This window comes from Gambusia affinis, linkage group LG13 (assembly GCF_019740435.1).
Source record: "Gambusia affinis linkage group LG13, SWU_Gaff_1.0, whole genome shotgun sequence".
In the NCBI taxonomy this organism is placed as follows: domain Eukaryota; kingdom Metazoa; phylum Chordata; class Actinopteri; order Cyprinodontiformes; family Poeciliidae; genus Gambusia; species Gambusia affinis.
The window spans coordinates 26,619,864-26,687,080 of NC_057880.1; the positions used below are offsets into that span (position 1 = coordinate 26,619,864).

General features: G+C 38.9%; 6 protein-coding genes and 1 pseudogene across 6 annotated transcripts; all 7 read right to left on the reverse strand.

Annotated features, from left to right (window-relative positions):
* Positions 1 to 7,320: 7,320 nt before the first annotated feature.
* Positions 7,321 to 8,679, reverse strand: LOC122842760 (annotated as a pseudogene).
* Positions 8,680 to 13,453: 4,774 nt separating this feature from the next.
* LOC122842488 (mas-related G-protein coupled receptor member A7-like) lies at positions 13,454 to 14,660 on the reverse strand. Its single transcript, XM_044136418.1, has 3 exons — positions 14,457 to 14,660; positions 14,084 to 14,268; positions 13,454 to 14,009 (listed from the first exon to the last, which is right to left on the reverse strand). Exons 1-3 carry the CDS (start codon positions 14,658 to 14,660, stop codon positions 13,454 to 13,456), a joined length of 945 nt encoding a protein of 314 aa, XP_043992353.1.
* Positions 14,661 to 19,169: 4,509 nt separating this feature from the next.
* On the reverse strand, positions 19,170 to 21,394 carry LOC122842468 (G-protein coupled receptor 4-like). Its single transcript, XM_044136378.1, has 4 exons — positions 21,305 to 21,394; positions 20,200 to 20,437; positions 19,876 to 20,051; positions 19,170 to 19,784 (listed from the first exon to the last, which is right to left on the reverse strand). Exons 2-4 carry the CDS (start codon positions 20,398 to 20,400, stop codon positions 19,250 to 19,252), a joined length of 912 nt encoding a protein of 303 aa, XP_043992313.1. The 5' UTR covers positions 20,401 to 20,437; positions 21,305 to 21,394; the 3' UTR covers positions 19,170 to 19,249.
* Positions 21,395 to 25,466: 4,072 nt separating this feature from the next.
* LOC122842761 (ovarian cancer G-protein coupled receptor 1-like) lies at positions 25,467 to 26,858 on the reverse strand. The gene is made up of 3 exons (XM_044136903.1): positions 26,697 to 26,858; positions 26,295 to 26,470; positions 25,467 to 26,208 (listed from the first exon to the last, which is right to left on the reverse strand). The coding sequence occupies exons 1-3, from the start codon at positions 26,856 to 26,858 to the stop codon at positions 25,671 to 25,673; spliced, it is 876 nt and encodes a 291-aa protein (XP_043992838.1). The 3' UTR covers positions 25,467 to 25,670.
* Positions 26,859 to 31,719: 4,861 nt separating this feature from the next.
* LOC122842556 (proteinase-activated receptor 2-like) lies at positions 31,720 to 33,074 on the reverse strand. Its single transcript, XM_044136539.1, has 3 exons — positions 32,868 to 33,074; positions 32,468 to 32,643; positions 31,720 to 32,381 (listed from the first exon to the last, which is right to left on the reverse strand). Exons 1-3 carry the CDS (start codon positions 33,072 to 33,074, stop codon positions 31,838 to 31,840), a joined length of 927 nt encoding a protein of 308 aa, XP_043992474.1. The 3' UTR covers positions 31,720 to 31,837.
* Positions 33,075 to 47,173: 14,099 nt separating this feature from the next.
* Positions 47,174 to 49,443, reverse strand: LOC122842356 (proteinase-activated receptor 1-like). The gene is made up of 3 exons (XM_044136145.1): positions 49,222 to 49,443; positions 48,819 to 48,997; positions 47,174 to 48,732 (listed from the first exon to the last, which is right to left on the reverse strand). The coding sequence occupies exons 1-3, from the start codon at positions 49,426 to 49,428 to the stop codon at positions 48,189 to 48,191; spliced, it is 930 nt and encodes a 309-aa protein (XP_043992080.1). The 5' UTR covers positions 49,429 to 49,443; the 3' UTR covers positions 47,174 to 48,188.
* A 7,500-nt stretch (positions 49,444 to 56,943) lies between these two features.
* LOC122842486 (mas-related G-protein coupled receptor member A2-like) lies at positions 56,944 to 57,578 on the reverse strand (the record flags this gene model as incomplete). Its single annotated transcript, XM_044136415.1, has 1 exon — positions 56,944 to 57,578. A coding segment is annotated over one exon (549 nt), but the record flags the coding sequence as incomplete, so codon positions are not given.
* Between the last annotated feature and the right edge of the window lie 9,639 nt (positions 57,579 to 67,217).

Here is a 67,217-nt window from a genome sequence, read left to right on the forward strand (position 1 = left end):
ATCTGAGCATGAGACTCTGGTGACCAGATCTTAAAATCTGAGACGAGAAAAGCAGCAGAACTAGGAGACACAAGGAACTACTCAGAGCTTCACGCTGCAGGTTAACCCTCAGGTGTTGAAGGACTGGCGTCCACGTCCTTAAATCCATCTCCTGATGACCGTGGATGAGCTGCAGGGAGTCAGGAGTCAGACCTGCTGCTACCTGGCGCCCTCATGAGGAGAACCATGCAAACTGCAGCAAAGAGGTTCCCAAAACACACATGCTCACCTCCCTTATTCTAACATTCAAAGGTTAACTTTTGCCAGTTGTCTCAAGTGAAAACATGAACCATTCTTTGAAGAATTTTATTCATCTTTAGCTGCAATATATATGGTAAGAACACAGTTTGCTATTCAAAATAATCAAACATACTCAGCAAAATGTTTGTTGCAAAAATGCTTTTTCATTCACTGCAACATTTTAACTACATAGCTATCTCTGTATACAGAGTTGATATTTTTTCTCTGTCCATTGTACTCGATCCCTGATCGCTGGACATTTCACAGCAACACAATGAAGCCAAAACTGTGTCAATGGCACCTTCCCTAAGAAGCACGTACATCGCTGTGTCTGCAAGAGGACTAGTATAAACACAAATGAAGGCCAGACTGGTGAAAATAGGATGCTGTTGTTCATTTATATCTAAAAGAATATAAATGATGACCGGCAGGAACAGCAGGATATAAATTAGCAGCAACATAATTTGGATTGCAACAATTCGCTGCTTTTTTTGGGGAGAGACTCCTTGTGCTGCAGACAGAGATTTTATGGTGCCAACCGTGAAGAAGATGAAAGAGGGAAAAGGGAGGAGGAGGAAACTGGAAAAGAATATCCTTTTAATTCCAGAATCGACCTGAATATAAAAAGTGGTGAGAAAAGCAAAAGGGATGATCCAGACCACAGCACACGCAGCGAAAGCTCCCCTGATGTCCCGATGGTATCTGTACCACAGAGGCTTGGCAACGACCATGTATCTGCAATGAAAGATTCACAAACTATGAGGCGGTGTGAGACAGAAAAAGAGGGATTCATTTATGGAGACAGGTACCTTTCTACTGACAGACACACCATGAAACCAACACTGGCCATTAGGCCGATCATGTAGGAGAAAAAGGGGACGTTATGTTTATGTGCCATCAGTGCAATGCTGCTGCAGAGCTGAATGAGATCAGAAATGAGAAGGTTGATGACGTAAACTGGAGCAGAGCTTCCCTTTTTCACCTGCAGGACAGACAAACAATTCAAAAAGTTCAAAATTGATGTTCCTTGTTCTACAAATAGAACATAAGATAAGAGATAAGATCAGATTTATTTGTCATTGTCATCAACAGATTACAACGAGATTGAGACCATGCTTGACTAGAGTTAAAGTGCAGCTTATATACACAACACACAATATAAATATACAAACATAAAAAGATAAACAAACAGCACGTTATTCATTTGGCAAACAAACTGACCAGAAACATGAAAACCTAACAAAAATACAATCATTTTAAATTAAATAATCTAAATCAAAAAGTATTTTACTCACCAGTTTGAAAGCTAAAAATATGGAGACTAGGTTCAAAGGAAGTCCAATGCAGATGATGACCAGATGCACTATGTTGGTGAATCCTCCCTTGAAGTAGAAATAGTCCCTTAAGACGTGATAAGTATTGTCAATATTATTGCTATCAATGCTGAAGTTGCTGTTATTGGTGTTTTCCATCACGCTGCAGAAAAACTGAGATTTGAGACACAAAGAAATAATTGGTTTACATAGTTATTAGCAAAATCTTTCTGTAAATAGCTTTTCAACAGCTGCACATATCTTACAGAAAAGAGAACAAAATGAAGATTGATTGAATAAATGCGAGCTAGGATAGTTCTATACAGGAACTTAAATGTATATATTTTACGTTTCATTGAGACTGTGTAGACTTTTGGAATAACTGCATTCTGGAAAGAAGATCATGCATAAATGATTTCTCTTCAAACCTACCACACACTATGAAAGCATCTACTCCTCCTGCTTTTCCTCATTCACAGATAGATTTGGGTCGGTGTGTGGAGGCTTCACCTCTTCACCTCTTCAATCTTTAGGACCAACGCTGGTGAAACAGATCAGCAGATCCATCAGGATCATGGTAACATATACAGAGACAACTGTTCCAGTTTCTGACATTTCCCTCTTGTAATCCTTCCTCTAAACTTCATGCACAAAGCTCAACTTTGATGCAGTTGCTCCTTAAACACTCACTGAACTGAACTATGGACGTTACCAAGCTCCGCCCACAACCGACCCACCGCAAGTCTCACAAACAACATTGTTTCTATGGAAACATGACTCCATTAGTGCATCAGTTCTACTGGATTTTCACAATATATCAGCTACTGCAATGGACAGAGGAACTAACAAGTTCATGTCATCATCTGGGAGGAGGTTACTGGTTTCTCAGTCACAAGCTGGTTGCAAACTTGAGGCCAGCAGGTGTCAGTCAGTTATGGTAGATCTGAAATTTGACCTCAATATGAGAAGCTACAGACTGACAGGAGGAACCAAAGAGCTCTGGAAAGGTAAAGGTAAATCTGCTGATGCTGGGATATAATTCATTTAATTTCACATAATTATCGCGGTAGAAGCCATGTGTTTGTTAAAATTTTATGAAATCTATTTGTTCTACTTGATGTTTGTTGTGAATGACGTAAACTCACAAAGGAACGAGGTATTTAGTCCAACGTTTAGAAACTACAGCGGCTGTAATGAGCCACAGCAAAGGTAAACAAAGGTAAAACAACTCGAACAGGTGATCAACTCAAAACCACTCCTACCTTTTTACTCTCTCTCTGTCTTTGTAGTTTAAGCACACCTGTTACCGTGGCAACCGCCTGCGCCCCGCTAGACGAGCAAAGATTACGTTAAAAAAAACAACATTCAGTCCGTTACGATATCAAGTTTCCAGGCTTGATATTTATTTCTCGATAATTAATCCGCACTTCCCTGAACACAGCGATGGTTGATTGACCAGCTGTACTTGGTGCAAGAGAGGCTAACAGGAGGAACAGTTTAGTCCAAAACCTTTTCTGCTAAAATAAAATCTTTAGTGTGTGTCAGATACAGTACACATTGCATATTGATCTGTTTAGCTAACGTAAGACTGTAGCAGACAGGCTTCAAGGTGTAGAAGTTGTATCAGTGCTGTTATGCTGTACTGTGTTTGTGAGACGGCCACGCACGTGACCACGTAGAACGGGCATCAGCCAATGAAAAGCGGCCCTGTGGAAAGGTCCATGGAATAATGAGACTAAGGCTCTGGGATTAAATTGAGTTTTTCAGTTGTGTGCTTGTGTTTCTCTTCAACATGGCAAATTATACACAGATGTGTCTCAGTTTAAAATTATTCTACATTTATTCCTTACGTGTCGATTCAAGAGGAGCCAATGGGTTTTTCTAAAAAAGCTGTCTCTATTTAACTCTGATTGTTTTTTGTTTCTTTTTATGGCGCATATTGAAGAAGCAACAATTGCATGTTTTGAGAGAGTAAACAAATAAAAAATATCTAACAAAATTTGAAAACACAGAGAGTCAATCTCAATCTAAATGAAGGACCTTTACTGTGAGCATCAAGAAGTATCTTCAGCTGGTTGAAAAATTCAACCTAATATTTGGTTCTTTAGTAAAATTTGTTCTCAAATAGTTTTTATCAAGAATGAAGAAATAAAAATGATTTCTTATTCCAGGAGAATGAAGGTTTGTCTAACTTTATTAACTTTGCAGAATCAGATATCATCTGTGATGTAAAGTTAATAATGTAATACTACATTCATAAAATATACTACGTTATATAAATATCCATCCATACATACAGATGCTGGTGTCTATCTCCAGAGGTCAACAGGTGAGCGGTGGGGTCACCCTGGACTGGTCGCCAGTCATTATCTAAATATCTTCTTTTATATCTTATATATTTCTAATATTTAGGTGCCAACATTACTTGGTGAAAAATTATTACCAAAAACAAACATTGTAGAAACAGATCCCACACCTTGTAAAACATGAATGTCTTTGAAGCATAATTAGCTTTAGCAGCAGTCCTGACAACGACAACAATTTTCTAAGAAAATATTTCTTTGTTTAATGAAACCTATTCTAATATCAGAGGTAAAATAACTTACCTTTGAGTTACATAACATTAGTCTCTGTTCCTCCAGTCACAGAGGAGCTTCTGAATCCACCGACTCACTGGTCGACTGAACTGGTCATTGTTTTCTGTCCCATTCAGGTTTTATTGTGCAGCACTTAGATGGAGCTTATTAAATGAAACTGGTAATTCTGTAACTTTCTGATGCAAGTTAGTCATTAAGGTTCTTTTTTTTTGCATCAATTAAGGAGGAAATCTAATGAATAATAAATGTCACTAAAAGCTTCTTGTTTTTTCAGGCCATCATTATTTCATTTCATTTCTTAACAAACATTAATTCTGTAATGTGAAGACCAGTGTTGTGTTTGTTTGATATTTTTGATGAGCTGCTCTTGTTACAGTGATGAGACCAAAATAATAATTTCCAAATGGACTTTTTTTTTTTTTTTTTTTTTTTAAGGGAAACTCTGTTATGATCAAAGGTTCATTTTTGACCCACATGAAGGAAATCTGATGATTCTCAGTATTTACATGGTTTTGGTTGCTGTCAGAAAGATCTGGCTGTAGTTCATGTTATTGTGTAAATACAGTTTATGGAATCTGCAACACAAACTTAACACTTTAAATTCCCAAGTTTCATGAATACAACATGACAACGCCCTCATCTGGTGGATCAGCATTATTACCAGATTAAAGCCAAGACTTAGATCTGAAAATAATGGAGAGTAAAAAACATCCAAAGGGGACAGACGTGAATTTGATAAAAAAAAAAAAAAATAAAGTAAATCAAAATGAAAGAGATTTAAGCCTTATGAGAGACCAATGAGCTCCAGTATTGATTTGTATCTTCTGAATTTAAAACTGAATGGTTGTGTGTCCTGTGTGTCTCTGTGTTGCCCTGCGACAGACTGGTGACCTGTCCAGGTGACCTGTCCAGGTGACCCCGCCTCTCGCCTGGAACGTAGCTGGAGAGGAACCAGCAACCCTCCCGATCCCATTAGGGACAAGGGTGAACACTATTATTCCCTTTGTCATGAATGCTGTTTTAAGCTAAACAATGTAATATTATCTGGAAGTCATCTATAGCTATAAATGCAAATCAGTCTGATTAAAATAACAATACTAATGCATGTGTGTTGATAACTATAGGGAAAAAAAGATCCGTCGTAGCATCCTCAGTAAAATGCTGAGCTCCCCTTTTGCACCTGCAGACAAAAATGTCTGGAGCCGCCACTGGTTCAAGCCAAGATGGTTTCTCAGAGAGGTCTTGAAGGAGCTGCTGGATGAATTAAACGTTGGAGGGCGGACATGAAGCCGATGTGAAGAGAGAGGAGCAGAGCAGAGCGTTGCCAAAAATGGGATTTAGATCAGAGTTTATTGATGTTGTTGAAGGCATGGAGAGAAGACAGGACGGCTCACGGAGCTTTTCCAGAAAGTCACGAGAACACCTTTAAAAGAAACCACAACAGAGGGGAAACACAAATACTCAGGCACCGAAGGACGGGCAACCAGCAGCTCATAAACTCTGGTAGAGGAGACTGACAGACTGCGATCAGGCAGCAGGGGATCAGCAGCTCCTTGGCTCCCTCTAGTGGAGGACTGAAGACATGACATAGTCCTACTGAAAGCCCAACCTCAACAATAATGTCCTTTATATACCAAATTGAAATCTCAAAGGCAGGAATCGAACTGCCGATCCATGATTGCAAGGGGAACTTCTACAGCCGACACAACTGTCATTCGTAAGTATTTTATTAAAAGTTGCATTTGGTTATTATGTGTAATTTTATGCAAACCATACATTTTTCATACAGTAAAATAGCTGCATGTTAGGCCCTGCTGCTTGCAATGTATTTATTGTAGAAGCCAGAGAGGTAGGAGGCTTTTTCATGATGTCATTGTGTTAAACATCAGGATTTACAGTTAATACTGATGTTGTTATTTGTCGTGTAAACACAGAGCTCTCCAGTTTGTATTCCTGCTCGATGCTGCAGAATCACCAGTTTACTGTGTTTAACTCTGCAATCCTGCAGTTGAGCTCTGGCTCTGGGCCTCCTGAACTCACCACAGTCAAAGTGTACTTGCTATAGGTGCTAACCAACAGTCACTAGCTAATGCTGCTGAGAGCCCTGCAGACCTGACCCTTCGAAGGATTGGCCACTGAATTGAGACAGCAGAAACTTGATGAAGAAAGACAACACATTTCTGCACCGCAGGTTAACACCTTTCACAGTTTTAACTGAAGTTAGTGTGAAGAATTAAACGTTCTCCATGCTAAGTATGAGGTTGAAGAAGAGTCAGTGAGCTGAATTCATGAATTAAATTTATTAAAGTTAAATACAGCTGGTCCATTCTGACATGCTACCTTTAAGAGCTAACAGACAAAATGGCATCCAAAAACAGTTGGTGATCCACTTTGTTAGCTTCTATCTAAGCTACGCCCTGAAGAGGGCGTCACGTAGTGTGTCATATCCTTTACCCTGAGCTTTGAGGGCGTTTCCTAACATCTCATTTCCTTTAGCTGTAGGTTTACAACTAGCTAAAAGAGATAAAAGGAAAACACAACATTAGCTAACTTTAACCAAGTTATAAAGAAATGTTTCCCTGTTGTTTCTGTGAGCAATGCTGTTTTGCAGCTGGTAAAAGAAAGAGTAATTTTTGCTACATGGAGCATTTAATGCCAATTTTCCCAGATGCAACACTTCCATTAACGTTTCTGTAGGAATGTTACCTCCTAACATAGGTATCATAAACTGATATAGAGTTACAGAGAAAATCTAACAATGTACAAAACTTGTATCAAAAGCATAAAAAAAATAAAGATTCAACACACAAACTAAATAATGACCAGAGAAATGTTCTGAAGAGATTAGGTACATAAAGAGAAATCAAATGGAATCAAAGTCTTTAGTGAATGAAGCAGATTGTCTTCAGGAGCTGATTCATTACATTCTGCTTTTAGTAGATATTTAGCCAATAAAAGAGTTAATGAAACATTTTTGAAAAACCAAGTATTTAAACCCGTTCTCTGTTGTTGGTAATCCTCAAAAGCAGCAGATCGTCGTGGACACACTTCTGCATCAAAACAGGCAGCATAACAAAAACAGTCTCAATATCTGCAGCCATTCCGTTTTCCTGCTCTGTGCAGATCGTCTCCTAATTGATGGATATTTTACAACAACCAGGGAAGCCAGAAACTTATCCAGGATGCTTTTCCGAAATAATACATACAAAATTGTGTCAGCAAGAGGACTAAGACCACCAGCAGCATAACCCACAGCATAGGCAATACAGGATTCCCCTTTCAATGCTTCAATGTCATGCAGGAGCAAAAGGATGATGGGCAGATGAAGCAGAGTGTAAATAATCAGCACCACGACCTGAATGGCTGCGATTCGTCGTTTTTCATCAGCTGGGACACTGAGCACTGCAGAAAGAGCTTTGATAGTCCCAACCAGGAAGAAGATGAATAAGGGAATGGGCAGGAGGAGAAAAACTATGAAGAAGTGAGCAGCCATCTCCTTCTCCTGAATCCCATAGTTAAGTACTGTATAAAAAACAGGAAGTATCCAGACCACAGTGCAGACCACCACATATGTCTTGATGTTTCTCCTGAATCTGTACCACAGTGGCTTGGCAATGACCAAATACCTGCAATAACAGATAGAGATGTTTAGTGTCTGATCCTGATCCTGGGTTGGTTTGAAGAGGTTGGAATAATTGTCCTATTAAGAACAGATTAATGTGATTATATGAGACAGAAGAGGAGTAAACATGGAAACCTACCTTTCACAGGAGATACACACCATGAATCCCACACTGACCATTATACAAAAATATACAATTTTCAGGTATGTGAAATCATCTTTACTGAGTCGACATAAATCTATGGGAATTCTGGAGCAGAGCTGAATGAGATCAGAGATGAGGAGGTTGATGACATAGACTGGAGCCTCCTGACGCTTTTTCACCTGAGAGACAGACAAGAGAAAAAATATTAATGACACAAAAATATTCTTGACATGTTGGTTGTTGCCTGTTCCTCAGATTTTAGTAATTTCTAAGGACAAGACAGACTTCAACCTGTACGGAAGAGGATTAGGGCCACCGAAAAAAAAAAAAAGTTCTGAGATTAAAGTTAGAAAGTCAGAATTCTGACATTATTCTCAGAATTTATTTATTTATTTTTTTTGGTGGCCCTAATCCTCTTTCGTAAACCTGAGACAAGAGCTCTTGTCTCAGGTTTACGAATTCGAGCCACTGATGAAGTATCAGGCTGATAGTCAAATAGCTCATTCTTTCTAAATTAGTAGCGTAAAATTATGCTGTGCTCACCTGAAAAAAAACTGCAATCATCACCATAAAAATTAGAGGAAGTCCAATGCTAATGCTGACCCAATTCATCCAGTTTAAGACTTTTGCAGCCAAAGGATCTAAAGTAACTGCACCCATACAGTCGACGCTCATGTTCCTGTGGATTAAACATGATGGGTCGTTGAAGTTCGACTCGTTCATCCTTCAGTGTTGAACCAGGAATTTGATGACAGGAGTAACTGTAAACAGAAATGATGATAAATGTTAAACCATTTATAATTGTTGCTTAAGCATAAGCAGTGAATCCTAACATTTACCATCAGAATCTAAGTGATATCAAAATATACTGGTAAAAACGACCCATCATAATGCAGAGTCCTTAAGGTTTGTTATCTATAAATCTATATTCACCTGTCCAATCTGAGAAATCCTTTCTGTGTTTAACAGTTCTGCTACTCTGTATTAATTAATGGCCATGTTTCAATTCAGGTTCTCTTCTGAAAGTCGGAACCAGATATTTACATAAGCTGAATAAAAAGACATGAATTATTTCTCACCACACCAAACCGTTCTTGTTTTAGGTTAAATTAGAATTACCAAAATTATTTAAATTTGCAGAATGCCAGAAAACTGAGGAAGAAGGTTTTTTAGAGATTTATCTTTTAAATTATTCTTGAATTCAGAAGTTTACATACATTTGGTCAGTATCAGGGATAATTGTCTTTTAAACTACAAATTGGGAGACATGAAAGCAGGACAATATGGACAAAGACTCTACAATACTAAGCTTTGAATATAACTCAAACATTTTACCTTCAATACAAAACAGGAAGTACATTTTAATGGAGCATCATTTTTAAGTTGTATGGAGTTCTTCTATAACTTACATAAAAAGTAACATCTAGCTGACCTTTGTCACAAAACCTTTGAGTGAGACCAAAATAATATCTAATTATGAAAAAAAGAATCCAAGTTTAGAATTAGACAGTAATCAAATTAGATTTTCCTCCAGTACATTATGAAAATGAGCAAAGAAGTTGTTGTCAAAAGAACAGACAATACAAAACTACAGATTGTGGGAGATAAAACTTTTCCAAAAGCTCTGTGTCCTGACAATAATCATTATAGATTAGTTATAATCTCACACAGCAGCTAATCTGAGCAACAGAAAATTCATCATACTTTAGTTTTCTCTGGGAGATGTTGATGTACCAGATATATCCAAATAAACAGTTTTCATTCTTTTTGTTCTTGAATATGTAATGATGATTAGATAAGAACTAATTTCTTATTTTTAGTTATTTAAAAAATACTGCATGCATAGAATTAAATTTCATATTTTTTACCTTAGAGATTAATCATTAATCCTCAGTGAATTCTGCAGAGATGCATCAGAAGTTGTGTTCTCTGCATTCCCAATATCTATTTATAGCAATATTAGATATTCAAATGTTTGATAAACAGAGACATTATCTGGACACGCCTGCTTTGGGTTTGTCCCAAACAGGCATTGATTCTCAGTTGGTCTTCATCCTCCTTCAATAAATGTATTTTTTATTTGATGATAAAATCAATACTAACCATTATGTTGAAGGTTCCCACCTTTCAACTGATGTGTAATGTTCAACGGGTTCTGTAGTTTTGATGTGAACATATTTTGATCTCCAGTTACACATTAAAACAACCTTATTACACTCACCAATGGATTATAATACGAGTTTTAAAAAATCAGCTGTCCTCTGAAGATGATTGGTCAATTTAGAAATATTCTAATACATTTAACTTCCATTGCTTCTAAGATCTAATATGACCAAATGTGAAATGAGAATGATGTTTGTGACTTTTGAAAGGAATTGTGATCCCCATTTAATGTTGTCTGTCATTCTGAAATGTTCTTTCCTAAATGAGAATTATAATCATAGCTAAATTTTGAAGGTCTTCAGTGTTATTCCCACATATTGTATTAGTCAGAAAATACTGAAGTAATTCTATCTATACGGTTCTTTTCATTTTCATTCGCATGATTAATTTCATTACATTAGAACAATACACATATTTTGAGGAACACAGAACAAAGGGTTGCTTCAGGTAGAGTTGATAACATCAGACCTTCGTGTCATGAAGCTCAGTGGAGCCACAGGCTTTATATTACAGTCTATCATGTAAATCTTATCAGTTAAAACAATGAACAGTCTGTGCATAATGAGCAGGAAAAATCCCCCAAAGCTGATTTTATCTACTTCCACATTTCTTTAATGACAGGGCTTGTAAACAAATGCAAAAATAGTACATGCAACTTGACATCTAGAAATGTTCTATAGGCCAAACATATACCTAAACCAGAGAAACATAGATACCATAAAACTGGAAGATTCTCTTAAAAAAAAGACATGAAAACTCAGAGAGCTTCAGTCATGATTGACGGCAACATCACTGACCAGAACCCCGTTTAGAACCCAGGACAGCAGGAACTGAGCACAAAGCAGACACTCTTACCTCTGTGGTTCTTAGTTTTTGGTTTCAGAACAGGTGGTATGTCAAAATCCAACCTTTACTACACAGTTCATTTAATTCTTTATTTTGCCTTATGTAATATTTTTATGTGAGTTTATTGTCTAACTTGCTGCTGTTATACAGAAATTTCCCCATTGTGGGATAACAAATTATATTTCTATTCTATTGTGTCAATTAGTTAACTGTGGGTCCAGAAGACATCTCTGAGTAAAGAAATATAAAAAAACTCTCCACAATGAACAGTAGATAACATGATCTACCATGGCAACTCAAGGAAATCAGAAGACAAAGTGTCATTTCTTGCTAATAGAATTAGAAATCTTTGGCTTTATTCACCTCAGGAGTTCTTTGCTCCATTTGTTTGGTCCAGACCAAAAGTTAACTTTATCTTTTTCTCTTGGTGCCACTTGTTTTCACATTATTCTTTGAGGACTATAATTTCCAAACAGTTTCTTACGGGTGACGGTCATTGCTGCCATGGACAGAAATGACCTGAAAAGACTAACTTTGGAAAACCTGCTCCCAGTATTTCTATTGTGCACATTTGTGCTGTTATTGTAATGAGTGCAATACCATCTTCAATGTCAAAGCAGTTCATTCAATGCAGATTTTGGAATGTGATATTTCTGATTTGTAACTTTAGCAAAAGTTGCTGCAAAGTGAATGAGACAAGATGAGCTGCATGCACAACATCCACACAACATCCTGGAAGAAGCATCGTTAATCTGGAAAAGGCAGGTCAGGTGCAATTACAGCACAATCAGAACATGCAGCAGCAGCGCTAGAAACACTGACTGTATTCAGGCGTCGTGTTTAAATGCCTTCATGAGACCAGAGGAAAATGTTTAGAAGGTTTATTTTAAAATGAAATGAATTTGTGGATGTTCTTGATTTTCTGTTGGAAGGACTGAAGGGACCAGTATTGTCATCTGAAGTCAAACTGTCAAGTTTATTAGATGGAAACATAGAACAATCTGCTTAAGGAAAAGTACATGCAGTGTTGTAGGAATTACATAACATTATAATTTCTTTATCCATGCTGAGAAAAATTCCTCAATTAGGTTAAGGAACGAAGAGCAGAGTGAGAGGAACTCCATCAGCCTCTTGTAGGTCACAAATCATTTCCTGAGGATGTTGTAGTGATGAAAACGGACACAATTATTCTCCTGCCTCTTCCTCTGGTTTGCCTCCTAACTCCACCTCAGACTCACTCCTCTTCCTCTTCCTCTTCCTCTTCCTCTTCCTGTACATGTTGTCAAGTCCTGTGATTAAAATCATCTATACATATTAGATGTGTTGGTCAATGTTCCAGTGTTTATGGGTCCAAAGCAACTCTAAGCAGTTGTGTCTTTAGTCTTAATTTTAAGGAACTCAGTGTTTCAGCTGTTTTACAGTTTTATGAAAGTTTATTCTAGATTTGTGGTACATAGGTACTGCACATTTCCTGACCACTTCTTCTACATATACAAAACATCATGTATCATCCTGTCATTTGCTCAAATGAACCACTTTCAACTGAAAAATGAACAGTGGACATCAATATTGTAGCATCTGAATCTGACAGCAGAATTATTTATCTCACTCTTTTTTGCTACACATCTTAATTTTTACACAGGACAAACATGTCTATGTTAAATATTAGAACATTTTGCAGGCATGTAAATATCTGGATAAAATGTTGACTACAGTGTATTAATGACTTGGTGCATGCTCACATATTTCATTCTCATACTTATTTTAGCAGTGAAATAAAGCTCATCTGTCAGCATGAGGGTCATGGACAGAGCAAGTCCACTTTGTCTCACTGTTGGTCAAGATGCAACCAGCATCAAACATCATGTGTGTATCATTCAAGGCATGGCTCTGTTTGGTGCGGTGCAGGATATTGGGACCCAGCAGTCTGCACATCAGAACCAGAGGAATGTTAACGTTCATGCAGGTAAAGCCAACGGGTCGGACCTGTTCCAAAACACTCTTTACTGTCTGACAAGATAAGTTACAACAAAGCTAATAAAATGTATCCCATCAGCAGCAGCTCTCTTAATAGAGACACTACGTATGTTTATAATCTGAATAAGTAAATTTTATTAATTGTGTGATTTAAACTATTCATACTTTTAATTAAATGTCAAACTAAAGTTGTTTAAGTTGTGAATATTCTAAGTTTAGTGGGTTACTTTATCCTGGCTGAATCTGCAGTCATAGTTCTGTGAAACAGCCATCAGGACGTGAAAATAAATGTTTAAAGGCATTTAATTATACCAGTAAATATTAGTTCAGATCCAATTACAATAATGTAGAAATTATTATTTCTGAAAGTCATTATGAGAGTTAAACTTTCATTGGTAAATTACCTTGAAGTTACAGGGAGATGATAGCAGAAGAAAAGTGATTTGTCAAAATCAGCTGCAGCAAACTGATTATTGTTGATGCTCTTTTGCATCATAACAGATATTAAAACTTAAACAGTCTCAGTAATTGTTGCAGACCTGCTTTCATAATCTGTGCTGCTTGTCTCCTGATTGTTAGATATTTTACAAGAACATATTGAAGCCAGGAACTTATCCAGGATGCTTTTCCGTATGAACAAATACAAAGTTGTGTCTGCAAGAGGACTAAGGAAAATACAAACTATGGACACTAAATGGAAAATAAAGTAGAATTGAGAATCTAATTTCTTAATGAAACCCAGAACCCAAACGATGATGGGCAGATAAAGCAGAGTGTAAATAATCAGCACCACAACCTGAATGGCTGCGATTCGTCGTTTTTCATCAGCTGGGACACTGAGCGCTCCAGAAAGAGCTTTGATAGTCCCAACCAGGAAGAAGATGAACACGGGAAAAGCCAGGAGGAGAAGAACTGTGATCATGATGGAAAACACATTATCATATGGAGTCAGAACATCAAATACCAGAAAGAGAAGTGGAAGTATCCACATCACAATGCAGACCACCACATATGTCTTGATGTTTCTCCTGAATCTGTACCACAGTGGCTTGGCAATGACCAGATACCTGCAATAACAGATAGATATGTTTAGTCTCTGAAGGTTATTAAGAACAGAAGAGAGATAAACATTTAAAAATACCTTTCAAAAGAGACACACATCATGAACTCAACACTAACAAGTAGACTATAAAGTACGATGCCAGCGGTAATTTTTCCATATAGACTTTCCCCAAGTAGATACATCAGAAATCTGCAGAAGAGTTGAATGAGATCAGCGATGAGAAGGTTGATAACATAGACTGGAGCACCTAGGTCCTTTTTCACCTGTGAGAAACACAACAGAGAAAAAATGAATATTATCAACATGTAGAAAGTTTCCTGTTCCACATATTCCAGTCATTTCCAGAGACAAGACACAACTTGATGAGAGAGAATCACAGTTTAAATAACAGGCTGATAGTCAAATATCTCATCCATTATGAATAAATAGGCCACAAATGTTTTGTACTCACCTGGGAAAAAACTGCAATCATCACTATAATAACTAAAGGAAGTCCAATGGCAAGAGTGATCCAATTCACCCACATTAGAATTTGATCAACCAAATCCACATCACTGACATCACTATGGTTATAATGAGTGTCACTGAAGTTGAGGTTCTTGTTGCTGTAATTAAAACTGTTTTCCCAAGACATGTTGAAGTTCAACTTTTCCATCCTTCAGTGTTGAACCAGGAGTTTGATGACAGGAGTAACTGTAAACAGAAATGATGATAAATGTTTAGATTATTGTTGTTTAAGTATAACTTGTAAATCCTAACATTTACCGTCCAACCTGAAAAAGACAAACATGGGCATCCAGTTTTTACAGATCGACTTCAGATCTTCTTCTGAACAAACATTTTATTAAGATATTTTCAACTGTGATACTGTGGTTTCTATACATTTATTGCAACTCATTAGAAAGATTTATTTGTGGAATGAACAGTGATGCATGAGGTTTGGAGGTAAAGGTTTTATGTTTAACTGGAAACCTCTGCAGGAAACTCACACAATGAAAAGGATTTTTGTTTTGGACATTTTCATGTCTAATTTATTATAGAAATAAATTCCACTCTGCCATTAGTAAGATACATTTTTGAAATTGTTCAATGTTCTTTTAGGCCACATCACACTTTTAAAAGATGCCAATGACTTACTCCACACCTGGACAATCATCTGACATGCAGAGAACCATCTTGTGTCAGAATCTCAGTTCTTTCCCAGATACTAAATATCACATTTGGTATCAGTGAGGTCTTTGAAAAGACAAGACTACACAGATGAAACTATAATTTTTATTGAGCACAATACTGAATGCAAATAATTCAAAAACTTGATAATACAGGAAGGATATTTTATATCAATGTCCTTGTTAAATAAAGGAATGAAAACAAAATAGTAAAAAGACAAAAAACCAAATAATCCACTATCATGAAAGGAACAAGGTGAATATTTCATCTCTTTAGAGATTTCCACACTGTATTGCCAAAGGTATTCTCTCACCTGCCTTGACTCAGTAAGTCACATCCCATTCCTAATCCATAGGGTTCGGGGGTTAGGGTGAGGGGAAAAGCCAACCTTCCAAATGGAAGGCTGGAAGGGTTAGGGTTGGGTCCACCCTTTGTAGGTAGAACAGCTTCAACTCTTCCTGGAGGCTCTCCACAAGGTTTGGGAGTGTTTATGGGGATTTTTGACCATTCTTCTATTTGTGAGGTCACACACTAATGTTGAACAAGAAGGCCTGGCTTTCAGTCTAATTCATCCCAAAGCTCTTCTGTTGGGTTGAGGTCATTATTCTGTGCAGGCCAGTCAAGTTCATCCACACCAGACTCTCCATTCATGTCTTTATGGACCTTGCTTTGTGCTTACAGTTATGTTGGAAGAGGCTTTGCACTTGGTGATGCATGGTTTGGATGCAGTTGGTCACCATGGAAACCCTTTCCATGAAGCTCTCTGCTTGCTGTTCTTGAGCTAATCTGAAGGCTACATGAACTTTGGATGTCTGTAGTGATTGTCTCTGCAGGAAGTTGGCGTCCTCTTTGCACTGTGTGCTTCAGCATCTGCTGACCCGGCTCCATCAGGTGACGTGGCCTTCCACTTCCTGTAATTCCCAAACACTTCCATTTTCTTAGACTACAGTTGACAGTTGACTGTGGAATATTCAGCAGTGAGGAAATTTCACAGCTGGATTTTTTGCACAGGTGGAATCTAATCACGGTCAGAAATTCACGGAGGTCCTGAGAGTGACCCATTCCTTCACAAACGTTTGTATAAACAGTCTGCGTTCCGATATTATACACTTGAGGCCATGGAAGTGATTGGGACACCTGATTCCAATAATTTGGATGGATGAGCAAATGCTTTTGCATTGTAGTGTATACAGATTTTCCTCCAGTGTCTTATAAGCCTGGTGGGCCGCCATGCTTTACTTGCTCCCTGCTAGACTAAGAGTTGTTTTTGTTTTTGTAAAAGATTTAATGAAATTTTCTCTGCTGCAGTGCATATTTTACTGGCAGGGGAGAATTAATCCTGAAAGCAGATGGGTTTATTGTATTTTATAGTTTTTAATAGTTGATGCATTGGACAGGGAGCGTGCACCAATCACACCACTGTTGCCTCGCAGTCAATGCTGGACCTCTGAAGTTCACCCTGATGCAGATCTCACATACTTGCTTTCACTCAAACTAGACAGACTCACCTACATGGACATTTATATCAACTCCCTGTGAAGATTTTTTTGAGAATTCATCAAGGTAGGAGTCAAGCTTAAACTTCACCGTGGCTGCTCTGCTTCTGCAGCTCAATGTGAACCATAAAAGTTCACATTGAGCTGCTCAATGTTCATATGTTCAGTGTTATAGGTCAGCTTTGAGCGTACAATCATCCAACTTAATTTATTAAGTTTTTATAACTTAATTCATTAAGCATGTTAACATAACTATTTTAAGTCAGTCTTTCTCAAATTATTTATTTTTCTCTAATAAATAATTCAAATCTCTTTGACTAAATTCTACAGAAAGTCAACTCAAACTAAAATATCCAAAATTACATTTTCACTCACATTGTACTTAAAATAAAACTTGAATTTAAATCACCTTAAATTCAAGTTAACATGTTATTTTAGTTTTTAAAAGATCCTGTACACTTAAAATGGAAAATCGTTTGTCCAACTTAATTTATTAAATTGGTTTGCATTAATAAATAAGAATGAGAAGACATGCAGCAACTGACATCGAACCTGTGACCTCCACATAGAGGACTAAGGTCTCCTGATGAGTCGCTGCTCCACCACAGCACACAGGATCTGTCCCTGATAAAACACTCTAAAAAGTTAATCAGAAACAAGTTGAATCCTGTGTTTCTATTCTACATCTGATGTCTTGAAACATCAGGAACAGATCCTGGAGCGACTGCAGGGCAGCATGTCTTCAATTGAAGAGCTAAATGATTTGAGGAAGTCTGCCGTATATTTGTCATTTTAAACACACTTAATGAATTCAGTTGAACTTTATGAATTGAGTTGGATAAATTTAATTGAATTACTTGTTACCAATTGAAGCACTTCAATTAAGTTGGTTCAACAAATTTTCTTTTACAGTGAATAAATCAATCAATCAAATGTTATTAGTATAGCACATTTCAGCATCAAGGCATTTCAAAGTGCTTTACATCAAATCAAACACAAAAACACAATGCAACATAGAATCAACAATCATATAAGAGCAAGTCATTTTAATCTAAATGTTTTGGTTCTGGATGATAAAATATACTTTGTCTTGCATTGAAAAGGTTTGTTTAATGTCAAACTCTTCGACTAATAATGATTTACCAAATCATTTGCTGTCTGAATCCTAAACGTTCTGATCACCACATCAGCATCAGAAAAACAAACTTTAAATAATTCATAATATTACTTGAAAGAATAAACTGATAAAAGTATAATTTACCTTTAGTTTTTCCAGATTTCTTGAGCCAGCTGCTTTCCAGACGGCTGATAATGTTGTCATTTCACTGAAGTGGAAACTGATGTTCTTAGATCAAATCAAGCTTTTAAAGCTCTAAGTGATTTTTTTCTGTAGCACTTAGAGCTGTTGGTTAGAGGAAAGTTATTAATTTAAAGCTTTGAAATGGATGTTAGCAGTTAATGCACTGGCTTTAATGGTTTTGTAAAGAAACAAAGTTCACTGATAAGGAAATCTGATGGATAAACTGTCTGTAAACATAAATTTATCACCCTTTCATTTCAATTTCCTTTCTAATGATAGAATTTTCTATTTGGTATCAATTCATTTTATATATTCATATATCATCTCTGAATTTTATTTAGAGACCCTGATTGATATAACAAAGGTTTCTTCAAGCAATACAATTTCTATAAAATATGTTTTTTTTCTTTAGTTTTAGTATTTTTTCCCCAGAAATTGGTGAAGAAATTATGTCTCTGCTGGTAAACGAAGAGAAACTTCCACTTGAAAAATGTCATTCAATAGATAAAATAAAGAAATATCATAATGATGATGGATTGGTTTATCTTCAAATCTGTATTTTACTTCCCTGGAACATTATTTAATATTTCACCTGCTCACAATTATAACTCATCTTAAAAGTTACATAATTGCAAAGTAGGGATTCATTTCAATTATTTATCTTCATCATTGTTTTAAATTGTTTCCATGTCTGGATTACATTTTATTTTACTGTAATGAACGTCAGTACCGTTAATCTCTCAGAGCTTTTGGATGAGTAAATATTTCAAAATTAAAATTTTATTGTAATAACAAAAAGACTTTATAAGTAAACGTGAAATGTATAAATAAAGTGCAGAAATAAAAATACAAATAAATTTCATTTGAATTTAAGTAAGTTAGCAACTTTTTATCAACACATTTGAATCATAGTTTACTGGTAACTAATTCATCCTGGTTATGGTTGTACTGGGAACAAATCTCTAAAACGTTGGAGTGAAACAGAGACTGTAGCAAAATCAGTCTTATTAACTTTCAGCAATTAAAGTTAAAACAGATAATGTGAAAATGGACATTTAAAAAATACTAATGAGAATAAATAAAATCCCACAAATGTTAGGTTTGTTCAGAGATTAAAGCAGATTATGTGGAGTTAGCCACAGTTTATTTCTGTAGCTTTAAGTTACATGAATGCAGGGATTAATTCCTATTAATCCCTGCTGTTTGTTTAAGATTAATCAATCCTGAGACACAACAAACCCAGATTAATCTGAAATCACTTCTGAATCCCCTTACAGATCAAACAGGGTCAGTACTTGGAACAATCATGCTGTCGTTTTCCATGCTGCTCGTCTCCTGACCATCAGACATTTTACAGAAACACAACGAAGCTAAAACTTTGTCCAGAAGGCTTTTTCGAATCAGCAAATACAAAATGGTGTCTGCAAGAGGACTCATGTAAATACAAATGGAACCCACAGTCTGAAGAGTCAAACTGTCGTCTACCAGGAACAAAATGATGATGGGCAAGAAAAGTATTGTGTAAATAAGCAGCACTGCAACCAGAATCGCTACGATTCTTCTTTTCTCATCAGCAGGAACTCTGTGAGCTCCAGACAGAGCTTTGATGGTTCCAAACAAGAAGAAAATGAACAAGGGGAAGGGGAGGAGGAAAATAAATGTCAAGATGTATCCATATATCTGCATGTATGGATTGAATTGCATAGCTAGCAATAAAGGAAGAGGAAGGATCCAGACCACAATGCAGACCACAGCAGATGTTTTGCTGTTTCTTCTGAATTTGTACCAAACTGCTTTGGCAATGACCAGATACCTGTAATAAAAGATCAACTTATTTAGTGTTTGAAGAACAGACATGCTAACGGTGTGAGGTAGAAATGTAAAATACAGAGAAACATAATCACCTTTCCACTGAGATGCACATCATGAATCCCACACTGACTAATATTCCCCATATACAGAAGAAACCAGGGAGGACATCATCTATAGATAAACTCATAGGAATTCTGCTGCAGAGCTGAACGAGATCAGAAATGAAAAGGTTGATGATGTAGACTGGAGATCCCTGATCCTTTTTCAGCTGCAGGACAGAAAACAGGAAAAAGTCCAACAGGAATGTTTGTAACATGTGGGATGATTCCTCCTCCACAAATGCTGAGGGTGAAACAATATATAAAGGAAAAAGCAATATGTCAAGTAACAATTTCGTTAAGTTCCACTGGACTCACCTGTAAAAAAACTGCAGTTATGAGCACCAGAGTCAAAGGAAGTCCAATCCCAATGGTGATCAAATTGATCCAGTCTAAGAATCCACTGTAATCACCAGGGTTCTGATCACTGTTGTTTCTTCTGTCGCTGGCGTTGAAGATCATGTTGCTGGAGTTGTAATGATTTTCCCATGATGTCCAGTTGATGTGGAAAACTTTCATTCCTCAGCGTGGAATCTGATTTTTGAATGCAGAGTGACTATAAACATAAACAATGATGGTTTCATTTCATTTAAACATTGTTCAGTTAAAGCTTTTGCATGATTGTACAAATCTTGAACGGAATATAAAAACGTTCTCTATATTCTTCTTGTTTTTCAAGTAAGGGCTGTATGTTTAGTTTCGTTTGACCAGATTCAGTTTGGATGATTTGGTATCACAGTAGATGTTAGTTGTTAAACTGGGTTAAGGTTACAATGTTTCACAGATTGGAGATATTTTCAGCTACCATCCGCATCAAAATCCTGTCTCAAGTTTCTCCATAGAAAGTAAATAGTTTCAAAGACAACACAGTTTGCATAGTTTGTAAAGTAACACTGTTTTATATTTGTCAGCTGTCTGAGATTTTTCTGCAGGTTGATGATTTTTCATCCAATAGTTGACCATGAAAGTCCTTACAGGTCATGTGTTTCAAGTTGTGTCAAGTGCAGGAAATCTGCTCCAATCATAATGTTAGACATTTATCTTCAGGGTGCAGTGGATGTGCATTAGTAAAACCAAATGTTCACTGTCTGCATATGCAGCAGATCTGAATGAAAATCCACAGCATTGAACTGTTCTAAGAACTGGAAATCTTCATCACTGTTCATCGTCTCAATAAATGTCCTTCGACTGATGAAAACACATGAAATTCCCATTTCGGTCAAACACAAAACAATGTTCACACAGAATAAAAAAGACAAAACAATATATTTCAGTCTGTAACAGTTAAACCTTAAAAATATGAATCATTTGCTCTCAGGAGTTTGATTTGAATCATCTCAACAGCAGAATGACAAGAAAACAAATATAACTCTTAAATGTGAAAAGTTATTAGCAATAATAATCTTATGAGTGCATAACTTACATTTTGTTTGTCCAAAGCTAGTTAGATTCATGCAGCCACCGAGATTCTTTAACATGCTCTCACATTCATCTGTGGGCAGGGAACGTCTGTTCTGAGATCAAATCCTGTTTGGTTTCTGTAGCATTAATTGATTTGAAGAAACGGAGAGCTCTTCAGGCTGTAGGGAAAATTATCTCTTATGTTGGTTTTAATGCTTTCCCAAGAAGAAACCATTTAGGAGGAAATCTTATAATTAAGTAACGGCTCCTAGAATCTAATGGGTTGCGATGATGTAAGACTGAATAAAAACTGCTAAGTGAATAAAGATAATTGTGAGTTTTTAAAACAACATGTGGGACATTTAGGCCATGTGATGATGCTGCACGCTGCACCAAAAATCACAGCCACCACGGATGCACCTCAAACTGAAAATGTTAGCCAGCTGAGATTTTTCTTTCTGGGATTCTTGAACAGTGATGGACATTTAAATCCCAGCTTGGTGACTCTACATGACTTGTGACACAGAAGTGGAGAGTTTGTGAAAGCTGTAAGACAAACTGACGACAACAGACTCTGACTCACTTCAGTTCACCAGTACTTTCCACACTTCCCAGTTCGCATTTCCTTTGGCTATGCTAACCTGATAAATTTGACTGGTAGCCAACTAGAAAGATGAGTTTAACGTTTCAATAAATTATTTTAGCTCATATTTTAAAATACCAAACATTTAAAAATAGACCAGATTTTATGGTAAAAACATACAACTAAATATTTATTATAATTTATTTCATTCTTATTATTTTTTGAATTTTTTTTCTCATCTTCCAACTTTCTGAGGGTGCTCTACCGCCCCCTGGTGGCCTGAAATTTGAAAGTCACTGCATTAGACCAGAATGGGAACCGGACTTTGTGAGGTGACCCAAAAGAACTCACCGCAGTACTTCTGTGATAAATAGCTTCGGGAAAATAAGTTTTGAGAAGAAAGATATGAAGTTTTGCTTTCAAAATAAAAATGTAAGCAAAAGTATTAAACGTTTTGAAAACAAAAGTTATGAAATCCTGCTTTAGTTAAGGATTTGGTTTTGATCATTAAAAAGAGCAATTCTGATAAAAACTGAGTGGATATCAGAAAACTTTTACTCAAAATGTTCAGGATATTTTCTTTGAAAAAGAGATAACTCAAAATGTTGTTAGATTTTTTTGCTTTACTCAAAATGAACAACTAAAATACTAAAGCATCTTCCCTGTTACATTCATTTTTATATTTCCAGATATAAATTCAAATTGTTTACCTTTGAAAGCTGTCAGGGCCCTTCTAGATGATTTCTCTCCTCTGGTGTTTGAAGGTTTGCTCTCTGCATTAACAGTCTGCAGAATTTATCACGGGAAAATACATGCAGTTTGTTTCCACTGAAAATCATTTGCACACCCTGTCATGCACATGTCTCCTTCTTATTTGAATACCAAACTCACTTTCATGCTTCTTCTTTCTCTGTAACTCTCCGTTTCCACTGAGTTTTCAATGTAACGTCAATGAAAGGTGTCTAGATATTAATAGTCACAAAAATATGCAAAATTGTTTGATATCCAAAAGTTTTTAAATGCAGGATTTGGCATTATAACAGACCCTGCTGCTTTTCTGCTGGCGCCTCAATAAAACAGAAACTGCAAAGTTTTTTAGTTTTGTTTTTTTCAATCAGTCCTTGTAGAATTCAGATTAGATTCTGAAATCATGTATGGCCTTCAACAAAGCATAAAAACATTACTTTGGACAAACTTCTGGACATAAAACTGCAAACAAGTCAATATTATGATCTGTAACAATCTTCAGGTTGCAGGAGACTAAACTGAATAATCTTTTTTATTTCACAGATTGTGTTCTTGAGATTATCCAGACTTCATTTTGTCTGTCACTCTGCTGCTGTCACTCCTGACTCTCCCCCATGAGGGCCAGTGAAGGATGTTTATCTGAAACCTTCCCTCACATACATTCTCATTGGTTGATGCATCACATCAGTTCAGCCTGTACACAACAGACCTAGTTCAGTAACAAGAGTCAAAGGTTGTTGAGGAGGAACCGCCAACAACAGGCATGGCTGCTTTTGACCCCAGAACTACTCAGACTTCCTATCTTCTACCAAACTGAGGTCCAGGCATTTGATTGAAAGAAAAAAATGAGAAACGATTTAAGTTTTCTTGTCACCAGCTCAAACAGATCCACCACAATTCCTGTTTTGGTAAAACTCTTCCGGTTTCTGGGCCTGGATCTGATGAGTGTAACTGAGTGACATCAAATTGACTACAGGGTCAAATATAGCGTATCAGGAAAGTGTCAGTAGGTTTAGCTGCAGCCAAAGTTTTGACAGTTATTATTATTTTCTTTGATGTGCTGTGGAACATTTAGGATTCCATGAATTGTGTTGTATAAAAAAACTTTACTTGTCTTGTTTTACCAGGTCACAGTTCACCATGTCCTCTTTTCGTCTCCCTCTCAGAAGCTTTATGTTTCTGTTTCATGATGCACTGAGGTTTTCCATCACTTTACTCACTCATGATGCTCTTCTGTTGCTCTAGTGCGACATCATGTGGACAATATATGTACAACAGGGAAAGTGAAGAGGATGTGACGTGTGAAACTTTAGAATAATCTTTTAAAAAAACATATTTGTGATGTCAAACATGATCTGCATTTTGTCTCAATCTGTTTTTGTGACACAATGACTGGATCTAAAGAAAACTGGAAACAAATGGAGGAAAAGAGTTTAATTTGAATGAGCTTGTGTTACTTTGTAACCGGCAAATGTCACGAGGGACAAAATGTTATTATTATGATTATCATTAATTTATTTTTTCCCTGACATATCCTTAATTCTGATTGTCTTGATCAAAATCCTCAATGTCTTCACATATTTGACAGATATTCATATTACATCTCAGATAAGTTGCATAAGATCTTTGTTCTAAGGAAGTATTGGGAAAATATCACTGGATCATCTTTATCATACTAACATCTGAAATCCAGAAAAAATTGGACTTTATTCATAGTTGAAAAATAAAAATAAGAAAATCAAATGACAATATTTAATTTGCAACAGAGACAAATTAAATATTGTCTACATAATAAAGAAAATATAATTTGTATAATTTTAAATTTTCAAAACTTAAACAGATTCTTAATAAATCTTTCATAGTCAAACGTTTGCTTGTTTGTTTCCATTGAAAAATAAATCGGCTCAACCTGACATATAAAACCATCACAGCTGTAAGAAATTAAAATGAATTTCTCACTTCTGATTTCAAGTAGATGCAGAAAATAACTGATGGATCTGTTACATAATATAGATACCTTATCTTGGCTGTAAAAGGATCTTCAATTTTTAGGACCTTCTTCCACTATAAACATAAACGTTGAGTTTCTTTAACATCAAAACACTTTATTTAATTCCCTTACTGACCAGTAAATAGTGTTTTTTCCTCCAGACCCACATGAGTGTAAGATGTAAAGATCCATCACTGCCTGAAAAAGAATTAAATGAAATAAAATCAACAGACTTTAAAGTATAGTAAATATTGGTTTGTTGAACTTTATTTTGAAATCAGGCCATCCAGACTGCCAACTACTCATTATATGTAGAACCTGTGTGCAACAAGAAATATCACACTCTCAAAATATTGTTAAGGAAATTTAATCCTGAATACAAAGTTGTTCTTTCAGATCAAGAGACAAAAAGATGAATATTTGAGACAAAAACAAACCTTTACAGTGTAGCAAATTTCTTATCATCCTCCAACTCAACCCTCAACATTCATTCCTAACTTACAAATATGTAGTATATTAACATTAATATTAATATTAATATTAATATTTACAAAACACAAAATGGAACAGATTACACAATTATAAACCTACAACTTCAAGTCATCCCACCTGCTGGGAAGGTTTGGAGAAATTATGATTAAATTTTGTCCCTTTTTGTATTTAAATGTAAAGTCAAATTGGATAATTTTGTTCTAAATAACAAACATTTCAATTAAATCTCAACTAATTTTACATTTCTGCCTTGTTGACACACTGAAGTTATAGTTGAATAAATAAAGTTTTACTGTTTTCAGTATTTTTTGGTGGGTGGCAGAAACTTTTTCAAATGAAAATGTTTGACACTTTCTAAACGTTGTACTTGGCTAAAATTAACGTGAAACGAGCAAAGACAAACAATTAAAAAAATGTCTCGGATACTGAAGGAAAGAAAACTCAGAATCAAGCAGGTTGTCATTTTAATTGTTGAGTTTGAATTTTTCAGAGGGTATATAACAGATTATGAAAAAGATAATCCGTAAGAAAACTTTCAGAAAGTAACATGTGAAGATATTTGTGCATTGAGGGCCCCTACACTCCTGTAGATCGAGAAACTGACATCATGACATCATCAGTGCTGATCTCCTGATTCTTTGACGTTACACAACACAATGAGGCCCCAAGCTTGTTAAATGCAATTTTCCTCAGAAAAATATACAAGGATGAGTCGGCAAGAGGACTAAGAAAAAGCCCAATTGTAACCACAGTCCAGAAGATTGAATCTTCCCAGGGTTTTTCCAACAGATAATACATCATATTGGGGATGAAAAGCAAAATATATATGAGCAACACCACAACCAGGATGGAAACAATTCGACGTTTTTCATCAGCAGAGACACTGCGAGCTTCAGTCAGAGCTTTAATGGTCCCAACCAGGCAGAAGATGAACAAGAGAAGAGGGAGGAGGAGACCAGCACCCTGGATGATTACTCTAATCTGTAATCCTAAAAAGAGATACATGCTAATATTATAGAGAAAAGAAAGGATCCAGATGATGACACAGACCAGCACAGATGTCTTGATGTTTCGTTTAAATCTGTACCACAGCGGCTTGGAAATGGCCAGATACCTGAAATAAAAGATACATGCTGTCAGACTTTACTGATGTAATAGTGTCAGAAAAAAACAATAACATGCATGTGAAAAGATATTTACCTTTCCAGGGAGATACACATCATGAATCCAATACTGGCTGTGATGCCAAAATCGAAGGCACAATGAGACCAAACATTAGCAGTACGTAATATTATAGGAATTCTGCTGCAGTACTGGATGACGTCAGAAAGCAGGAGGTTGAAGATGTAAACTGGAGCAACATTATCTTCTTTCACCTGCAGGGGAAACACAATGAAAATAAAGACAGAAGATTTCCTTCCAACTGCCTGCAGCAATTATTTAATTCTTTTTCCACAGTTTTATTTTTTTATTATTTCTGATTTTTTTTTATCATTATTTTTGAGTAACCATTCTTAGACCCAGGCTCAGAGAGAACAAATATTAACATAAAACATATAACATGTCAAACCTGCAGCTACATCTAAGTTAACAAGAACTCACCTTTGATAAAACAGCAAACATGGCAACCAGAGTCAAAGGAAATCCAACGACAATAGAGACACAATTTCCCACGTACAAAACGTCGTTCTCATCAGAACCGTTACTGGTTCTGTTTGATGCATCAGTGTAGTTGAAGAAGTTCTGACCGAGGGAATCTCCCATTCCTCAATATCTAACCTGCATGAGAAAAGAAAAGTAATAAATAATAGAGGCTTGATTTTTCTCTTAGCTTAGTTCATAAATGTACTATTAAATTTCTTTTAAAGGGAAAATCCTGGGAAAGGATGTTTTTCAAATATAAACATTTTAAGTGTTATAGTATAAAAATAAAAATAAATTAAAAGAAAGCTACAAATTGTAATTCTTGAAAATAATGAGTGGAAAATAATTTGTATTTAAAGTATGTGCTCAGTTTCTACTGTTTAAGCAGCTCTATTACATTAAAAATATGGGATACATTTTTCAGCAAAAGATTAAATTAAAGTGCTTTTTGCTTTTCTGTACAGCTAAATAAAAAATATATTTACCTTTCAAATTTTTAAAGATCCTAAAACGGTTCCTGTTTTCAGCCAGTTGTCCTTCTCATCTCAACGGTCTGCAGTCTGAACTTTCTGTATATAAACCAGCATCTGGTGTCTGAACTGTGACATCTGACTTCTGTATTAAAGGAAATGGGCACAGAGATGATGTGATAAGTCAGTTTTCTTTATCAACAGGAAGAAAATGTCTACTAAGACCACAACAAAAGGTTTCAGTCTTTAAAACTCAGTTTTTATGAACCAACTTGTTTAAATTCAGTTCAGTTCAGGTACATAGCACCAATTAACAGGAAATATCCTTTGAATGTTCTTAAAAAAAGAAAAAAAAGATTTTAACTTAAATTACTAGTGTTACCTTTTTAACTCACATTCAACAATTTAAACCATTCATGTTTTAGGAATCTGCTGTCAGCAAGCAGCTCCTCCTCTGTAACTTATTACTCTAATTTTAGAAAAGAAAAAAATAGTCATGGAAATATTTCACATTAACTTAGATACACATTTATGCAACAGAGACAAGTATGGAGATGCTTGGTGCAGGACGCTCTGCATGGCTCTCTTCTGCTCTTGCTTCATCACCCATGTTGGTTCTTCCTCCCTCCTCTGAGTGACGTTAGCTGCTGGGTTATGACTCAGAATGTGGTTTTTAAACTTTGGGCCCCAGAGACACTGGAGCGGCTGGCTTTATGTTAGCCTCTCTGCAGCTAACTCACCAGAAAGGATGGTCAAGTTTTTAATAAACTGACCTTAATTAATTTCAAGTAAGTTATGTTACAAATAATCATTTTACTATAAAAACTTTATTTATTCTCCTCTTGCTTCTTAATGTTGCACAAGTGAAAAGAGATGTGGTCAGATAAAACGGGTTCAGACAGAGGAAGTGAAGTTAGAAGTGTTTCACTAAATGACACCTTCCAAATTTTTCATAATCTTACAGAGTCAGTCAGATATTACAAATATGCTGTCTCAGATTACTCAACTTTATTACACTGGATCCAGCTTAATTTTACAGCAATAATTCATCTTCTTATTATATTTGTTAAATGTTAAGTTCAGTTTATAGTTATGACGAAGTGTGATGGAGACCAGGGGTTCCATCACTGTTAAAGGATTATTGATATTATGTTGTGTTTAATTTATATACAAACCAAATGTTTCTTGTTTCAAATCTGGAACCAGTAGGTAGCAATTTGCTGAAGAACATTCCAGACTGTCACATTTATGACAAGCTTAAAAATTAAATGTGAGAAAACTGCCAACACTTATTGGAGGAGGTTTTGATCAATGGACGTTTATCAAGATGAGACGCCAAAATAACTTTATGTTCAACTCAAAGACAAGTTTTATAAGTGGGTCAAACCAGAGAAGTCTACAGTGAAGGACATTTCAGAACTGATGATCATGGAGCAGTTGATGAGGATGGGCAATCTGGATTTGAAGGTGTGGATCCAAGAACAAAACTTAAATTCTGCAGAACAGGCTGCAAGTGTTTCAAAAGTCTTCTTATCAGCAAAGATGGGGAACCAACTTTGGTAGTGACAACTTCTCTACAGGAAGTAGTAAGTCTGAGGAGGTGAAATGTGTTTTGCTGTGGGTCAGACTAGGAATTATTCAGCTAATAAATCATTTTCTGTAGCTAAATCTAATTCTGCTAAGAGCTTCTCATCCTCAAAGCAAGACGTTCAATGTTTTCAGTGTAACAGGATGGGTCATACACAGGACACTACACAGAGTAAACCCTCCCATCTGTGTTCGGTTCCCAGATCACCTTCCCCATCCCCTGCCCATGAACCTGCCTGGACAGTCCCTGGGCTGGTAAATGGTCAGCATGAAACAGCTTTATTAGACACAAGAAGTTTCAAGCCTGTGGTTCTTTCTAGGGGTGTGTAAAGAGAGCTGTACAGTGATGTTAAGACAAAAATAATTTGCATTCACAGTGATGAAATGGATTTATTTAACTATAAGAGGCAGAACACTCATTTGCTCCAAGGCCTCCCCCTGTGGTCATTTTGGGCTTGGATGTTCCCACTTTGACTTATTTAGTGTCAAACACAGAGGCTGATCATTTGACTCTCACTAATAATCATGAGGTTATTCAGATCAAAACCCTACAACAGGGTTTGAGGGCCGGCATCCTGCATGTTTTAATTCTTTCTCTGGTGGTAGTAACAACCTCCTCAGCAAGTCAATGCTCTTCTTAGACCCTCTAATGAGCCATCATTTGATCCAGGTGTGTTAAACCAAAGAGGGAACTAAACCATGCAGGATGCCGGCCCTCCAGGGCCGAATTTGGGCACCACTCCCCTATAAGATGCATGATGTCACCATCTAGTGGCCAGACATGAAAACTGTTGAAGCTCACTAGTCACTGATACAAAAAAAATGTTTCCATGATGACAGAAGCAGAACTTTCTTCCCCAGTCTGTAGTTTGGTCTCTAGTAGAGCACAGAACTCACATCATGGATTATCATAATATAATGTGAATCTGGAGGAAATAGAAAAACAGCCAAATCCAGAGTTTAATGGAGAAAATATTAGTTTTTATCTTCAGCCAGAATCGAGGTGGAAGGAAAGATGAAACCCTGACCTTTATGTGACTTTGATTTTCCCTCAGACAAATCTGCCTATCAGAGGTCGGATCCAACATTAAAATCTTGGTTTGATAAAGTCACAGAAGTTGAGGGTAAGGAGCAGAGTAAAATAAATGTCTTGGAAGATTAAAGATCTGTGGGGAGGGATGGTGTCCTCTATCAGGTTAAAGGTCAATCAGAAGCCATTATTTACCACAGCAGCTGAGAAAGAATGTGATGAAATCAGTCATTCAGTTCTTTGGACTGGGCCCCTATGTTTTCAGAAATCCCTCCATACAATATTGGGTGGGTAAACAAGTGCACACAGGAGCAACAGTTCTGTTCTTCATTTCACATGTCAGTTGACTGCAGTCAGAGGTGATTCTAGAGTCCATCTACAGCTGATTCCTGTCATAGAAACACCTTTTAAAATGATAGTTGAAAAGGTAGGAGCATGTCCATCATCTCCAACATGCTGTCCAGATCATCAGATCAACTGGCTTCACCATTAGCCTCCATAAATGTAAGTTGGTGCAGAGGCAGGTGGAGCACCTGGGCTGTGGTTGGACATGTTAGACCTCAGGTGGGGAAAGTGGAAACTATGAAACACAGGAAACTATTCCTGTGTTTCATAGTTAAAAATAGTTCATCTTTTACTATGCAAAAATTCATTTTTTGCATAGTTAAACTTTTGCTTGCTCTTTCCAATGGAAAAATAAAACTCAAAATACTATAAAAAGTGATTATAATGCTGAAAAATAAGACAACTTTATGTGACTTGTCCTTTTACAGCCACTGGGTTAAAGTATTAAAGTGTTGAAGCATGACGTTTTATGCTACAGTTTGCATAATGTCACCATCTAGTGGCCGGAAACAAAACCTCATGAAGCTCACAAATGAATAAAGAACAAAGATTGATCACCAATTTAAAAATGGCTGTCAGAGAAAAGAGGCCCTGCACACTGCCAACTTCTCTGTTTCTATCTGTGTGCAAAATAAAATACACATTCTCAGAGAATATTGTTAAAGAAAGTTTATTCTGAACATAAAGTTGTTATTTCAGGTCAAGAGACAAAAAGATGAATATTTGAGATAAAAACAAACCTATGCAATGTCGTCAAGCAAATTTCTTATCATCAGAAACTCCTACCAAACCATCAACATTCATTCATAACTTACAAATATTTTCATAGCAAGAAAGCAAAAATTTTCAGCTCATTATTTTGTGCCTCAGTCTAAATAAAAATGTGAAACTAAAATAATCTTTATGTGTACATGATTATACAATGTTCAGAGAGTGAACAGTCTAAAAATAATAATAATGGTTATGAGCTAAAGTCATAATGAAATACAAGCTGTAATAAAATATGTCTGCTTTTTTATATCATGTCAAACATGAGAGTTTTCCTGTTTCTGCTGATTTCTCACAATCTAAACAGCAGTTTTGCTTCATCACAAGAGATGGTATTTTTCAGTTGACATGAATAGATCACCTTGTTAACACTTTAGATTATGAGAAAAATAATCTATATTAATATTTACAAAACACAAAATGAAACGGTTTGCAGAATTTAAAACCTACAACTTAAAGCCATCCACCTCCTGGGAGATTTGGAGGCTTTATGGTTGTTTTTATGTAAAGAAATCTCTAGTCCAATTGAATATTTCTGTTATATTTAATAAACATTTCAGTTAAATTCCTGATAAATTAAATGTCTGCTTTGTTACTATTGGAAACTCTGTATGTACTTCAGAATCAATTATATAGCATAAAAAATAAACTGGTTTAATCCACAATGAATAAATAAAGTTTTACTGGGAAACTCTTTGACACTTTCCAAATGTTGTACCTGGTTAAATTGAGGAATCTGAGAATCAAGCAGGTTTTCATTTCTCCTGTCGTTGGGTTTTGGTTTTCAAATGATCATGAAAAATTCAAAATATATCATCTGAAAGTTTTCTCTCTTGCAAATAATCCATCAGAATTCCTTCAGAAAGTAAGATGTGAAAATATTTGTGCATCAGTTGCACCTAAACTGATGTAGTAGTTTGAGGTGACACGTTGTCATTATCAGTGCTGCTGATCTCCTGATTGTTAGACGTTACACAGCAACACAATGAGGTCAAAAGTCTGTCAACTGCACTTTTCCTCAGAAAAACACACATAGCTGAGTCTGCAAGAGGACTAAGAAGAATACCAATTGTAACCATGGTAAGGTGAGCAAAATTTTCAAAGGGTTTTTCCAACAGGAAATACATCATGTTAGGGACGAAAAGCAGAATATATGTTAGCAAAACCACAACCAGAATAGAAACAATTCGACGTTTTTCATCAGCAGAAACACTGTGAACTTTAGTCAGAGCTTTAATGGTCCCAACCAGGCAGAAGATGAACAAGAGAAGAGGGTAGAGGTGACTAGTAGCATGAATGATTACTCTAATCTGTAATTCTAAAAAGAGATACATGCAAAGATTATAAAGAAAAGAAAATATCCAGACTGCGACACAGACCAACACAGATGTTTTGATGTTTCTTCTCAATTTGTACCACAGTGGCTTGGCAATGACCAGATACCTGAAATAAAAGATACATGCTGTCAGACTTTACTGATGTAATAATGTCAGAAAAAATCAATAATATGCATGTAAACAGATATTTACCTTTCCAGGGAGATACACATCATGAATCCAATACTGGCTGTGATGCCAAAATCGAAGGCAAAATAAGACCAAACATTATCAGGACGTAATATCATAGGAATTCTGCTGCAGTACTGGATGACATCAGAAATCAGAAGGTTGAAGATGTAAACTGGAGCACCCTGATCCTTTTTCACCTGCAGGGGAAACAAAATGAAAAGTGAATAAAAGCTGAAAATTTCTTCCCAACTTCTTGGAACTATTAGATGATTCTGCTTCCACAAATATAAGTTAACACATTGTTTGATTTCCTTTTGATCAACCATTCCTTAGATCCAGGTTCATAGAAAAACAATAATAATGAATAAAAACTGCACACCATGATGAACATACAGCTAAATCTAAGTTAACAAGAACTCACCTTTGATAAAACAGCAAACATGGCAACCAGAGTCAAAGGAAATCCGACACAAATGGTGATAAAATATACCAAGAACAAGATTTGAATATATACTTTGTTCTTTTCATAAAAAGGGTTATTGGTTCTGTTAAATTCATCAGTGATGTTGAAGTTGGTCTGATTGAGGTTTTCTTTCCATGAGGTTCTGTTGACGAGAGAATCTTCCATTCTTCAATATCAAACCTGCACCAGCAAAATAATGAAAAATGTAGAAATAATTTTTCTCTTAGCTTAGTTCATAAAAGTTGTATTAAATATCTTTTTAAGGGGAAATTCTAAGAAAAGTTCTTTTGTGAGGAATATTTTATAGTACAAAAATAAATCATATGATAAAGATAAACACAAAGTAATTCTTGAAAGTAATGAATGTAAAATTATCCAAATGTAAAGAATGTGCTCAGTTTCTACCTTATTTTACTGGCATGCAGGTAAATATTATTTCTAATGTGGCTTAGCAGTTCCATGAAATTAATCACATGGGATAAACTATTCAGCAACTTGTTAAATTTAATGTGTCTTTTCTTTCATTTCTGTGCATTAAAATATAAATATATCTAAATTTACCTTACCTTAGTCCTGAAATGGTTCCTGTTTTCAGCCAGTTGTCCTTCTCATCTCAACGCTCTGCAGTCGGAGCATTCTCTATATATACGTACCACATGGACATCTGACTTCTGTATTATGGGAAATGGGCCCATAGATGATGAGATAAGTACATTTTCTTTAGAAACAGGAAGAAAACGTCTTCTAAGACCACAAAAAAATTTTAACTCACTTATGAACCAACTTGTGTAAAATTTAATTCAGTTAATTTTTCTAGTGCCAGTTAACAAGAAATATCCTCTCTATGTTCTTTGCAAAAAAAAAAAAAAAAAAAAGTGCTCTTCAGCTTTTATCACTTGTTTTACCTGTTTAACTTAAATGCAACAGATTAAACTATGCATGTTTTGGACACTGCTGTCATCTCTAACTTTAGAAAAGGAAACCTGCAGTCATGAAGACTTTTCACATTAACTTATATAGATAAATGCAACAGGGACAAACATGGGCATGCTGGTGCAGGATGCACTGCATTGCTCTCTTTTGCTCTTGCTTCATCACCCATGTTGGTTCTTCCATCTTCCTTTATGTGCTGTTAGCTGGTGGGCTTTGACTCAAGATGTTCGGCCAACTGTGGGCCACAGAGACACTGGAGCGGGTCGCTTTATGTTGGGCTTCCTGCAGCTGACGCACCAGAAACGATCGTAAAAGTAATTTAATGTAAATGATGTTAAAAATAATAATCTCACCATTAAAACCTGATTTATTTTCCTCCTGCTCTTTAATATTCCACAGGTGAAAAGAGAAAAGGGTTCTGAACACACAGAGACAGGAAGTGAGGTGAGAAGTGTTTCACAAAATGACACCTTCAAAGTTTCTCATAACTTTAGAGCAAAATCTTTCAGATATTTCCAATATGGCTGCTGTCTCAGCTCACTCTCTTTGCAGCTTCACTGCAATGGATCCAACATATTTTCATAGGATGAGCAATAATATGTCTTCTCAAGATATACACTCATGTTAAGTTCAGTTTATTGTTAGGATGAAGGTTTTGATCCTTTCAGAGGTTTGTGAAACAGAAATATTACATCATAAGTTACACTCTCATATTCCCCATATTCTCTGGCATAACTTCTCTCTACTGACTTTTCTTCAGCTTGAACACATTGTCAGAGATTAACATAGTGAACCATTCTGTCTGAATTTAATGCTGACTGAAACACAAGTTAAAACAAAATAATAATAATAAAACCAAAAGGACAAAAGTGGAGCTGGGATGTTGGGTAGGAGTCTATATCTATAGGGTTGAAATTGTCACACTGACCACAAAACTCAGAATATTTAATAGCTTTTAAAAGAGTAAAAACTAACAAAGGCAAAAAATGAGGATGAGAAACCAGGAGAAGCTGTTTCACCTTCAACAGTCAATCTTTCCAACATTTTCAGACAGAAGTAAAAGATGAAAAGACTTTAAACTTTTCAGATTCTGGGACAGATTAAAGGTCAAAATGTGTCCCACATGTAACCTCCACAACCAGACATTTAAAACGTTACAGTGCAGCAGATTCACAGCTGTAAGAAACTGAAATAAATTGCTGAGGTCTGACTTCAAGTAGCAGCAGAAAGTAAAGAATGAATCTGTTAGAAAATACAAATGAATACCTTCTAATGGCTGTAAAATGAGCTAAAATCATCAAAATATTTCTAAACTTAATACAAAAATCAAGTTTACTTAACCTCAGCACACTATAATATGATGCCGGGTTTGTGGTGCATAGAAGCTGAATGCTGCTTCGCTGTGTTTGGTTCTGGTTCTGGTTCAGCAGAGCAGAACCAGAACCAGAACCTGAGGGTTCTGGAAGGTTGATACAACAACAGCAGATCTTTAATGTGTTGTGCTGCTAAACCATTCAGTGATTTATAAACTAACAGTATCTTAAAGTCAATTCTCTGATCTACAGGGAGCCAGTGGAGGGACTGTAGAACTGGTGTGCTGTGCAATAACTTCCTGGTTTTAGTCAGAACTCCAGCAGCAGCAGGGTTCTGGATCAGCTTCAGCTGGAGGATTGATTTGTTAGGCCGACCTGTGAAGACACTGTTGCAATAATCAATGCAATCAAAGGTGAACATATGGTTGGGTTTCTCTAGGTCTTGCTGAGACATCAGTCATTAGATGGATTTTCTTGCCAAGAAAGTTTACATTTTATATCTCATAATTCTTTTCCTTATGAATTCCAATAATAAAAATCTGTCAGACTAAAATAAGCTTCATGAAGTACGTGGTTGTGTGTGATTTTCAGATGGTGAAAAGTCCAAAAATTAAACTCAAAAGGTTTAGATAGGAAATGTTGCTGTCGCCACAAACAACAGAGTATTTTAAAATGTTGGCCATTTCCTGTTGCTGCACAGTTCTGAGAAACTAAACAGGAGTTTTTGTTGACCACAAGTAGATATGTTTTTTTTGTTCAGTTGTAAAAGATTGCTTAACTTAATAACACTGTAGATAATGAAAACTAATAGGATATATTAACATTAATATTTATAAAATATAAAATAGAACTGTTGGCAGAATTCAAATGCAACATTAAGTCATCCACCTACTGGGAGGATTTGGAGTCATTATGTTTTTTATTTAAATTTTTCTATTTATTTAAAGAACTCTCTTGTCTGATTAAATATTTTTCTACAAATTGAACATTTCAATAAAATCCCACTGATTTTACCTGTCTGCTTTTTTTTTTCAAGTGGATATACTGGATGTGGTTCATGATTAATTAAATTACAGAAAGCTCTTATTTAATCCACAGATAAAACTAGTCGCAATGTTTTCAGCATTTTCTAATGACAGAAACTTTTTAAAATAAAAACTGTTTTTGTAACACCTTTTGTTGCACCTGATTAAATTTAATGTGTGAAAGAAACAAAGATAAACAGTTTATGATCAATGATTTATGATTTATCAAAACAAAAAAAACCAAAAAAAAAACCTAATACATATATATATTATATATATATATATATATTAAAAAAAAATTCCCTTCTCACCCACCGCGGGTGGTGATTCTTCTTCCTCTTAGCTCGGGTCCTCTACCAGAGGCCTGGGAGCTTGAGGGTTCTGCGCAGTATCTTGGCTGTGCCTAGGACTGCACATTTCTGGACTGAGATGTCTGATGTTGTTCCTGGGATCTGTTGTAGCCACTGTTCCAGTTTGGGGGTGACTGCCCCGAGGGTCCCGATGACCACAGGCACCACTGTGGTCTTCACCTTCCAGGCCCTCTCCAGTTCCTCCCTTAGGCCCTGGTATTTCTCTAGTTTTTCATGCTCCTTTTTCCTGATGTTGCAGTCACTTGGTATTGCCACATCCACCACAACGGCTTTCCTCTGTTGTTTATCCACCACGACTATGTCTGGTTGGTTTGCCCTCACCATTTTGTCTGTCTGGATCTGGAAGTCCCACAGGATCTTAGCTCGGTCATTCTCCACTACCTTCGGGGGTGTTTCCCACTTTGATCTTGGGGGTTCCAGTCCATATTCTGCACAGATGTTTCTGTACACTATGCCTGCCACTTGGTTGTGTCGTTCCATGTACTCTTTCCCTGCCAGTATCTTGCACCCTGCTGTTATGTGTTGGACTGTCTCAGGGGCCTCCTTGCACAACCTACACCTTGGGTCTTGTCTGGTGTGGTAGATCTGGGCCTCAATTGCTCTGGTGTTTAGGGCCTGTTCCTGGGCGGCCATGATGAGGGCCTCTGTGCTGTCCTTCTGTCCAGCTTTTTCCAGCCATTGGTAGGATTTTCTGATGTCAGCCACTTCGGTTATTTGCCGGTGGTACATCCCATGCAGGGGCTTGTCCTCCCATGATGGTTCCTCCGGCACCTCAGCTTCTGTTCCCCATTGTTTGAGACATTCACTGAGCACATTGTCTGTTGAGGCTTTGTCCCTGATGTAAGCTCCCAGGCCTCTGGTAGAGGACCCGAGCTAAGAGGAAGAAGAATCACCAACCGCGGTGGGTGAGAAGGGAATTTTTTATATATATATGTATTTATTTATTTATTTTAAAGACAAAGAAAACAAAAACTATTAAACAGAGTGGCTGATGCACTATAAAATGTAATAAGTTCACTTTACTTAAAAAAAGTTAGGAAACCAATTGCCTCAAAATCTTCAAGTAAAGTAGCTAATTCATTTTAAGGTGTTATTGCTATAAATAACTATGTTTAGACCACTCAGATAAAGGCAGTAAACTTGAGTGCCGTTAACTCAAAATCATTAGTAAAGTTGACTATAAAATGTCATTTATGACTATTTCAAATTGTGAGTTATGTCAATTAAGCAGTACTCATAAAAATAAGTTATATGAAGCCGGGAATAATGCAGCACACGGAGCTTCAAATAAAATGGGTCCTTTATTTTTTTAGATGAAAAAGAACACTTTTCTCTCTGAGTTGCAAAGAAACAAATGAAAAAATTAGGATCAACATAGGCCGAAAGAAATGACCTGCATTCTATCAACGTAAAGCCTCAGCCTCAGGGAAAATGGCGGGCTCACAATGCAGCAACTAGTTTCACATAGAAACTTAACTTTAACAAAGGGTATAATAAACGGCAGTGGCACCTCAAACACTTGGATTCTCCGCTTAGGTGGCCGTAGTCATCCTTTTCAACAGGTCTTGGCTCCAAAAATTTCCTTCTCTTCCGTTCCACCAGTCAGAGTGCCACAATACATAAACAAGAGGTTTTTTTCCATTTCCGGTAATTCTAGACCTCATTGTAATAACAGCACCACATGCTGGCAAAAACAAGAATTACAACCATTTGGTGAAATAAATCAAAACATGGTTTACAAAAATAAATTTTTTTACATGTACCCATTTTTCACCTGGTTACATTCTCCCCTGCTTAACCGTCATCGTCCTCGGTGACAAAGTAACTGTTTTTTACTTCTTTTAAAGCTTCTCTGAAAAACACAGAACCTAAGCTTGCAATGATTTGTGAAACCATTGATGAGTTTAGTTCTGGCTCCAACACTGACCTAGGTTCATGATGCGGGTTTGAGTGTTTTCCTGCATTCAATCTTTTACTTCTGCGGGGAGCAGGTATGGGAACTGGTCTAACACAAGGAGGAGATACTGGTATCTCACACCGTTGGTCAATGTTGCATGTTTCATTGTCAACATGTTCAGTCTCCACCTGTTCAATTACAGGAGATTCATGTTCTGAAATCAACTGAGTCTCTGCTCGCTTCTCAACACTTTCACTAATAGGACAGTTTTCTAAACCTGAACAAGGAGTTAAGTCAAAAGAAACCTCCTCAATGACTATACCCCCATCATACTTATCAGATGAGTCAGTGTGTGGTTCAGTAGTGTTTGTCTGTGTGGTCACAGTGTTTTCGACGCGTCTCTGGGTTGTGTCTGGCAGATTAACACATGACCTGATGTCAGCCCTATTAACCGTTTTTGTTGGTCCTCCCTCTACAGGTCGTACTGTGCAAGTTGTGCCTACTATGTCTATGAGTTGGTAAACAACAGGACTCCATGCATCCTGAATTTTGTTACGACCAGGTGGTCTGTGTCTCAAGTAAACATACTCTCCAACCTCAATTGAAGGACAGTACACTTTGTGACTATGCTGAGCAATGCGTTTAGCTGCTTTCTGCTCTGCATACTCTTTTGCTTTTGCATGTGCCTCTTTGAGTCTTTGCTGGTGCACAGCAAGCCAATCAAGATTTTTATCATGGTGACTTTCATTTGCAAGCAATGCATCAACAGGAAGATGTGGATCAACCCCATAGAGCAAGAAGTAAGGGGAATATCCTGTAGTCGCGTGTGGAGTAACATTATACGCATAAACCAGCTCAGGTAAATGTTCAGGCCAACGCCTTTTTTTGTCAGGTGGAAGTGTGCGCAACAGTTCATGCAAAGTGCGGTTAAAACGCTCACACTGTGCATTCCCTGTCGGATGATGGGGTGTTGTACGCGTTTTTTTCACACCATACATTCTGCAAAGTTCAGCAATAACCTCGGATTCAAAGTTACGGCCCTGATCTGAGTGCAGACGTTCAGGTACACCGTACTTCATAAACCACTCCTTTAAGAGGACTTTAGCTGTGGTCTCTGCTTTTTGGTCACGTAGGAAACGCCTGAGTGAACTTTGTAAACACGACGGTAATGACTAGAACGTTCTCACGGCCGTCTGAAGCTGGTTCAAGGAGCGTGAAATCTACTGCCACAACTTCTAAAGGTCGTGTTGCCAAAAAGGATTTCATTGGAGGGTGAATCTTTGGGTTGGGCATTTTTGTGAGAATACAACGTTCACAATTCTTGACCCATCGCTCAACATCTTTGTGCATCCCTACCCAGAATGCTCTCTGTCTCAACAACTGTAATGTCCTCTCTATTCCTTGATGTCCCATGGAGTCATGGACACTCTTCATAACAGCTGTTTGTAAACAACTTGGAACAAGCAACTGAAAGTATTCACCAACGTGATCATCCCTCACCACTCTGTACACCAATCCATCACGCATCTTAATGTGTTTCCATTGTTTCCACAATGACTTGGCAGCAACAGGAAGATTCTTCCTTTCTTGTGAACTTGGTGGGCTGCCTCGATCCAAAAACTGTTTTAAAACACTAATCACTGGATCTTGACATTGAAATGTCTGCAGCTCTTCCTTGGAATAACCTGGAAGAGTTGGTGTAGCCTCTTTAGCATGTGACTCGAACTTACCAGTTTCTGCAGCCCTGATCTGGTTTAACTGACAACATTTGACCCCAGCTGTAACCAGCTCCGGTTCAAGGGCAGTGCCTCTACAAATCAAATTGCAAATTGCAATGCAATCATCAAACTCCTCATCATCATTTGGTTCTGGCTCCCCTGCTAACGGGTGTCGTGACAGTGCGTCAGCAGCTGAGTTGCACCGGCCTGGTCGGTACTGCACATCAAAGTCGAAAGCAGCTAACTGCGCTACCCATCTCTGTTCAATAGCTCCAAGTTTTGCGCTTTTTAGATGACATAAGGGATTATTGTCTGATATCACAGTGAATTTAGAGCCCAGCAAGTAACCCCGAAACTTTTCCACTATTGCCCATTTAAGCGCGAGCAGCTCAAGTTTCATGCTGCTATAGTTTTTATCATTTCGCTCTGCATTTCTCAGCCGTCTACTTGCATATGCAATGACCCGTTTTTTGTCTCCTTGCTGCTGACACAAGACAGCTCCTAAACCCTGACCACTAGCATCGGTTTCCAAAATGAACGGACAAGTGAAATCTGCATAACCCAGAACAGGAGCAGTCACAAGCTTTTCTTTCAATGTGTCAAATGCAATCTGACTGTTGGTATTCCACAATGCACTTAGTTTTTGACTAGCTTTGGCTGTAGTAGCAGCTCCTCGGCACTGATTCACAAGGTCATGTAGTGGGCTGCAATCTTTGAAAAGCCCTCAACATATCTTCTGTAGTAGCTACATAGGCCTAGAAATGATTGGAGTTCCTTAACAGTGCCAGGCACAGGCCATTCCTTGACTGCTGCAACCTTGGAGGGATCAGTTGAGATACCCTCTGCTGAAATTTGGTGTCCAAGAAATTTTACTTCCTTCTGCAAGAAGTGACATTTTTCCCATTTCACTTTTAATCCTGTGTCTCTCAAACGTTTAAAAACTAGGTCTAGCTGCTCCAAATGAGACTCAAAGCTTGGTGAGTACACCAAAATGTCATCTAGATAGACTAACATGATGTCGAATATCAGATCGCTCATAGTTGCTTGCATCAACCTTTGAAATGTTGCAGGCCCATTACACACACCCATAGGCATGCGTACATACTCAAACAGCCCAAAAGGCGTGGTGAAAGCAGTTTTATGTCTGTCTCGGTCATCCATGGCCACTTGGTGATACCCACTGGCAAGGTCAACTGTGGAAAAGTATTTGGCACCTTTTAACGCATCAAAACTCTCATCAATACGAGGCAATGGAAATGCATCTTTCTTAGTTTTTAGATTTAGCTTTCGATAGTCTACACATAAGCGTATACTGCCATCAACTTTGCGGACTACCACAACTGGTGAGGCGTAAGCGCTTTCACTTTCCTGTATAACCCCTTTTTTCAAAAGTTTAGAGATATGTTCTTGTACTTCCTGGTATTGGTTAGGAGGTATACGTCGATACGGCTGTGTGACAGGTACGTCATCGACCAGCTTGATCGCATGTTTCACTTTATCTGTGTGACCCAGATTCTCATCATCATCTGCAAAAACATCAATGTAACGAGACAGCAATGCACAGAGAGCAACACGCTCTTCCTCTGTCCCCCCCATGTCAAGTCTTTCCAAAATGGCTTGCACTTTACTGTCAGTTTGCACTGTGTTGGAGTCCACTGAAATCTGTTCAACATCGGCAGAGATGCGCTGAAATTTTACTTGGCATGTCTGCTCACTCTCAACAGGCTCAACCTTTGAGATCACGCCTAGCCGGGTTCTGGGGCCCAACCACACTTCCTCGGCGGAGAAATTAACTACCTGGAGCGGAAGAACATGGCTGGTCTTTGTGACAAGTGTTGGGATAACTGCTAATCCGGGTGGTAGAGGAGTGGTCACTGGTTCAATGATCAACTGAGAGGCTGCATTTGAGGTTTTAGTGTGACCTTTTACGAACACAGTGGACACCGAGGATGCAGGAATACGTACTTTGTTTCTGCCTGCAACCCGAACTATCACCTTTCTCTCTATGCAACAGGTCTGTACCTGTTGAAAAGCTGTCCTCCACCCAGAGTCTAAGGATCCACCCAAAGTGTTGTCAAACTCTGATGTCACCAGCTGTCTGCATCTGTGAATGACATTCATACCAATTATGCATTCTTCAGAAACAATAGGATTCGCTGAAGGCTTCAAGACCAAGAAACCACAATTTGGGATCTTTAAATTCATCGTCTCAACGTCCAGTTCAATATATCCCTGGTAAGGGATGTCAAGTCCATTTGCAGCAGTTATTTTAAGCCAACTATTTGTAGCTAGCATGCTCTCATCATTACCAATATATTTTCTGAAAAACTCATCTGTCATAGTACTGACTTGGCTGCCAGTGTCCAGTAAACAATGAGCTAACCGGTCATTAAGTTTTAGATCAACCACTGGACATTTTCCTATGGCACGCTCAATGATTTGTTCTCGTGTGATCCCTAGTGTATTTGAGTCTTTGACATGACCCTGCATTACCCGACTCACTGCAACCAGGGTCTCTCGTTTCCCGACTGACCAGAAACAGGGGATTCATCAGAGTTTTTGTGTCTTTTCTGGGGACACTGTTTGGCAACATGACCAGCAGTTTGGCACTTGAAGCATATTGGCTTACCATCAGGGGTAAATCTTGGAACCGTTTTGATCTTATATGGTGTCTGGCTACTAGGGTCTTTGCTCTGAATTGTCAACTCTTTCACAGCTTTAGTGAGTTCTGTTATCACTTTCCCTTGCTCAGTGAGCACTTTAAGAACGTCATCAATTGAGACCGACTTCTCATTAGGTCTAGTGGGAGTAGTGATTTTGTCTTGCTCTTTAAGAGTTTTCATCACATCCTCCAGGTACATTGGATTTCCTGTCTCCTTAACTGCACAGCACTGTGCTTCTGCTGTAACATTACTGCAGGTCTTCACTTTACTCCTAGCCATTTTTGTGGTAGGGGCTTGGTCTAAGGACCACAAGTAAGCTTCCTCACGCACCTCTATAAAAGTAGATGCGGGTTTTCCTCTTACATATTTTCGGAGTTCTCGTCTCAGTGAGAGGTCTCTGATGCCCTCAATGAACTGGTCTCTCAACACTGTGTTTTCATTAGCCACGGAATTAGGATGCTGATTCCGTACAAAACTAAAGGCTTGAGATAATGAATATGAAAAGTCACGTATGTCTTCACCTTCCTTCTGTTTACAGTTGTAGAAATTTTGTAAAAGTTGGGAAGCACTACGTTTATCTCCAAACGCATCTGTTAGGTAAACAAACAGGTCTTTTACAACATCACCATCAGCTTTGCGTAAACGCACTTCTTCCAGAGCTGAGCCTCTTAACAGTGACAGCACAAAATCAAACTGTTCAGGTGCAGATTGATTTCTAGCAGAAATTACCCTTTCTACTTCTTCAATAAACTCATCTACACTCCTCCCATCTTTGTCAATGTCTCCACTAAATGGTGAAATGTGCCTTTCTCTGGGTACATAGACATAAGATCTGGTAGGCTCAGTATTTAGTGATGATATGACTGTCATGACTTCTTCTTGTCTTCTGGCTAACTCACTTAATTGTTGTAATACCCCAGCTTGTTCAGTGTCATTTTGTTCATTGTTCTGTCCACCATCTTGTTCATTATCCTCAACATTATGCACTAACTGTTCATCCATCACAAAGTTTTCATCTTGGTTAGACATGTTCAATTTTTCTTTTTTTTTTTAAATCAGTCAGTTCACAGAACAGTCAAAATAAATTTAAATAGCAAAGGATAAGTTGGTCGAAGTCCCGAGTCCACCGGATGTTCCTGGGCTGCTCCGAGACCGCTGCAGGGCGATGCTCTCTCCGGCCTGGGATGCGTTCTGGTCTGATGATCACCTCGGCTGAAATCCCTCACAACCACGCGAGCACCAACTGTCCAGCAACTCCTCCTCCGATCTCGAAACAGATGCCGCCACAAAGACACGATACCCAAGTCCACTCAGGTTTAGGCCACTTCTTCACCACTGCCGTATAACAAAGCTAACGCTGCACCGCCATGCACATGCCCTCACAGAGAGGAAAAATAAAACAAGCGAGACCCCACTCCTGGTACCAATATTTGAAGCCGGGAATAATGCAGCACACGGAGCTTCAAATAAAATGGGTCCTTTATTTTTTTAGATGAAAAAGAACACTTTTCTCTCTGAGTTGCAAAGAAACAAATGAAAAAATTAGGATCAACATAGGCCGAAAGAAATGACCTGCATTCTATCAACGTAAAGCCTCAGCTTCAGGGAAATGGCGGGCTCACAATGCAGCAACTAGTTTCACATAGAAACTTAACTTTAACAAAGGGTATAATAAACGGCAGTGGCACCTCAAACACTTGGATTCTCCGCTTAGGTGGCCGTAGTCATCCTTTTCAACAGGTCTTGGCTCCAAAAATTTCCTTCTCTTCCGTTCCACCAGTCAGAGTGCCACAATACATAAACAAGAGGTTTTTTCCATTTCCGGTAATTCTAGACCTCATTGTAATAACAGCACCACATGCTGGCAAAAACAAGAATTACAACCATTTGGTGAAATAAATCAAAACATGGTTTACAAAAATAAATTTTTTTACATGTACCCATTTTTCACCTGGTTACATATACTTACACGTTTAAGAGTTCACATTACTTGCAAAATATCAGGAAACCGATTGCCTTGATATGTTCAAGTAAGATGAACCAAAAGTGTTAAGTTATTGGAACGAAGAGCCAACAGACAACAGTTTGAATGGAAGAAAATGTTTAATAATTAAACAAGTTTACCTTAAATACAAGGTTCTCAAGTGTGGTTACATACACACTAACCTGGAAACAAAGTTTTCCATAGACTTTTTTAGGGAAAAAAATGACATGACTTTTTTTCTAGGGTAGCCTTCAATCTAATATTGAATCCTTCAAATGGCCCTCAGTCTTTAAAACTTTGAGAATCCCTGCTTAAATGTCTTTCTTGACTGGTGTGAAACAAAAACTCAATTCTCAATACTAGAGCCCAACATTTATCATAACATTGATAAAGTAAATAGTGAAGTAGTGAAGTGAAGTAATGTTTCTCCTCATTAACATAAAACCATTTAGTAGTCTGCAAATGCAATGATGCTCTCTCCAACAAAAAAAGAATCAAACAAGAAATAAAAATCACTTTTCCAATAAGGGTAAAGGTATCAACATTGATCCATAATGTCACATCATATTCATTCATTGCATCAGAAGATTTTTGAGTGATTGTATTTTTGGTTTTAGGGATTTATGTCGAAGTGAGAGAAGCACCCTTTGGATGAGGTCAAAGGTGTACTTCAGTTGTTGAGGGTACTCCAAATTCAGAGAATAAATAAGTCCAAAGAGCAAGCACATGGCATGTGGAAGATTCCCAAGATCATTCATGACAAGACTTCCTTCCAAAATGATGGCAGTACTTGAAGACTGGAGGTGCAGTGAGTCAGTGGAGGCCTGCCTGTCCTCAGGAATGATGGTCAGGATCCCAATGGGGGTGTGAGACACGTCTGGGTCTTCGCAGTCCTAACAACAATAGAAGCAACACCACAATTACATATCAACATAACACTTCTTTAGGGTGACCAGATGTCCTCTTTTTCCCGGACATGTCCTACTTTTCAGACCTAAAAAAATGTCCGGGGGGAATTTAAAAATTGTCCGGGATCCCCGCCAACAAAAAAAGAAGTGTCCTCCTTTTCAGAAACCCAAATCTGGTGACCCTACACTTCTTCATCACGGCTGCTTCTCCTACAGTTTACAACTGTCCCACCTATGGCAGTCTACTCATCATGACCATGACCAGGTGACCATTTTGTTTTCTTTACTCTGTTCCTTTTGTTTAAATCATTACACACTTATCATGGATTACCATAATATAATGTGAATCTGGAGGAAATCAAAAAAACAGCCAAATCCAGAGTTTAATGGAGAAAATATTAGTTTTTATCTTCAGCCAGAATCGAGGTGGAAGGAAAGATGAAACCCTGACCTTTATGTGACTTTGATTTTCCCTCAGACAAATCTGCCTATCAGAGGTCGGATCCAACATTAAAATCTTGGTTTGATAAAGTCACAGAAGTTGAGGGTAAGGAGCAGAGTAAAATAAATGTCTTGGAAGATTAAAGATCTGTGGGGAGGGATGGTGTCCTCTATCAGGTTAAAGGTCAATAAGAAGCCATTATTTACCACAGCAGCTGAGAAGAAATGTGATGAAATCAGTCATTCAGTTCTTTGGACTGGGCCCCTATGTTTTCAGAAATCCCTCCATACAATATTGGGTGGCTAAACAAGTGCACACAGGTGCAACAGTTCTGTTCTTCATTTCACATGTCAGTTGACTGCAGTCAGAGGTGATTCTAGGGTCCATCTACAGCTGATTCCTGTCATAGAAACACCTTTTAAAATGATAGTTGAAAAGGTAGGAGCATGTCCATCATCTCCAACATGCTGTCCAGATCATCAGATCAACTGGCTTCACCATTAGCCTCCATAAATGTAAGTTGGTGCAGAGGCAGGTGGAGCACCTGGGCTGTGGTTGGACATGTTAGACCTCAGGTGGGGAAAGTGGAAACTATGAAACACAGGAAACTATTCCTGTGTTTCATAGTTAAAAATAGTTCATTTTTTATTGTGCAATAATTCATTTTTTGCATAGTTAAACTTTTGCTTGCTCTTTCCAATGGAAAAATAAAACTCAAAATACTATAAAAAGTGATTATAATGCTGAAAAATAAGACAACTTTATGTGACTTGTCCTTTTACAGCCACTGGGTTAAAGTATTAAAGTGTTGAAGCATGACGTTTTATGCTACAGTTTGCATAATGTCACCATCTAGTGGCCGGAAACAAAACCTCATGAAGCTCACAAATGAATAAGGAACAAAGATTGATCACCAATTTAAAAATGGCTGTCAGAGAAAAGAGGCCCTGCACACTGCCAACTTCTCTGTTTCTATCTGTGTGCAAAATAAAATACACATTCTCAGAGAATATTGTTAAAGAAATTTTATTCTGAATATAAAGTTGTTCTTTCAGGTCAAGAGACAAAAAGATGAATATTTGAGATAAAAACAAACCTATGCAATGTCGTCAAGCAAATTTCTTATCATCAGAAACTCCTACCAAACCATCAACATTCATTCCTAACTTACAAATATTTTCATAGCAAGAAAGCAAAAATTTTCAGCTCATTATTTTGTGCCTCAGTCTAAATAAAAATGTGACAGACTAAAATAATCTTTATGTGTACATGATTATACAATGTTCAGAGAGTGAACAATCTAAAAATAATAATAATGGTTATTAGATAAAGTCATAATGAAATACAAGCTGTAATAAAATATGTCTGCTTTTTTATATCATATCAAACATGAGAGTTTTCCTGTTTCTGCTGATTTCTCACAATCTAAACAGCAGTTTTGCTTCATCACAAGAGATGGTATTTTTCAGTTGACATGAATAGATCACCTTGTTAACACTTTAGATTATGAGAAAAATAATCTATATTAATATTTACAAAACACAAAATGAAACGGTTTGCAGAATTAAAAACCTACAACTTGAAGCCATCCACCTCCTGGGAGATTTGGAGGCTTTATGGTTGTTTTTATGTAAAGAAATCTCTAGTCCAATTGAATATTTCTGTTATATTTAATAAACATTTCAGTTAAATCCCTGAGAAATTAAATGTCTGCTTTGTTACTATTGGAAACTCTGTATGTACTTCAGAATCAATTACATAGCATAAAAAATAAACTGGTTTAATCCACAATGAATAAATAAAGTTTTACTGGGAAACTCTTTGACACTTTCTAAATGTTGTACCTGGTTAAATTGAGGAATCTGAGAATCAAGCAGGTTTTCATTTCTCCTGTCGTTGGGTTTTGGTTTTCAAATGATCATGAAAAATTAAAAATATATCATCTGAAAGTTTTCTGTCTTGCAAATAATCCATCAGAATTCCTTCAGAAAGTAAGATGTGAAAATATTTGTGCATCAGTTGCACCTAAACTGATGTAGTAGTTTGAGGTGACACGTTGTCATTATCAGTGCTGCTGATCTCCTGATTGTTAGACGTTACACAGCAACACAATGAGGTCAAAAGTCTGTCAACTGCACTTTTCCTCAGAAAAACACACATAGCTGAGTCTGCAACAGGACTAAGATAAATACCAATTGTAACCATGGTAAAGAGGGCAAAATTTTCAAGGGGTTTTTCCAACAGGAAATAAATCATGTGAGGGATGAAAAGCAGAATATATGTTAGCAAAACCACAACCAGAATAAAAACAATTCGCCGTTTTTCATCAGCAGAGACACTGCGAACTTTAGTCAGAGCTTTAATGGTCCCAACCAGGCAGAAGATGAACAAGAGAAGAGGGTAGAGGAGGCCAGAAACCTGGATTTTTGTTCTACACTCTATTTCCAAAACGAGAAACATTTTTAGATTATCAAGAAAAGAAAATATCCAGACTGAGACACAGACCAACACAGATGTCTTGATGTTTCTTCTAAATCTGTACCACAGTGGCTTGGCAATGACCAGATACCTGAAATAAAAGATACATGCTGTCAGACTTTACTGATGTAATAATGTCAGAAAAAATCAATAATATGCATGTAAACAGATATTTACCTTTCCAGGTAGATACACATCATGAATCCAATACTGGCTGTGATGCTAAAAGCAAGGGCAAATTCAGAGACAACAGGGGGTTCATAATATACTATCATAGGAATTCTGCTGCAGAACTGTATAAGATCAGAAATCAGAAGGTTGAAGATGTAAACTGGAGCACCCTGATCCTTTTTCACCTGCAGGGGAAACAAAATGAAAAGTGAATAAAAGCTGAAAATTTTTTCCCAACTTCTTGGAACTATTAGATGATTCTGCTTCCACAAATATAAGTTAACACATTGTTTGATTTCCTTTTGATCAACCATTCCTTAGATCCAGGTTCATAGAAAAACAATAATAATGAATAAAAACTGCATACCATGATGAACATACAGCTAAATCTAAGTTAACAAGAACTTACCTTTGATAAAACAGCAAACATGGCAACCAGAGTCAAAGGAAATCCGACGCAAATGGTGATAAAATTTACCAAGTACAAGATTTGAATATATACTTTTTTCTTTTCATCAATAGGGTAATTGGTTCTGTTAAATTCATCAGTGAAGTTGAAGTTGGTCTGATTGAGGTTTTCTTTCCATGAGGTTCTGTTGACGAGAGAATCTTCCATTCTTCAATATCAAACCTGCACCAGCAAAATAATGAAAAATGGAGAAATAATTTTTCTCTTAGCTTAGTTCATAAAAGTTGTATTAAATATTTTTTTAAGGGGAAATTCTAAGAAAAGTTCTTTTGTGAGGAATATTTTATAGTACAAAAATAAATCATATGATAAAGATAAACACAAAGTAATTCTTGAAAGTAATGAATGTAAAATTATCCAAATGTAAAGAATGTGCTCAGTTTCTACCTTATTTTACTGGCATGCAGGTAAATATCAGCAGTTCCATGAAATTAATCACATGGGATAAACTATTCAGCAACTTGTTAAATTTAATGTGTCTTTTCTTTCATTTCTGTGCATTAAAAATATAAATATATCTAAATTTACCTTACCTTAGTCCTGAAATGGTTCCTGTTTTCAGCCAGTTGTCCTTCTCATCTCAACGCTCTGCAGTCGGAGCCTACTCTATATATACGTACCACATGGACATCTGACTTCTGTATTATGGGAAATGGGTACAGAGATGATGAAATAAGTACATTTTCTTTAGAAACAGGAAGAAAACGTCTTCTAAGACCACAAAAAATGTTTAACTCACTTATGAACCAACTTGTGTAAAATTTAATTCAGTAAATTTTTCTAGTGCCAGTTAACAAGAAATATCCTCTCTATGTTCTTTGCAAAAAAAAAAAAAAAAAAAAGTGCTCTTCAGCTTTTATCACTTGTTTTACCTGTTTAACTTAAATGCAACAGATTGAACTATGCATGTTTTGGACACTGCTGTCATCTCTAACTTTAGAAAAGGAAACCTGCAGTCATGAAGACTTTTCACATTAACTTATATAGATAAATGCAACAGGGACAAACATGGGCATGCTGGTGCAGGATGCACTGCATTGCTCTCTTTTGCTCTTGCTTCATCACCCATGTTGGTTCTTCCATCTTCCTTTATGTGCTGTTAGCTGGTGGGCTTTGACTCAAGATGTTCGGCCAACTGTGGGCCACAGAGACACTGGAGCGAGTCGCTTTATGTTGGGCTTCCTGCAGCTGACGCACCAGAAACGATCGTAAAAGTAATTTAATGTAAATGATGTTAAAAATAATAATCTCACCATTAAAACCTGATTTATTTTCCTCCTGCTCTTTAATATTCCACAGGTGAAAAGAGAAAAGGGTTCTGAACACACAGAGACAGGAAGTGAGGTGAGAAGTGTTTCACAAAATGACACCTTCAAAGTTTCTCATAACTTTAGAGCAAAATCTTTCAGATATTTCCAATATGGCTGCTGTCTCAGCTCACTCTCTTTGCAGCTTCACTGCAATGGATCCAACATATTTTCATAGGATGAGCAATAATATGTCTTCTCAAGATATACACTCATGTTAAGTTCAGTTTATTGTTAGGATGAAGGTTTTGATCCTTTCAGAGGTTTGTGAAACAGAAATATTACATCATAAGTTACACTCTCATATTCCCCATATTCTCTGGCATAACTTCTCTCTACTGACTTTTCTTCAGCTTGAACACATTGTCAGAGATTAACATAGTGAACCATTCTGTCTGAATTTAATGCTGACTGAAACACAAGTTAAAACAAAATAATAATAATAAAACCAAAAGGACAAAAGTGGAGCTGGGATGTTGGGTAGGAGTCTATATCTATAGGGTTGAAATTGTCACACTGACCACAAAACTCAGAATATTGAATAGCTTTTAAAAGAGTAAAAACTAACAAAGGCAAAAAATGAGGATGAGAAACCAAGAGAAGCTGTTTCACCTTCAACAGTCAATCTTTCCAACATTTTCAGACAGAAGTAAAAGATGAAAAGACTTTAAACTTTTCAGATTCTGGGACAGATTAAAGGTCAAAATGTGTCCCACATGTAACCTCCACAACCAGACATTTAAAACGTTACAGTGCAGCAGATTCACAGCTGTAAGAAACTGAAATAAATTGCTGAGGTCTGACTTCAAGTAGCAGCAGAAAGTAAAGAATGAATCTGTTAGAAAATACAAATGAATACCTTCTAATGGCTGTAAAATGAGCTGCAATCATCAAAATATTTCTAAACTTAATATAAAAATCAAGTTTACTTAACCTCAGCACACTATAATATGATGCCGGGTTTGTGGTGCATAGAAGCTGAATGCTGCTTTGCTGTGTTTGGTTCTGGTTCTGGTTCAGCAGAGCAGAACCAGAACCAGAACCTGAGGGTTCTGGAAGGTTGATACAACAACAGCAGATCTTTAATGTGTTGTGCTGCTAAACCATTCAGTGATTTATAAACTAACAGTATCTTAAAGTCTATTCTCTGATCTACAGGGAGCCAGTGGAGGGACTGTAGAACTGGTGTGCTGTGCAATAACTTCCTGGTTTTAGTCAGAACTCCAGCAGCAGCAGGGTTCTGGATCAGCTTCAGCTGGAGGATTGATTTGTTAGGCCGACCTGTGAAGACGCTGTTGCAATAATCAATGCAATCAAAGGTGAACATATGGTTGGGTTTCTCTAGGTCTTGCTGAGACATCAGTCATTAGATGGATTTTCATGCCAAGAAAGTTTACATTTTATATCTCATAATTCTTTTCCTCATGAATTCCAATAATAAAAATCTGTCAGACTAAAATAAGCTTCATGAAGTACGTGGTTGTGTGTGATTTTCAGATGGTGAAAAGTCCAAAAATTAAACTCAAAAGGTTTGGATAGGAAATGATGCTGTCGCCACAAACAACAGAGTATTTTAAAATGTTGGCCATTTCCTGTTGCTGCACAGTTCTGAGAAACTAAACAGGAGTTTTTGTTGACCACAAGTAGAGATGTTTTTTTGTTCAGTTGTAAAAGATTGCTTAACTTAATAACACAGTAGATAATGAAAACTAATAGGATGTATTAACATTAATATTTATAAAATATAAAATAGAACTGTTGGCAGAATTCAAATGCAACATTAAGTCATCCACCTAATGGGAGGATTTGGAGTCTTTATGTTTTTTATTTCAATTTTTCTATTTATTTAAAGAACTCTCTTGTCTGATTAAATATTTTTCTACAAATTGAACATTTCAATAAAATCCCACTGATTTTACCTGTCTGCTTTTTTTTTCAAGTGGATATACTGGATGTGGTTCATAATTAATTAAATTACAGAAAGCTCTTATTTAATCCACAGATAAAACTAGTCGCAATGTTTTCAGCATTTTCTAATGACAGAAACTTTTAAAAATAAAAACTGTTTTTGTAACACCTTTTGTTGCACCTGATTAAATTTAATGTGTGAAAGAAACAAAGATAAACAGTTTATGATCAATGATTTATGATTTATCAAAACAAAACAAAAAAAAAAAAAACTAATATATATACTGGACTGAAATGTCTGATGTTGTTCCTATATATATATATATATATATATATATATATATATATATATATATATATATATATATATATATATATATATATATATATATATATATATATATATATATATATATATATATATATATATATATATATATATATATATATACATATATAACCAAATCATCAACAAGACTGGCTACGGATACCGACTCAAGAATGGAGCCAACATCAGCCACCTCCTCTACATGGATGACATCAAGCTGTACGCCAAGAGCGAGCGAGACATCGACTCACTGATCCACACCACCAGGATATACAGCACGGACATTGGGATGTCATTCGGACTAGAGAAGTGTGGTCGGATGGTTACAAAGAGAGGGAAGGTCATCCGCACAGAAGGGATCTCACTCCCAGAAGGAACAATAGCAGACATAAAGGAAGGTTCCAAATACCTGGGAATATCACAAGCAAATGGCAACCTTGATGAGATCACAAGAAAAAGAGACACAACCAAATACCTCCAACGAATAAGACAAGTCCTGAGAAGCCAGCTCAATGGCAAGAACAAGATCCGTGCAATAAACAGCTATGCCCTGCCAGTAATCAGATACCCTGCAGGAATAATTAGCTGGCCAAAGGAGGAGATACAGGCCACAGATGTTAAGACCCGGAAACTACTAACAATGCATGGAGGGTTCCACCCCAAATCCAGCACACTGAGACTGTACACGAACCGCAAAGAAGGAGGCAGAGGACTAGTGAGTGTGAGAACCACTATCCAAGACGAGACATCCAAGATCCATAGATACATCAGGGACAAAGCCTCAACAGACAATGTGCTCAGTGAATGTCTCAAACAATGGGGAACAGAAGCTGAGGTGCCGGAGGAACCATCATGGGAGGACAAGCCCCTGCATGGGATGTACCACCGGCAAATAACCGAAGTGGCTGACATCAGAAAATCCTACCAATGGCTGGGAAAAGCTGGACTGAATGACAGCACAGAGGCCCTCATCATGGCCGCCCAGGAACAGGCCCTAAACACCAGAGCAATTGAGGCCCAGATCTACCACACCAGACAAGACCCAAGGTGTAGGTTGTGCAAGGAGGCCCCTGAGACAGTCCAACACATAACAGCAGGGTGCAAGATACTGGCAGGGAAAGAATACATGGAACGACACAACCAAGTGGCAGGCATAGTGTACAGAAACATCTGTGCAGAATATGGACTGGAACCCCCAAGATCAAAATGGGAAACACCCCCAAAGGTAGTGGAGAATGACCGAGCTAAGATCCTGTGGGACTTCCAGATCCAGACAGACAAAATGGTGAGGGCGAACCAACCAGACGTTGTCGTGGTGGATAATCAACAGAGGAAAGCCGTTGTGGTGGATGTGGCAATACCAAGTGACTGCAACATCAGGAAAAAGGAGCATGAAAAACTAGAGAAATACCAGGGCCTAAGGGAGGAACTGGAGAGGGCCTGGAAGGTGAAGACCACAGTGGTGCCTGTGGTCATCGGGACCCTCGGGGCAGTCACCCCCAAACTGGAACAGTGGCTACAACAGATCCCAGGAACAACATCAGACATCTCAGTCCAGAAATGTGCAGTCCTAGGCACAGCCAAGATACTGCGCAGAACCCTCAAGCTCCCAGGCCTCTGGTAGAGGACCCGAGCTAAGAGGAAGAAGAATCACCACCCGCGGTGGGTGAGAAGGGAATTTTTTATATATATATATTTATTTATTTATTTTAAAGACAAAGAAAACAAAAACTATTAAACGGAGTGGCTGATGCACTATAAAATGTAATAAGTTCACTTTACTTAAAAAAAGTTAGGAAACCGATTGCCTCAAAATCTTCAAGTAAAGTAGCTAATTCATTTTAAGGTGTTATTGCTATAAATAACTATGTTTAGACCACTCAGATAAAGGCAGTAAACCTGAGTGCCGTTAACTCAAAATCATTAGTAAAGTTGACTATAAAATGTCATTTATGACTATTTCAAATTGTGAGTTATGTCAATTAAGCAGTACTCATAAAAATAAGTTATACTTACACGTTTAAGAGTTCACATTACTTGCAAAATATCAGGAAACCAATTGCCTTGATATGTTCAAGTAAGATGAACCAAAAGTGTTAAGTTATTGGAACGAAGAGCCAACAGACAACAGTTTGAATGGAAAAAAAATGTTTAATAATTAAACAAGTTTACCTTAAATACAAGGTTCTCAAGTGTGGTTACATACACACTAACCTGGAAACAAAGTTTTCCATAGACTTTTTTTAGGGGAAAAAAATGACATGACTTTTTTTCTAGGGTAGCCTTCAATCTAATATTGAATCCTTCAAATGGCCCTCAGTCTTTACAACTTTGAGAATCCCTGATTAAATGTCTTTGTTGACTGGTGTGAAACAAAAACTCAATTCTCAATACTAGAGCCCAACATTTATCATAACATTGATAAAATAAATAGTGAAGTAGTGAAGTGAAGTAATGTTTCTCCTCATTAACATAAAACCATTTAGTAGTCTGCAAATGCAATGATGCTCTCTCCAACAAAAAAAGAATCAAACAAGAAATAAAAATCACTTTTCCAATAAGGGTAAAGGTATCAACGTTGATCCATAATGTCACATCACATTCACTTATTGCATCAGAAGATTTTTGAGTGATTGTATTTTTGGTTTTAGGGATTTATGTCCAAGTGACAGAAGCACCCTTTGGATGAAGTCAAAGGTGTACTTCAGTTGTTGAAGGTACTCCAAATTCAGAGAATAAATAAGTCCAAAGAGCAAACACATGGCATGTGGAAGATTCCCAAGATCATTCATGACAAGACTTCCTTCCAAAATGATGGCAGTACTTGAAGACTGGAGGTGCAGTGAGTCAGTGGAGGCCTGCCTGTCCTCAGGAATGATGGTCAGGATCCCAATGGGGGTGTGAGACACGTCTGGGTCTTCGCAGTCCTAACAACAATAGAAGCAACACCACAATTACATATCAACATAACACTTCTTTAGGGTGACCAGACGTCCTCTTTTTCCCGGACATGTCCTACTTTTCAGACCTAAAAAAATGTCCGGGGGGAATTTAAAAATCGTCCGGGATTTTGGTCAACTGCCTCAAAACACATTACATAGCTTACAGTGCATTGTGATTACATTGCCACTCCGTTCCACTACTCCATTCCAGGTTTCTTTGTATGGCAAAGCGCATGTGTGTCCGCCGATTCTACCCCCCCGCCAACAAAAAAAGAAGTGTCCTCCTTTTCAGAAACCCAAATCTGGTGACCCTACACTTCTTCATCACGGCTGCTTCTCCTACAGTTTACAGCTGCCCTACCTATGGCAGTCTACTCATCATAAGCCTTCTATAACAGTACAGCGGCTTTTTTAACCCGCCAACATCTTTAACCTTATCCCTTTTCCTTTGTTTGTTTGTTTTGCACCCCGGACAGCTTTTTTGCACTGCCGCTCCATCTTGTTGCCACTAAATAAACATGATATTTTCGACTAACGTTAGTCCCAGTCATCGCTAAATCATTACACATAAAGTTAACCTCAAAACCTGGACTTACGGATGAATTATACGGCCGAGATAACGAATATAAGTTTGCTAAAAAACAGTGGGACTTACCGTGACAAAACTTAGCTGCAGCAACCGCCGTATTGTTGACAGTTTGGCGCTTCTTTCAAACACGTCGTCACTCGTCAGTGTCCAATGCGCATGTGCGTTCAACGAGAGCTGCCGAATGATGCCGAGTTTTTTGCTGGTTATGCAGATGCATTTCCCTACCCTAAGTTTAAGTTAGTATAGTCAACAGAGTAAGCTGGAATGAGTTCAGGTCACTTTTCTTTTTGAGTAAGATATACTTTTACATTTTACAGTGTGCATGAGGGATCGCCCTTTTCAATGGATGCCAGCTGGTCGAGCAACACGACCTGCTGATCGGACATCTAAGATAAACCCACCACATTGTGTTTCTGTCAGGTGACCATTTTGTTTTCTTTACTCTGTTCCTTTTGTTTAAATCATTACACACTTATTGTTGCGGCCCTTCTCTCACGTAATCGGTATAAAGACATAAGAACGAGCCAGGGTGAGGATAGTGGGACGAAACAAAGGGAATACAAAATATTATGAAAAATAAAAACTATATCATTTGAAAGCAATTTTTATTGCAAGTAATCCATAAGTATACTTTAAGAAAGTCTGCAGGAAAGATATTTGTGCATCAGTGGTACCTAAACTTCTGTAGACTGAAGACCTGACATGTTGTGATTATCAGTGATGCTGATCTGATTCCTAGACTTTACACAACACAATGAGATCAAAATCCTGTCAACTGCACTTTTCCTCAGAAAAATATACAAAGCTGAGTCTGCAAGAGGACTAAGAAAAATACAAATTTCAATAGCAAAGCTTAAGATTACATTTTCCACAGCTTCTTCATACAGAAAAAATATTATAATTGGCAAGAAAAGCAGAAGATAAATAAGCAAAAACAAAACCAAGATTAAAACAATTCGACGTTTTTCATCAGCAGGGACACTGCGAGCTTCAGACAGAGCTTTAATGGTCCCAACCAGGCAGAAGATGAACAAGGGAAGAGGGAGGAGGAGAAAAACACCAAACATTTTTATCCTCATCTCTAATTCCTCAGTGTAATACAGGGTCAGGATAAAAAGAAAAGAAAGTATCCAAACTGTGACACAGACCAACACAAATGTTTTGATGTTTTGTTTAAATCTGTACCACAGTGGTTTGCAAAAGACCAGATATCTGGAATAAAAGATACATGTTATCAGACATTACTGATGTAATAATGTCAGAAAGAAACAACAATATGCATGTAAACAGTGTCAAGAAATCTGATATGTGTGTATGAGATCTGTCCAGGCTCATTGCAGAAAAACCGAGCATAAAAAGGCCTGAAGAGATTGTTGCAGCTTTGTAGGTTGATTAATGCTGTTTATCAAATGTGTATTCCCTATATTTACTTGATATGTAGTCCCTCTATTGATAAAGAGAAAGAAAAAGTTATAATGATGAACTAAAATCAAATAATCTATGGTTGTTAAAATGTAATGAATTAAAATGTAATGAATTGAGGTTTTACACAGGAGGAGAAATAACCCTTTGCAGCGACAGGAAGTGGTTAGAAGTCAGAGCGTGTGCGCTCTGACTCCCTGTCAGTTGCAACAGGGAGCAGCAACAGGAAGTCAGCGAAGGTGCTTGCTGCCGCTGATTCTCCAGTTTTTAAATAGAAACGAAATGTCATTTGTCAAGAAAAAGTCTAAGTCAAGAAAATGCTGGAGATTTTAGTTAACAATAAACAAAGTTATCTTTAAAATGAATCATTTAAGAGGAATTTATACTCAACAGTAAACTTAAAGGTTAATAAATAAATATTCTGTTTCCAGCCTGCAGATAGGAAAGACTATTATTTCCAAGCATGAAAGTTACAAAGAAATGAAATCTAAAACATTGTGAATAATTGGATAAGATTCAAAGTGAAATGCTTTCATTAATATCGGTTTGCTTGCAGTAAACATTTACTCTTGTATTGAAACAAGTAACTGTAACTTTGATGTCAAGTAATTAGAATTATGGATTATTCCTAGTTTCTTTTCAGAAAACTTGTAGTAAGCTCACGTTAAGTTACAACTGATGAATTATGGATATTATAATGAATTGGTAGATGATGAATTGGAGAGGTAGAATAAGTTATAAATGTGATTTGTACTCTGAACTTGAAATGGTGGAAGGATGCAGCTGCCTGATAAAGATCAGAGGAAGGGCGTGAGGTGTGAATGGAGCAGATCTCGGGTTGCAGGTGTCACAAGTGCATTAGTTCAACCGCCCACGTGGAAAAAGAGACACGTGGAGAGTTGGGGCCTGGATGGGACCATGGGTTGCGTGCGCAGATGTTCTTTGTCTTGGAGAGAGAGAAAAGAAAGGTATAAAGCCACGAGACTGAAGGAACACGAGGTTCTTCGTCTCCGGAGCTGAGGCTCAACACAAGAGCGGCAAGAAGACCAGCAGAGGATTACGCCGATGGAACCAAGGAAAGCGAGACTCACCTCACGCCGGATTAACAGGACGAAGATCCACCGACCCACTGCCTTGGTTCCTCATTGGATTACCCTACTCTGCACTCGACCCAACGATCTCAAAATACATCGCACAGACTTGGGGAATTGAACAAAAGTCACAGGATCGATTAAGAGCTGTTCGGTTGGATATAACAGACAGTTCACCTTATTTCAATTCCGAGGAAGGATTTACTTTTTTAAAGATAAAGATTCCGATCAAGAGCTGTTCGGTTGGATATAACAGACAGTTCACCTTATTTCCATTCCGAGGAAGGATTTACTTTTTTAAAGATAAAGATTCCGATCAAGAGCTGTTCAGTTGGATATAACAGACAGTTCATTTTGTTTCATTTCCAAAAAAGGATTAATTTTTCACGGTCACAAATGGAAGGATTCTAACCAAGGACTTCTGTTGCCGAGATCCAATTCCATCTGGGTAGGAGTAGGAGTCTGCTGCAACCTCAAAACCTTATTTGATAGAAAGATGACAGTGTAGGGAGGTTATTAGGAAATAGTTAAATTGATCTAAATTTTATTGATTTTCTTTGTATGGTAATCTCAAGTGAATTCTGTATGCCTGTCATTTACCCTGCTAAAGCTTGCTTAATAAACGCATATAATATAAAATTCTAATCAGGTTGTGGACCTTGAAATTAATTGAGTCATTTGAATCAAAGTTCTTCTATTTATAGTAAAACCAGTATACACGATTCTAGTAATGTGGTGGCTTCAGACTTTCCTTTGGTGAGTTTAAGATGATGGCCTTGGGACTTGATTTTAATCCTAGTCACTAAAGATTATCCAGCCGTTAACAAGTACTCGTTACATTTTAGAAAGAATACTGCCGTTAACAGAAGTGGTTATTGAAACTATGCAGTTGTGAGGGCTACTCGGCTGACCGTTTCCTAACTTAAGAAGGCCATAACTTCTGGACGAAGGTAGTGAGAGCTGGACGAATTTCTTTCGCCACCAGTTTAAACAGATTATCTCAAAGATCTTGTTCAGGGTAAGACCCTGGTCTTAAGAGATTTTCCGGACCTGTTAGACAGAGAACTGGTCAGTAGTCAGCCCCGAGGAATTGAGAGGAGAGGGCGAGGCTGGCTATTGCGTAGTAACAAACATGGCGTCCCTGGGTGGGCTCAAGTCCAACGGAGTAGGAGAGCCCCAGGTACTAAGTCAGTGAAAACAGATGTGTGATTCTGAATAGCTCGCTTAGTGGCTAGCTCTTAGGGAGAAGAGTTAGCGGTGACTGGCATCGGCCGTCAGTCACAACCCTTGCAGTAACTGTATGGCGTACAGGTGAGGGAAAGCTTCTACTGAGGATAGATGACTAGATCCAGACAGTGAAGCCAGTAGCCAACCCAGCCTAAATCCATCCCTGCTCGATAGCGCTCAGAGAGGCTTTGGAGGATAGGCAACTCGAAGACAAAGAACAAGAATGGATACTGAAGAAGAAGATGGATGCTCGAGAGTTAAACCGATGCCAGGAAATCGACAAGGACGTGGCTCTGGCCACGAGGGAGGCGAATGGAGTAGAGGAGGGGAGCAATTTAGGCTCTCTGAATCCCAACTGCAGAGAACTTCACTGAAGCTGCTGCTGCTCGGTGATGGATTCGACACATGGACCAAAGTAAACCAGCGTATGTTTTATGATCATCACTACGCACTCGAGCGGGACAATCTACTGGGGTTGATGAAACTCCTGGTGGGCACCCAAGGCATCTACAGCTGTTCCAAACGGGACCATGGCACTCGGTTGAGTGTAGTTTCGTGTCCGGTCAAGGTCAGCAAAAAGGGTGAGGTCAAAGCCTGGCTGAGATGGATTGCTGACCTGCTCGAGGAGAAAAAGGACAACGACATAAGAACGATCTACAGCCCTTCTGAGAAGTACGACAGCGTGGTCAAGACAGCGACCCTGGCTGCTGGGGTAGACGGGATACTGGTGAACCCCAGTGCCCAAGGAGTTAATTACTATACTGAATGCCGTGAGGAATTGGAGCGGCTGGACGCCTACAAGAAGGAGAAGAAGGAACGAGAACCAGCATCAGCCCCGGCTGCGAGAAAGGAGGATTCCGACGTCGCTGAGGCTCCATCCCGTTTCCCGACTAGGACAGGGACCCCCGTCGGAGAGCTGGGATCAGCGGACATGGACTTAATCGACCTGATCATCGACCTGACCGCCGACGAGGAAGAAGGACCATCTAGACCGGCTCCGTCACCAACCCAAGGACGTCCTCGATCAGCACGCCTGGAAGAAGCGGAAGGAGCATCCCAGCGGAAGGTTGAGGAGGAGGGGATGGAGACGGCTGCGATCGACTGGTTGTCGCGTCGAGCCCAGCGGTCCGAGTTTCGCTCGACGCTTCACAGCACGGAGAGGAAACCATCGGCGCCACCACGACATCAGGAGGAGAGTAGCTCCGACGACGCGGGGGACAACACTGACGAGGAACAATGGGGAGCCTACAGACCAAGGAAAAAGACCCAGAAGTCGGACATCTGGAGGATGTCACAGAGTCTGGCCCCACTGCCGCCGGAGGCCATCTGTGTCAGGATGCAGACCGGTCTCAAGGTGCTTCAGATCATCGGGAGCCCATGGGATGTCGAGGGTGATGGACTGATCGTGTTCACCGACTACAAGTATAAGATTCACAACCGGAAGTTCCGAGAGGAACTCAGACAAAAAGCTGGAGAAAGTTACCATCAAAAATCACTGCAGCTGGAAGCTGCCAGAACCACTGTGACTAAGGGGAACGTATTCGTTGTAAATGGATATAATCTTCCCTATGGTGCAGTGATACTAGTCCCGATCGACGCGTACAAGAAAGGGGATAATCTTGAAGACTACCGGAAGAAGATTTGGCGCGGCCTCGAGCGGGGATTAGTGGCTGGCAATAATGAAGGAATGAGACGAGTTGTGGTGAGCGTGCAGGGACTAAGGCCACCACATCTGCCAGGGGACACCGCCCAGTCAGTTGCGGAGAATGGGGTGGTGACCATAGCCAAGACCAACAGTCATCGTTTCGGGTTCAAGGAATTGGTGGTGGTGGTCAACCCTTGTCTGCACCGACTTCAGATGGAACAAGGGGTGCAGATGCTGGCTGAAAAAGAGGAACAACGCCGTGTCGAGCACTCCCCGCCAGAGGCTAAGAAATACCCACTGGCAATCCAACCAAACCCGCCTCCAAGTACTTTTCAGGCGGGTAAAGAGACGATGGTGGAGCTTATCAAGATAGAGCTGAGGGCCTCATCGGATGGAGCAGAGCCCCAAGCAGCAAAGTACATCAAAGAGTTCACGTTTGAAATAAGACGTAGTGGACTGGAAGAACTCAACGTATACAGAATGAAGAACGAACGGCAAGCTGACAAGGACGACGGACTGATGAGACCAGTCAAGATCCAGCCACTGAACTCCCGCCAGAGAGAACCTCTTCGACAGCCGCAATCTGAGGACGTCAGCGACTCGGATGACCGAGAGGAGCAGCGGAAGGAAGATCATCCAGCGGTGGAGAAAGAAGGGAGCGACCACAAGAGCGTCTTCACCGACCCGAGGCCGCCTTCAGCTGGAAATAAGCCGCTCCGAGGAGGACAACGTTGGGGGAAGAAGAAAGAGGCGGAGACCGTTGATGTCAAAAGACCCTTCGAAGGATATCTGAAGGATGTCTGGCCTACAGTAGTGTCCGCTACTAAATACGAGGGAGCCAAGAAGCTGTGGATTACCAGTGTGACTACGGAACCGATGACTGGATCGGAGTCTGCACAGAACCACTATGAGAGGTTGGTGTTAGAAGACATGGATGATGAAAAATCCCAAATCAGGAGAGCCAGAGGACAACTCGACAAGGGAAGCCGGTTGGAGCCCCTTTGGCGCACACTTAAACAAACCGTTTCCCCGGCGAGATATGTGAAGGTGCTACGTAAGGTGACTAAAGGACGGAGAGGCGAGTTGGTCTTCGTGAAGCTGCCTGTGAGAAGCACCACGGTCGCCCAGATGGACACAGCAGTGCAAGGATTTGACCTGGAGCAGCAGTACTACGAGGAAAGACGGAAGAAAGGGTCTGGCCAGCCTGCAAAACCACCTAACAAGGCAAGTGTGAGACCATCAGCTAGCTTCCAGAGTAGACCATTCCAAAAAGGAACACCAGAACCGCAGGGAAAACCAGTCATCCAACCAACACCCTCAAGCCAGCCGAGGAAAGGCCCGTTCATGTCATATGAGGATTATAAGAAATTGAGCCCAGAACAGAAAATGGCCCTCCGTGAGTCCCGTAAGGCCGGGACCGGGAGGCCAACGAAATAACGGAGTCCAGGTCGCGGGTCATTCTAGAGAATGCCTACTGGAAGGGGGATGAAATCTACGCTAAAGTGGATGGAGTGCCCTATCTAGTGGACACTGGAGCAGAGGTGTCTATGACCCGCAAAGACCTAGAAACAGCAGGACACCTAAAGGTTCATTTTGCCAATGGAAAAGTAGAAGAGACAGCATTTACTCATAAAGGCAAGAGCTACGTCTGGCAGAGGTTGCCCCAGGGATACAAGAACTCTCCAAATGTTTTCCAGTCGGCCGTAATGGAGGTACTGGGGGACGTGGGGGCAACAGTCTACATAGACGAGGTTTTCATTGCTGATGACACCGAAGAAGAACACCTAGCAAAGCTGCAAACTATGGTCGAAAACCTCACTAAGGCAGGTCTGAAATTAAACCTCAAGAAATGCCAATTCGGACAGTTCCAGGTGAATTATCTGGGTTTCCAGGTCACGTCAGATTTAGGACTATCAGAGGGATACAAAGTAAAACTGATGAACATTCGACCCCCTCAATCAGAAAATGAATTGCAGAAAATATTAGGATTATGTAACTATGTCAGAGACCATGTCCCCAACTACCAAAAGTACGCTAGACCATTGTATACGTGTCTGAAGGAAAATGAAGATGAAGAGAAAGGAGAAAAGAGACTATGGGTTTGGACAGAAGCTAATCAACAGAACCTGGAAGATTTGAGAAAGGCGATCCAAGCAGCTGTGAGACTGACACCTAAGACTGTTGAAAGTACGACAGCAACAAAATGTACGGTGGGGAAGAGGGGAAGACATCTTGCTAGACCCAGAGATGGAAATTGGGCCTGCACTACCCACTAAGAAACGACTACAAGAAACACATGAGAAACCAGAACAACCAGAGTGGATACTCTACATCTACGGATCAAGGGAAGGGTCCGAAAAGACAGCCTACTGGGGGTTTATCCTGAACAAAGACGCAAAGGAACAAGCCGACAGGAGGGAAGAACCCCTGACAGCACCCCAGTAGGAGAAGTGACAGCAATATTGGAAGGACTGTTGGAGTTGGTGAAAAGAAGAATCAAAGCTGCGGCTGGAACTCGAAGTTGAGCATCAACGAGCACACACGCATGAGGGAGCTTATTGGCGTGGGAATGAAGAAGTGGACTGTTATGTCCAACAGCAGTATCTTTGTCGGTATCGAGAAGTGGGACTGTACTCCCAAAAGGTCGGGAGGTCCCAGAGGAGTACGGGGATGAGGTCGTGCGGAGCGGGCATGAGGCCTCAGAACATGCAGGCGTGCGATCTACCCGTGGGGAGCTGGAGGAGCAAGAGCTTTGGATCCCAGTAAAGAAGGTCCAAACGCGTGCTGAGGGACTGCGAAGTGTGTAGTCGATACAACGCAGGTCACCGAGGGCAGCGATTGGACGGGTTGACCATCAGGAGCACAGGAAGAAGAGGTGAGACGTTCCTCTTAGTGCTGGTGGATTCTATGTCGGGATTTGTGACTGTAAAGGCAGCCCGGAGAGCAAACGGCAATAGTGTTGTCGGCATGCTGGAGCAAGTATGCAGTGCCCTGGGAATCCCGAAAGAGCTGCGTACGGATAATGGGAAGCGTTTCCGTAATGCACAGGTTGATCAATGGTGCCAGACATATGGGGTGAGGCGAGTTTATTCACCACCATATAACCCCCAGGCCAACGGGGTGGTGGAACGCACCATAGGATTAGTGAGGAGCTGGATAGCTAAGAATGCTAACACCAACGGCTGGATCACCAAAGCGGTGGAAATGGGGCAGGCCCTGGATGACAGCAGCAGAGCCGAGAGACCAGCCCCAGCGATGGAGCTCAACCAACGGCCCTTCATCACGAAGGAAGTGGGGCGGAGCTCCAGCGACAAAAAGGAGAGGCTGACGCCCACGGTGCCATTCCGAGTGGGACAGCGCGTGTGGGTCAGAGGAAGAGATCAGCCTGTGAATGCAGCAGTGAAACCCAAGTTTGAAACATCAGACATAGTCAAGCAAGTACTGGATAGGAACACAGTGTTGCTGGAGAAGAAGGGGATCCAAGGAGTCGAGCAGCTCCCTCCAGTTCCTGACTAAAGAGAAACAGAAGCCGGTGACATGGCCAGTGAATCATGTATCACTCCACCCTATCTCGGACTGGCCACCGTAGAGGGGGTGGTTGTAATTAGAAGAACAGCTTCAGGGATTTGGGCAGGAAGAGCCCTGAAGAAATTGGATTGGGCCAAAAATGGAATCCTGTCAATGGAGAAAGAAATGCTGACGTGGAGTGAAGCTAAGAACTGCTGCCCTGTTTGTTTAATGGCCGATCGGCTCCCCACCATCTGGGAAGGACCGGGCCGTGATAAACCCAGGAGACAGGAGGCAACAGCAAGAGTACTGGATTCCCTCCCTGTATCTCCGGTCACCATTTTGAACAACATGATCTGCGGGAATTGCAGGATAGGCTACCTGCCCCGACTTACAATAGTGGCCCAATGGGGATGGCGGGAGGAGGAACTAAAAGGATGTCATTGTATGTGGGACGGAAAAGAACTGTGCTACTGCTCCGTCTGTGATGATCAGATTGAGAGTGGAAACGTAACACCAACGGGACAGGCTGAAGGCTGGCAGGTAAAGAGATACTACAGCTCCCTACGCTTTTACAGAGCAGGTGAGGATGCACTATCGAATTATGAGAGCCCCATACCATCAGTCCATTGGTTCTCTGGACCATCCGCCCCAGAAGGGCCAATGGGGACAGACGAAGGGGTGTGGAGAAGAGCAGAGGGGCCCCATGACGACTTGTGGGCGTCTGTCTATGCTGCCTGGCCATATGACCCCTCCCGGACGCACGTACCGTCCCCACCAATAGGCACCCAACATACCCCAGTGATCTTCCGGGTATACCGGCATCCGTTGAGTCACCTTGCCGAAGAGTTAAATCTACTCCCGGATGACACCAAAGTGCCGGCTGTCAACGGGGGCTGGACAGGCCCTTGGGAGCTGACTACCTGGGCACATCTGATTCTGGAAGTCATCAATGACTGTACCATCCCAGCAACAGACCTACCAAACGTGCCAAAGGAGAGTGGAGTTCGCGCTTCGAACTTATACTACTACACTACCGAACTCGACGGATGGGGCAGTAGTGCTGGGAGACCCAAGGAGAAGTCCTCCCTTTTCTGGGTAACGGCAGAGTCTCATTTTCGCGATGGAGTACTGCAGGTTCCTGGGGGTGTGGCTCACAGGGCGAGAACGCCCTCCGACACAAGCACCACCCGTCAAGTTCAACTGTCGGTGCGGATGGTTGTTATCCCTTATAAGGGGATCTACTCGGTTGGAGCAACAATCAAGACGGTGCCGGATGAGCAGGTTTATGCCACCGTGTCATGTGCTGGACCGGAGCCACCTCATAAGAAAATTAAAACCAGCACCTGGCAGATGCTCACCTCCACATTACCATGGAAGAAGAAAAGTCAGAAATAACGGATACACAGGCAAGAGGAGAACGAGTCGTCAAGACCAGAGGTCAGCAGAAAAATAGAGGACTAGACGGGAAAAATTATTTTTGGAAAAGTAGGAGATGGCGATGTAAAGATGTCGAGACCATGGCACAGCATGCATTACTTCACCCCATCAGAACCTCCGGTTTGGAGAGGCGGAACCTGGCCCTCCAACCTGGCTCTCAAGAAGATCTGCAAAAAACCAAGTGAGGCAGACCCTGGAGAACAACTGACTCATCGAGCGACAAAACCAGAATGGAAGAAGTCCGCCTGAAAAGAATGCCTACAATACCAAATCTGCCTGCTGACACATCAGATCCCGAAGACTCTGATGACAACGACGACGACTCGGAAACCTCTGAAAGGACCCTCGCTACGGATAACGACTACGAACATGGACAAATCCCTTTGTTGCAGAAGTTTGCTGCCGCTTTTAGCTCTACTGATTGCTGCTTATTCTTTTTGCTTTGCTCTACTGAATATTCGAGATTTTTTTTTTTTTTTTGAGGCCTCCTTCCTTCCAACATCCTGAAGAAACGACAGTCGTCTAGCGAA

What these genes read in the sequence shown, in the direction of transcription:
- LOC122842488 (XM_044136418.1), bottom strand. Translation starts at nt 14,660, where the DNA reads ATGGAAAAGTTGAACTTCAACATGTCTTGGGAAAACAGTTTTAATTAC. An exon ending in TGATTGCAGTTTTTTCCCAG is followed by an intron (nt 14,269 to 14,456) that starts GTGAGTACAAAA and finishes TGTTTCTCACAG; the next exon opens with GTGAAAAAGGACCTAGGTGC. An exon ending in ATGTGTGTCTCTTTTGAAAG is followed by an intron (nt 14,010 to 14,083) that starts GTATTTTTAAAT and finishes CTGTTATTGCAG; the next exon opens with GTATCTGGTCATTGCCAAGC.
- LOC122842468 (XM_044136378.1), bottom strand. Translation starts at nt 20,400, where the DNA reads ATGAAAGTTTTCCACATCAACTGGACATCATGGGAAAATCATTACAAC. An exon ending in TAACTGCAGTTTTTTTACAG is followed by an intron (nt 20,052 to 20,199) that starts GTGAGTCCAGTG and finishes TCTGTCCTGCAG; the next exon opens with CTGAAAAAGGATCAGGGATC. An exon ending in ATGTGCATCTCAGTGGAAAG is followed by an intron (nt 19,785 to 19,875) that starts GTGATTATGTTT and finishes CTTTTATTACAG; the next exon opens with GTATCTGGTCATTGCCAAAG.
- LOC122842761 (XM_044136903.1), bottom strand. Translation starts at nt 26,858, where the DNA reads ATGGGAGATTCCCTCGGTCAGAACTTCTTCAACTACACTGATGCATCA. An exon ending in TGTTTGCTGTTTTATCAAAG is followed by an intron (nt 26,471 to 26,696) that starts GTGAGTTCTTGT and finishes TTTCCCCTGCAG; the next exon opens with GTGAAAGAAGATAATGTTGC. An exon ending in ATGTGTATCTCCCTGGAAAG is followed by an intron (nt 26,209 to 26,294) that starts GTAAATATCTTT and finishes CTTTTATTTCAG; the next exon opens with GTATCTGGCCATTTCCAAGC.
- LOC122842556 (XM_044136539.1), bottom strand. Translation starts at nt 33,074, where the DNA reads ATGGAAGATTCTCTCGTCAACAGAACCTCATGGAAAGAAAACCTCAAT. An exon ending in TGTTTGCTGTTTTATCAAAG is followed by an intron (nt 32,644 to 32,867) that starts GTGAGTTCTTGT and finishes TTTCCCCTGCAG; the next exon opens with GTGAAAAAGGATCAGGGTGC. An exon ending in ATGTGTATCTCCCTGGAAAG is followed by an intron (nt 32,382 to 32,467) that starts GTAAATATCTGT and finishes CTTTTATTTCAG; the next exon opens with GTATCTGGTCATTGCCAAGC.
- LOC122842356 (XM_044136145.1), bottom strand. Translation starts at nt 49,428, where the DNA reads ATGGAAGATTCTCTCGTCAACAGAACCTCATGGAAAGAAAACCTCAAT. An exon ending in TGTTTGCTGTTTTATCAAAG is followed by an intron (nt 48,998 to 49,221) that starts GTAAGTTCTTGT and finishes TTTCCCCTGCAG; the next exon opens with GTGAAAAAGGATCAGGGTGC. An exon ending in ATGTGTATCTACCTGGAAAG is followed by an intron (nt 48,733 to 48,818) that starts GTAAATATCTGT and finishes CTTTTATTTCAG; the next exon opens with GTATCTGGTCATTGCCAAGC.